Source organism: Tenebrio molitor, chromosome 3 (assembly GCF_963966145.1).
Source record: "Tenebrio molitor chromosome 3, icTenMoli1.1, whole genome shotgun sequence".
Classification (NCBI taxonomy): Eukaryota; Metazoa; Arthropoda; class Insecta; order Coleoptera; family Tenebrionidae; genus Tenebrio; species Tenebrio molitor.
This window is the reverse complement of record NC_091048.1, coordinates 19710792-19782880: the sequence shown is the minus strand read 5'-3', so window position 1 is coordinate 19782880 and position 72089 is coordinate 19710792. Positions and strand designations below refer to the sequence as shown.

The following is a 72089-nucleotide window of genomic DNA, read 5'->3' as shown; positions in this document are numbered from 1 at the left end:
TAATTTGATTTAGTTTGTCAGATTTGAGATTTGTCATAAACGATTCAGGTACCTATGTTGCTTAGATACAGTCATCCTTACAAACACCAACAATTAATTCCTGAATAGATACGTATTTTTGTGGTCAGCAGCGTCGAATGGGTGTGAATAGGGGTTAATTTATCCCCTTGATTTTGGACCTAAGGAAAAGGGGTTTTTTGGACTTGTTAGATCCTTCTAATGACCCAGAATTTTTTTGGCAGGTTATATCGGGACCACCCTGTAGAATTATTCGCTTCAAGTTGAGTTTTTGGAACGGTCCACGTCGTAAGTGAAAATCTGATCCAAAAAACCATTTTGTGTGCAACCGTACGCGAAATGAGCACTTCGCGTGCCTAGAGCAGGCCGCGAAATTGAATTTCGCAGCCGTTGCCTTGACGACGGCCGTAAAAGTAAAAGTCATTTCAATATTTATTTATTATCACAATTACAATATATCTATGCGGTGTGATCTTACAAAATCTGGATTGGGTACAGTTAAAGTTTGATTTATGCCAGTTTTTGTGTCAGGAACAGCCGCTATTAGTACAGAATTTTCATCCGGTTTGAAGTTTCCGCCAATTTCAAATGGAGTGGTCGCCTCAAGAATGACGAGTCGGTAAAAAAGATTCCCATTATCAATCTAGAACAGACACGTATGAGTTGGGTTAATTTTACACCGGTCAAAAAGGGAAATATCTAGTAACTAGCTCTGTAACTAGTAACATATCCTGATTGAACACAGATTGAATCCTGAATGACATCAACAGACATTTTGGTTTATTTGTCTCTTCGCACGGCATCTGATATTTCCACGATTAAAATAACCTAAAAGGGAGCAGATGATACAACTTACCATAAGAGAATTTAACATTTACCTGTCACAATAAATAAATTCCAGTAAATAGGTAAGCCAATGCAACATTATCCGACACGGTTTTCACATTCTTCTTGTTACATCAGTCTCAAAGTCACTGTGACATTTTTTATATTGCTGTTTCGATTTTTCAGGTTTTAAAATCGACACTGCACACTTTATAATATTTGTTTAACTCTGGATGAGTACACGGAACAAGAGCTGCATATTTGCGGTACAATCTTACAAATTCTGGATTGGTGACAGTAAAAGTTCGTTTTATGCCAGTTTTTGTGTCAGGAACGGCAACTATTAATACCTACAGAATGTTCATCCTTGATGTCATCGATAGACATTTTGGTTAGTTCGTCTCTTCGCATGGCTCCTGATATATACCATAATTAAAATGACCTAAAAAAGGGCAGATTATACAGCAAATTGATCTGGTCTCGTGTCAATACCTTAGACTTTTTTGCCTGATAACCAACTGACTTTTTTTAAAAAAGGTACCAATTTCAGAAACTTCGAACACCAATGCCGTCCCGTATGTTCAGCGTGGCTTCAACATTGAATATGTGCTCCATAAAGTTGAACTTTTCACAGTTTTTGATTTTTCCATTAAATAAGCCAAAACAACATTCTCCGACACCGTTTGCACATTATTTTTATTACACCGTTTGGACTTTTCTGGTATTAAATTGGACACTGCACAATCTGCAATATTTTTTAACACCGGGGAAGTAGACGGAACAAAAACGTAATTTTCTTGCGACATTTTTCCAATTTTTCTCAAAATGAATTGTTTTATTTATGTCGTTTCCATAGCGACATGGCGACATGTAGGCCGACTTTATTTTTATTGACAGTGAAGGAAATTTTACTTGTTCATTTTATAATTACAAATTTTCGGGTTGCACACAAAATGTTGTGTACACCTTGGCTACGAAATCCTTTGACGACCTCGAGATTGTCTTGTCTCGGCCGCAAAGCGGCCTTGACGACAATTTTTCTCTCGGTTCGTCAAAGTAGGATTTCGCAGCCTTGCTATACAAATAACTATTGTCGCAATTCTTGACGCAATAGTTTTGCAGGTTTGTGTGTTAAATTGTCTACAGTTGTTCTTTTGACGCCATTAATCAGTGCTTACCTCTCTATATTTAGTTCTTCCGGGTGATTATGAATAAGATCACTGCTGATCACATTCGTTGGTTCGGAACCGAAGGTTTACACTTTTGCAAGGCAGTTTGATTTTTTGTTGACACAACCCCACCGAATTTCATCGTCCTTGCCACACAAAACTTAAAATTATTCAACACAAGCAACTGTTTCCCTTCTTCACTCAAAATTGATTTCACTTCCATTTCTGAGACTAGGTAGGTATTTGCAGATTCACTAGCAAATATTCAAATGGAACTAAAATTAAGATTCATTTTTATAATTAGTTGTTGGCCGCCTGGCTCTACTCCCTATCGGATTAGGCGGTGCCCGGATTGGGGATACTTGGGGGCTGATAAATTTGAGCGAGGATTATCTCAGGTACCGGGCCCAACTCGGATACGCCCTTTTGCTTATACAGAGTGTCCCAGAACTGGCTCCCCAGAGAAAAAAGAGAGCCTCAGGGCGAATATATTAACGTGTATTTTGAAGAAAAAAAGTCTTATCTCGAATGATAACCGAGAAAAGACATTCTGAAGTTGACCAATCAGAGTTGAGCACCATTAAGGTGGAATGATCGCAATTTTGCGTTGTCTAGGTTTCCTTTCTATCCTATTCCTTTCTATTCTATAATTCTGTCCATTAGATTTGGTCCACTACATTTATTAGAATGATTGTTTACGTCAGTTTGACATTTGTTATACAATTTCGCTGCGATATTTAATTCAAGTGTATCATTTAACATGTATTCTTCCAATGAGTACGTAGATATGATTCTTACTTTTGCACGATGTGGGAACAATGCACGTGAAGCAGTAAGGTTGTACCGTGAACAATTTCCACAAAGAGAAAGTCATCCGGATCATAAAACATTCCTGAAATTAATCGCTCGGAGTCGAGAAACGGGTCAGATGCAGCCAGTTCGAAGAAAAGTTGGGGGTGCTCCAAGAAATGTAAGGACTGTCGAACACGAGGAAGCCGTATTGAATGTCTTTGAAGAAGACGGCACTCGGAGTATTCGAACAGTTTCTCGTGAAATGGGTTTATCCAAGAGTTCGGTGCAGAGAGTTCTAGCTGATAGTAGGAGGCATCCGTACCACTATACACGAGTACAACATCTTCTGCCAGAGGATTATCCAATTAGGCGAGAATTTTGTCTATGGTTAATAAACCAAAACGATGCTGATCCACACTTCTTGTCACGGATACTGTTTTCTGATGAGTCGCTATTTTGCCGGGAAGGTTGTTCCAATTATCACAACCTTCATATCTGGGCAGAGAAAAATCCAAGAGAATTATTTCCCAAAGGTTTTCAACATAGGTTTTCTGTTAATTTGTGGACAGGGCTATTGGGCGATCGTTTGGCAAGTATAAGTGTTGTGGATTCTTCCATTTGTTAAAATTCCGAATCTCCCGTTCTAGATTGGACCGTTTGAATTCCCGCAAGATTAACGGGGGCAAGATATGCTCAGTTCATTGCCACGGAGCTACCTGATTTACTTGAAATTGTACCTCTTGCTTATCGCATAAATGACAGGTTCCAACATGATGGTGCTCCACCTCATTTTAGCAGAAACGTTCGGGAATTTTTGGATAACCAATATCCACAGCGCTGGATCGGTCGAGGAGGACCGCATCCATGGCCTGCCAGGTCTCCAGATCTGAATCTGAATCGTTTGAAATCTATCATTTATCGGCTGCCCATAAATTCAGAGGCTGATCTGAGAGTTCGAATTCAGGAGGCTTTTGTCTCAGTTACTGAAGAAATGATAACTAACGCTACTATAGTTTGTCCAGTGAGAGATTGGTTGACATAAAAATCACTAAATTCTACGCAGAGAAAGTAGTACATAGCGCGCGTAAAATTTGAAATATATCCTTCAAGCAGTAAAATTTTGTGCCCTGAAATTATTCTCTAATTAATGCAGTACATTAACGATAAAATGAATGAAAATATTACAGTTGCAGTATTTTACACGAAGACGTGTACCTACCTACTCTTGATAACTACTTGCGTCAAGAATATTTAAAAGTAAAACCTCAACCAACAAGATCGTTTATATATCAATTTTATATCAATGCGAAATCAAAGGACTTAATTTTGCTGGTCGTGAAATGTCTACGAAATTGTTGTGTTCAAAATAGCGGAAGATCAGTTCGTGAAGCAAAATATGGGGAACTTCTCAGGGGGCTAGGAGTTGAAATAAAACAATTCCTTGGGTTGAAGGACGCCTGTATTTAATTTTTCAAATAAACAAAATCAAATACGTTCTTGTTTTCACCTGCAGTAACTGGTTAATTTCAAATTAAATTTCTGACTTACACAAAATTATGGACAGTGCTGTTCGAGTATCCTTAAGACATAATACGTAGGTAATATAAACAAAAACAAAAATGGACAACGAGATCGTCAAGGTTAATTTAAATTAAATCCTGAGACTTCCTGCAAACGTTTGTCTGAATGACCGACTATCGTGCGCCAGTCCGAATTCAATTTGTCTTATTAAAATATATTTTAGAATATTAACTTTACTTATTGAATAAACATCAGAAGAGCCTGTGGCGGTATGAGGCTGAAAATTTAAAAAAGAAATATTTCATTGAAAGAAAAACTAGCTTTACAGTACACAACCCTTGTCTTACTGCTCTGCACCATATCATTGAGTACAAGATGAACTTCTTGCTTAATATTGCAATTGCAAGTCTGCTGTAACTCTTCTGGGACGCTGCCTCGTCAACTTTCTTGATGATGTTTTAGTTGGACCACCTTTACACTTTGACACTGTGTTTTTGCTAACTCCTAAGCATCTCGCAATGACCTTTAAGAAAAATACTTTTAACCCTTGACTAATCTGACCTAATCAATGATGATGTCAATAAAATTATGATAGGTATAATACTATTTTGTGTTATAAAGATATGAAAAGCAACCTCCAGTGGACTTTCAGTTGTAAGTTTTTCATTATTCATATAAGCACTTGCATCATCTTCTGGGCTGCTGGGTTGCCAGCTACAGTCAAATAGCTTCGGGTTGCCTACAAAAAAGTTTTAAAGCAATATAATTAAATTAAAAATATTATCTTCATACCTTTGCATCAGTCTAGATATTGTTCGTGATATCACTAAAGGGATTCATGTTTATAAATAGAAATGTCACTTAAAAAAGGCACTCGAAGGTAAACAATAGGGAACTTATAGAACAGAAACAAACTAAAACAACAAACGAACTAATCTTAAAAACTTTGAAAGTTTAAACACCACAAAAAAAATAGTTAAGCAAGAAATAACGAACAAAACACACATTACTGGGAGGTTAACAATACAGAACTTAGTCAATACAAACCAACAAACTAACTTATCCCAGATAATTAAGAAGATTTAAACACAACAAAATACTTCACTTGAAGACGAAAGAGGAAATAAACCACACACGGTGTTGACGATTCAAAATGACAGCAGCAACGACAACAGCTGAAATTTGACAATTTGCTGTGACAGCATAAATTGGCGTAGGATTATAATGCCCGCGAAATTATTTCAAAGATACCACCACAATAATTTATTTTATTAAATTTTTTTGTATTGTATTCTAGTGGATTTTGTTGGGTTACAAGCCTACAATTTAAACTCTCCCAATCTCTCGCTGGACGGAGTTTACAAGAAGTTTGTTACGCAGAGCACAATTGTGCATACAAATGAATGGTGGTCATTTCGAACATCTGCTTTAACATTATTACTGTTGTAATATTAAATTTATATTTGATATTAATTAGTGAGCAGTTGTTATAAAAACAAATGAATGTTATAAATAGTTTTGAATAAAAAAATATATAAACAAAAAGTCTGTCAATAGTTTATTGAATTAAAAGGATTCTTCTAATAATACTACAAAGGGTTATGGGCCCAGGAGAATATTAAAAGAAAGAAGATTTAATAGAAGAAGATGAGTGGAAATGTAATAAGAATTGAACCACTGGGAAAAGAAAATTATGATACATGGAAACTTCAGATGGAGGCAGTTCTCGTAAAGAACGAAATGTGGGGATATGTAAATGGATCTATTGAAAAACCAAATAATGAAGAAAATACGATTTGGGAAGAAAACGACAAAAAGGCAAGAGCAGATTTAATCTTAGCGATAAATCCCAATGAATTAAGGCAAATAAAAAATTGTGTAACTTCAAATGGAATATGGAAAAAATTAAAGGAGCTTTATGAATCAAAAGGTCCTGCAAGAAAAGCTACGTTGTTAAAACAACTGATAATGTCCAAAATGAATGAAGGAGAAACGATGAAAAATCACTTAAATAATTTCTTTAATATCATCGATAAATTAGAAGAAATGGAACTAAAAATTGTAGATGATCTCGTAACAATATTGTTACTGTATAGCATTCCAGATTCATATGAAAATTTCCGGATCGCAATAGAATCTCGAGATGAGTTACCGAAGCCAGAAACACTGAAAATAAAGCTTACGGAAGAATATGAAGCAAGAAAAAGTAGAGAAAATCAAAATTCTCCGGGTGCTCTATTAATTAAAAAATGTTATAAGAAAGAAGATGGACCAAAATCATCAAAGGAAAATTTAAGAAAAAATAATTTCAAAGAAGCATTCAGATTTAAATGTCATTATTGCAAGAAAATAGGACACAAAGCTGAAAATTGTTGGTCAAAAGCCAAAGCAAGAAATGAAATTTCGAAAAAGGCAGAAGTTACCGAAACAGTTCTTCAAATCAATGGAACCAAATCAGAAAGCCAATGGTGGTGTGTGGACTCAGGAGCGTCTTCGCACATGTCTTCATCAAAACATCAATTTCAAAATATCGCTCAAAATGATCAAGTCCTAAATTTGGCAAATCACAGTTTCACAAAAATAAGAGGAACGGGAAATGTAAAAATAAAAGTGTCAAATGAAAATAATTTACGATCTGTCAATTTGAATAATGTCATGTATGTTCCTGATTTACGTTCAAATTTATTATCTGTCGGAAAAATCACAGATAAAAGTTCAACGGTGATATTTGAAAACAATAAAGTCTACATCCTTGATAAAGATGGAAAAGAAATCATGATTGGTCAAAAAAGAAATCATCTTTACTATGTTCGCGAAATTCTAGATAAAAAGGGAGAGACAGCAGCTGCAAGTATGAACATTTCAAGAACAAAAATACAAGAGTGGCATGAAAAATTTGGACATATTAATGAACAACAATTAAAAGAACTTGCAAGAAGTAACGAAGTTTATGGTTTGAATATTGGATGCAATGAACATTTAATAAATTGTTCAGTTTGTTTGAAAGCAAAACAAACTAGAAAATCTTTTTCAAGAAATGAATCACATAAAAAGGAAACATTATTGGAATTAATTCACACCGATATATGTGGACCAATGAGAGTAAACTCGATTGGTGGATCAAGATATTTTATTACGTTTATTGATGATAAGTCAGGTTGGTGCGAAATTTACTTTATCAAGAAGAAAAGTGAAGCTGCCAGTGCATTTTTTAAATACAAGGCAATGATTGAAAATCAGCTAGGAAAAAGAATAAAATGTCTTCAATCGGATAATGGAACTGAATATTTATGTAGTGAATTTGAAAGTTATTTGGAGAAACATGGAATAAAACATGAAATGACGGTGGCATATACACCAGAACAAAATGGCGTCGCAGAACGAAGAAATCGCACTTTAGTAGAAATGGCAAGATGTATGATGATACAATCGCAATTGTCGCCCTCATTTTGGGCAGAAGCAATTTCTACAGCAAATTATTTAAGAAATAGATGTCCATCTAGAAGTATAAATGGACAAACACCGCATAAATTATGGACGGGAAAGGATTTTAGCGTGAAACACTTTCAAATTTTTGGAACGAAAGGTTACAGGTTAGATAAAACTCCCAATAAAGGAAAATTTGATCCAAGAAGTAAGAAATGTATTTTCGTGGGTTATTCAACAGAAAGAAGAGCGTATCGAGTGTGGTGCCCCGATTCTAAAAGAATTTATGCAACAAGAGATGTAAAATTTGTAAATAATTTTGAAGTAAAAGAACAACCGATGCAGGAAGAATTTACTTCTGAAGATATTATGAAGAAAGAAAAAGAAGTTGAAATATATTTGAACAATTATAGAAAACTTGTAAATGAAAATGAATCAATAAAAAATCAACCAGAAAATGAAGAAACAGAACGTGAAGCTAGTAATAATGAGAATCAATTAGAAGATCAAACAGAAATAGACAACTTGCAAGAAAATTACAACGAAAGAAGAGAAGTAGAAACAAGAGAAAAGGGAAAACCTGGAAGACCAAGATTTCTTTATACAGGAAAGAAAGGAAGACCTAAGAAATTATACGTACAAGCATGTGAAGAAGAAATAACAGAGAAAGAAGGTTCAAGAACAAATGAAATTACTGAAGAAGATCCAAAAACAATTAAAGAAGCATTTTTACGACAAGAATCCGAAGAATGGAGAGAAGCAATGAAAAATGAATTTAATTCTCTAAAGAAAAATAAAACATGGGAAATAGTTGATCGCCCAAGTGATCGAAAAGTAATAGGCTGTAAATGGGTTCTGAAAACAAAATTTAATTCGGATGGTACGATCGCTCGTCGAAAAGCGAGATTAGTTGCAAAAGGTTATGCCCAATTGCCAGGAATAGATTTCCAAGAAACTTTTGCACCTGTTTCAAGATTATGTTCTGTAAGACTAATAATGGCCATCGCAGCACAATACAATTTAATAGTTCATCAGTTGGATTTTGTAACAGCATACCTGAATGGGGATATCGATGAGGAAATTTACATGGAATTACCTGAAGGAATAAATGAAATTGGAGAAGAAGTCGTGTTCAAAAACAAAGTTTGTTTATTGAAAAAGGCATTATATGGATTGAAGCAGTCAGGTCGTCAATGGTACAAAAAATTAGATGAGAACCTACAGAAGTTGAATTTAAGACCCCTCAGCACAGACAAATGCATCTATATGAGAAAAACAAGAAGAGGAAACGAAGGAAACATGGTTTTAATAGCAGTGTATGTAGATGATATAATAATAGCGTCTAACAGCATGGAAGAAATTAAGAATCTGAAAGAAAATCTTGCGAAAATTTTCCAGATGAAAGATATGGGACAGATAAAATATTGTTTGGGAATTGAATTTAACGTAAAGAAAAACAAAGTTACTATGAGTCAGAAGAAATATGTTGATGATTTATTAAAGCGTTTTGGAATGGAAAATTCAAAAGAAGTTTCAACTCCCATGGACCCAAATGTTAAACTGTCAAAAGAAATGTGTCCAAAAACGGAAAAAGAAAAAGAAGAGATGACAAGGTGTCCATATCAGAATTTAATTGGTTCCCTTATGTATTTATCAGTTTCAACAAGGCCAGATATTTCATATGCCGTAAGCTGTTTAAGTCAATATAATACGTGTTTTGGAAAGGAACACTGGATTGCTGCGAAAAGAGTACTACGATATTTAAAAGGAACTAGGGACTACGGATTAGTTTACGAAAAAAATGTTGAAGATATAATTGGTTTTGCAGATGCTGACTGGGGAGCGAATCCTGATGACAGAAAATCTTACACAGGATATATTTTTATTTTTGCAAATTGTTCTGTCAGCTGGGAAGCAAGAAAGCAACAAACAGTAGCACTCTCAAGTACAGAAGCAGAATATATGGCTTTATCCGATGCAACAAAAGAAGCCATCTATTTACGACGATTTTTAAAGGAGGTGTTGGACATAGATAAACAAATTCAAATAATGAACGATAATCAAGGTGCAAGGAGCCTCGCACAAAACCCAATTCAACATTCCAGAACCAAGCACATAGATATCAGGCATCATTTTATACGAGAAATATTGCAAAGAAAAGAAATAGAAATTAAATACATACAAACGGGTGAAATGGTCGCCGATTTTTTAACGAAGCCCCTATCAAAATTCAAACATAACTATTGCTTAGAAAATTCCGGCATTAAGAATATAGAATAAAGAAAAAATAAATTTAAGGGGGGCTGTTGTAATATTAAATTTATATTTGATATTAATTAGTGAGCAGTTGTTATAAAAACAAATGAATGTTATAAATAGTTTTGAATAAAAAAAAATATAAACAAAAAGTCTGTCAATAGTTTATTGAATTAAAAGGATTCTTCTAATAATACTACAATTACCTATTTAAATAAATAGTTCTTTTTACAATCGCCATTTTTATTGTTTTATTTCGAAGTTATTATCTTTTGCAATTGTCAAGTCTTGATGTTGATGACAGATAAACGTCAACAGATTTTTATATCGGAAAACGTCAAAATTCCAGTTGCCCAAACATTTTATTGATTTGTACGATATCAGAGATTTTTTGTTGTTGTTTAGCAACCGATCGGATTTTTTAGTAATAGAGGTATTTTCATATTTGGTGGCGGAAACAAAAGACTGAGAAATGTCACAAAAATGTATTGTCAGTGTCAAATTTCTCATAAACGCCGTAAAAAGGAATGTCTAGGTAAATTTAAATTTTCGTTAAATAGATTGAAAAAACAAATTCTAAGGAAACCAATTTTTGTCAGTGCTTCAAAAGGAAAAGGTATTCTCATATAATCAAACGTATTACAAATTATTTCTCTAGTTCGACGATGAATAACTTTCTTATTGCCAATTTGCTGCATTTCTGTCGAAATCACGAACGTCTTTGAGAAATTTGACACTGACAATACAAATTTGTGACATTTCTCAGTCTTTTGTCTCCGCCACCAAATATGAAAATATCTCTACCTGAGGACGAGCTTCCGGGATTGGTGAAATTAAAAACTTTATAACTCGGAAATTTGAGCTAGCAGAAAATTTATTTTAGTCAATTAGAGTCTCTTTTGTTGTCGGCACATGCCTGTTTTCTCTGGGGAGCCAGTTCTGGGACATCCTGTAATTTGTTTCGTTTTATAGTCATCTGTTCGGCTAAACTCGGGTGAGACAGTCACAAGTGGCGCGTTTCCATTGTAACCTTTCAACATCTGTCAAATTTTGAAAAATATTTTCTGTGTTCTTGCGTTCTTGCTCATTTCTATTCAATTAAGAATCATGAAAACAGCCAACTACACTGAAAAAGAAAAAATAATTTTGGCCTCATTTGTTCGAGAAATGGGCGGTGAAATAGAGAATAAAAAAACCGATGCTACTTCGGTTCAAAAGAAACAGGACGCATGGGAGAAAATAGCGGCTCATTACAGTGTTTTTCTTTTGCTTTTCTCCTTTTGTCAATTGTGTTTCACAATTTCTCAATTGATTTTCCCATTTATTTTGCTAGTAAGGGATGATTTGTAGAACAAATTCCTTTTTTGTCAATTGACTTTCCCATTGTGACAATGAAAATCAATTAAATTAATAAGAAAAGCATTTTGTATAAAGTGAAAGTGATTTGAGAAAAGGGGAATTTCATTTGACATATCATTTTGACATTTAAAAAATTGGAAAGTCATTTGACACATCGTGAAACACAACTCACAAAAGAAGAAAAGCAAAAGAAAAACACTGTATAACAGCCAGCCAGAAGTTTCTACAGCACGATCATCAAAGCAGTTGAAGAAGTCATGGGCTAATTTAAAACAAAAGTAAGTTCATGTACTTTTAAATGAAAAATATAATGCTCCTGACACTTTGAAATCTATAATAGGAAACGTGCCGAAAACACAAAAAATATATATTATAGAGAAATAAAATCCGTCATTAGAACTTAATTAAAATGTTTGGATGTAAAGATATTTGGTTATTTTAATATGGGCCTTTCTACTTTATGACCATTTATGGCAGACGAAGATTTATGAGAGGTTCAGTTTCTTCGTACCAGTAATTGGGGATAAGAGTAATAACCAAAAACTTAACTTTTCCGTCATAAATTTTCATTTAAAGTAGAAGGGCCCAAATTAAATTAACCAAATATCTTTACATCAAAACATTTTAATTAAATTCTAATGACGGATTTTATTTCTCTATCATTTTTTCATAACGTATACTAAATTTGAACCGCATCGAACAAAATTTAATTTTTAAAGTTTTTTGTCTGCTGTAGGTAGGTAATTTATTTTAACAAAAAAGTAATATCCAATTTTTGTGGCGGTGTACAGTATTTATGCATCTATAATACCTTCATATAAATATAATTTAGTTTTAAAGTCATTTTCCTACGGGACACAAGTGATGGGACACCCGGTACATGTAACTATCTAGAACATGCCATTCAGTTTTATACTAGTTTATTATGGTTGTGTATGTTAATGTTTAATTAATTGATGTTTCTACATAAGTACATATCAATTTTCTCTTTTATAGATGGATATTGAATACAGAATACATATAGGTATTTTGTTATGTAATGTCCATTTTTTTTATATACAGTGAGCGGCAAAAGTATGGAATAAATTCATTAAAAATTAAACAAAATTTTTTTCGAAAAAATCTTTGAACAGGTCAATTTTAGTTTATAAATAGTATATTGTTATATAAGTGAGGAAACGGATGCATTGCTAAACGAGAATGACAATTGGATCACGAGCGATAGCGAGTTGATCTAATCATTCAAGTTTAGCAATGGACCTTTCCTCACGTATATAACATACTATTTTTTCCAACGTCAAGAGCTTTCGGTTTATCTTGCATAGGTATTATCAATTTATTATTTTATACAAATCAACATAGAAGTAAAATTTGAAAATCACGTTTCTATGCTCACAGTAAACAATAAAATTTAATTAATGAATGTCAAGTCGTGTTTTTACCAAAACTTGAAAATTACTCAGAATTTACTAAACAAATAGTGATGGAAGTAGAAGATAGTGTTGTAAATTTACCAAATACAGAAATTAAGGAAGCAGCGAAGTAGGTATCTTTGGAATTATTACCTATAAAATCTCGAGCACGCTACGGAAAGGAATACAATGCGTTACTGAGATGGAGACAAGTAGTAAGAAGCGCTAGTTTGGCGTCAACGTCAAGCTCTGTACCGACACGTTATTTAGAAAAAAAAATCAGGAACATTTGGAGTTTTAATTCGTGTAAAAAATTGTACTATCGGCGCCATCGAAATGTGAACGCCAAATTTTCCTAGTGTGTATTGAAACATCAATCATAGGCGTGCGTTAGTGTGTCAGATTTGTGACATATTTTCACAAACTAAAATTGTCAGCAGATTTAATTTATTTTTGTGATGATATAATGCCACGACACTTGACCGATGCGGAAAAAGCGAGGGTTGTAGCCAAACTCGAGGAACACTGGACATTAGCTGAAGTGGCTGCTGATTTGAATGTTAGCAAGAGCTGCATATTTTATGTCAAAAAGCGCTGGCAAGAAATGAGATTGCAAAGGCCAGCTCGACAGGGTGTTGGAAGAATCTCTAACGAGAATGAAGATAATGCCCTGGTAGAGTATCTTCAGCAGAATCCATTCGACACCGCTGTAAAAGCTCGAGAAGAGACACACTTTCCAGGATCTCTTAGTACAGCACAAAGACGAATGAAACAATCAGTTTTGAAGAGCTATGTTGCTGCACGCAAAGTATTCCTCCGTGAAGAACATAAACAAAGAAGAATGCAGTTTGCAAATGAATTTTTAAATCAGGGTAACACCTTTTGGAATCGCGTGGTGTTCTCTGATGAAAAGACTTTTCAGTCTTGTAATAATGGGAGACTACGTGTATATCGACCTAGGAATTCCAGATTCGAGGAGGAATACACATTGCGTTCTAGTAATAGTGGTCGCTTTTCAGTCAACGTATGGGCTTGGATAAGTGTTCAAGGGCCTGGAGTGTGTTGGAAAATTGATGAACGATTTACGGCAGTTAACTACAGAAGTATTTTAGAGAATGTGATGTTACCCTCAGTGACTCAAGTTTTTCCTGGCAATTTTGTTTTCCAACATGTGAGAATGTTTAATTGGATTGCTAAAATATACAATAACCACAAAGTTTTCTTTTGCAGGATAACTGTTCCGTCCATACCGCACACATAATAAGAGAATGGATGGTCAACAATAATATTAACGTTTTGCCTTGGCCTGCAAAAAGTCCAGATCTTAACCCGATAGAAAACGTATGGAGTTACGTAGTAAAAAAAATATACAAAATGCCTTTTAGACCAGCGAATGCTGATCAACTCTGGCAAACCATCGAAAATGCGTGGGAAGAGCTCGTCGACACCTACGATATGAGGTCACTAATTATGTCCATGCCAAGGAGGCTAGAACGAGTTCTGGTTACCAACGGCTCTGCAACAAAATATTAAAAAATTTGCTCTACATAATAAAATAAATAAACTTTAATTTTTAATATTTTCTTTATCTCCCATGCATATAGTACGCCGCTGAACAAAGTTTTATTTAATCTAGACCAAAACAGAAGACGTTTCTATGGCACCAGAAATTCGTTCACATTTCGATGGCGCCAATAGTACATTTAATTTCTATAATACTGATAAAAAAGTTAAGTATCTTTGTAAGTGCTAATTGTTAATAAAGAATTCTGACAAATGTATATATATGTATATTTGAACGTTATTTTAAAGAAAGTATGTACATACCTAAATGGGGATCAATTTTTTTTTTTACTTTCCCCACTAGTGAGGGAAGTGATTTACTTTCCTCACATGTGATGCAAACGCCTACTTTCATCTCTAAATTGAGTGATGGAAATGTCATTTTCAGACTTGACGTTGGAAAAAATACATATTTCAATACAAAATAAAATTCCAAGCAGTCATTTATTTTCGAGTTATGACGTCATCGATAGTTTTTTTAAATATAAACCCCCTATTTTTTTTCTCGATTCTGATAGCCCTTTTAATTGTCTAAATGCCTGTATAAAAATGTTGTTACCTTACATAAGGAAATTTTTGAGAAAAAAAAAATAAAGTTGGAAAAAATAAATTTTATAACGAACAAAAACAAGTCAAAAACTGTGTTAGTAAGTACTTAAAATTATGGAATTAAATGTTCGAATTGCCATCCCCCAGCTTGTTGACAAAAAGCAAGTTTATGAAGAAATTCCCCCTGTTTTGGTTTTATCTAGTTTTATCTCCGCACCCAATCAAAATTAAAATTTCTATACGTTGTGTTTCTGTTAAATGAGTCATTTTCGAAAACGTTTTGTAAAACAAAAAACACATACGAATGAAATTGACAGTAACATTTGACTGTTTGATTTACCTACTTGATTTTTTGACTTGTTTTTGTTCGTTATAAAATTTATTTTTTCCTACTTTATTATTTTTTTTTCTCAAAAATTTCCTTATGTAAGATAACAAAATTTTTACACTGTCATTTAGACAATTAAAAGGGCTATCAGAATCAAGAAAAAAAATAAAGGGTTTTCATCTATCGATGACGTCATAACTCGAAAATAAATGACTGCTTGGAATTTTGTTTGGTACTAAAACATGTATTTTTATAAACTAAAATTGACCTGTCCAAAGATTTTTTTGAAAAAAATTTTGTTTAATTTTTAAGGAATTTAATCCATACTTTTGCCGCTCACTGTATTTCTAATAATCACATACGTAACCATTATCTATTTAGAAGAAATTGGCGAAAATCATTTCTAAGTCATCAAATTTTAAATGTAATTTGGTAGTGCGTATGTAGGCCATTAACATTACATTTGCCCTTAGAAAAATGGCGCTTATTATTTTGACACACGAGTAGGCATGTATTTAATTTTTCTATCACAAATTGATTTCTTATAATTTGTTTTAACCAAATGGTAAGTACAGTTGCGAGCAATAAATCTTAGTCGTCAATGTAATTCTTTGACGCAATAGAAAATGCTCTATTGTCAAACATTAATAATTGTATTTTTTGTTCTAATTTTTGTGACACTTTATTGACGTGAGTATAATCAGACGGGGATTTTTTTTAATTTGTGACAATCTAACCAAATTTTGAAATGACATTGACGAACAAAATTTATTGCTGGCGACTGTACCTTAATCTATACTCTAACAAACAAACAAAAATTTTAATCGAATTAAATTAGACAACATTGTTCAAATTTCAATGTCGGAACCAACATGTCATATTTCTGACAAGAAAAAATATAAAATTGTCAGTTTATCCAAAATGATAAAAATAAATCACAGCCGCCCCTCATTCACATTCATCATGAATCGATAATATTCTAGGATTATGTCGGGTACTCGATCGGTCGGACGTGATGCTTCCATAATCCAGCGGAGAAATTTACCATGCCTAATTAGGGGCTAATTTGACCATCGGAGAAATTTTCCATGTCTTATCAGTACCTAGTTTAACCATCGGAGAAATTTACAAACACCGTGTCGTGCAGTGCCGACTCAAGGAAGGGCAAGCATCAGGTATATTTACCAACCCCTACTGAGAGAAAGTCGACCTAAAGCATTTGTTCAAGAAATTTTGTCTTCAGTTGTCGATTGAGTTTCGTACATTGCGAATAGAAATATTTTGAATTCGCCACAATAAAAAGAGTGTATTTTTCAACTTATAACCTGTGTTTAAATATGTGGCGTCATTTTGAAGAGAACTGCGAGGGGGAGGAGATGGTCGACGTTGAAACACTTTTTCATAATAACGAGGAAAATTAAGGTAAAAAAATATAGATTAGGGTGTATACTTTAATGCAAAATTATAACAACGGTAGGAAGCATTATTCTAACGATGCTAAAGAAATTATAAGATATGTCTACAAAAATTTATTAGAATCGGGGGATGTAAAGCTGTCGGTAAAGAAACAGCCTGATTAACGGGAGTCAACGAAACCACCGTTTCAAAAATTTGGAACCGAAACCCGGAAAATTCACCTAATTTAGGTGAATCGGTCATACGAACAACTAGAGGGTCTGTGGACGAAATTGATTCTGTTCTTTGGTCTGCCTGTATACGCCATGTCATCGACGTGGAGAATAGTTATTTGCGGAACAATTAATGAATTATTAACTTAAATGATGAGGATGAGGATGACGAAGAATTTTTTGAAGAAATCGAAGAGGAACTAGAAAAAAATTAATTTTTTCTATTATTGATTCAAAAAATTGAAATTCACGCATAGTTATCTGTGCATGAAGTGGGTCATTTTCTTACGTGTCTTTTTTTTTACATTGTTAGTAAGATCGAAACCATAGAAACCATACAAAACAGTGTGTGAAATGCAATTTCACGCATACGACTATTTCTGTTTTTCATTTCACGCACTGTTTTTTATTAGTTACCTAGCAACATGGTCACTGCATTGAAACTTCAGAGTTCCTTCAAAAATTTGAATTTTTAATTTCAATTTTTTGAATCAATTATAGAAAAAATATTGTTTATAATTCGTGCGCGAAGATGTTTTTGTGCACTCAAAGGCTTATACTGCCTCGACCTTCGTCTCGGCGTAAAAGACCTTTTCATGCACAAAAAACACTCTCTTCGCGCACTTAATATAAAAATAACTATTTGCGCGATTGTACTCTATTTGCTTGTTTACCACGTCTGTTTCCAAGACGGTGAGCTCTGTTTACTCGTTGCTAACGATAAACTCAACGGTAATTAATTTTTGGTGTTCTAGAACGGTAAGTAAAGTTTATTCAAAATTAATCGATTATTATAATAATTTTTATATAGACAGAAGTTGAAGACAAGATGTGAGGACACTTTCTGGAAACTCATAAAGCTCTTGTAGTCCGCTTTCCTTGGCGCTGCAATGAAATAGCATTAGCAAACTTGCCGCGACATTGGCATTGTCAAAATTTTCATACCCCGCATTTTCCTTGTCTTCTTGATTAGGTACACATTGAGATCGGTGGTTTCGAAAATTCTTCATTTATGTAGACGGAAGTTGAAGACAAGATGTTAGCACTTTCTGGAAACTCATACGGCTCTTGTAGTCGGCCTACTTAGCCACTGCAACGAAACAATTTTAGTAACAGACTTGCCGCGACATTAGAATTGTCAAAATGTCCATACCCCGCGTTTTCCTTTTCTTCTTGATTACATATTGAGTTCGATGGTTTCGAAAATTCTTGATTTATGTAGACAGAAGTTGAAGACAAGATGTTAGCACTTTCTGGAAACTCACTCTTGTGGTCGGCATTCCTTGTCCCTGCAATGAAATAATATTAGCGAACTTGCCGCGACATTAGTATTATAAAAATTTTCGTACCCCAAATTTTCCTTGTCTTCTTAATTACACGTTGAGATCGTTAGTTTCAAAAATTCTTTATTTGTGACGCACCCCACATTCAAAGTTTCTTCTACAACATCTACTTCGTTTTCGGAATCACTAATATCACTCATTTTACTGCTTGTTTTTCAACACAACTGGCGAAATTTGCGCACAAAACTGCAATGGCGGTAGTTGTTTGCAGATTGCCTTAGAAACGCGATACAAAAATCGACATTGTGGCAACACGATGTGAAGGGTATAAACGCGTATCGCATTGGGCCTATTCTAGATGTGAATGTTTTGTAATAAATATTCAATCGCGCAAAAAATCTCATAAGCATCACGAACGTTAATGACAATGTACCGATCTCTATACTTAATATACTATAACGTTTGTACATGTATTTTACCTGTTACATTTATTTATGTTACAAGTGTTGAAAACGATCCACTGCTTTACGAACGGTAATATGGCGCGAGACGCAGTCGAGCGCTGTATGTGAGAACGTATGTCAGTTGGCCCAAAAAGTAGGCCGCAGGTAAACGGGAGGGCAGGGGGAGGATTAAGGGTGCCCATCACTCAACGAAAATATCTGTTTCGTAACTATACAACCAACCATACAACACCTGCTGACCGTTTTACGACAGGCACTACCATGCAGTGCTAATAATGAGGGGATTAGTATTTGTTACCTCCTAGTGTGAAGAGGAGCACTTCGCCCAAAGGAGACTACCTGCTACCCTCTGCCCTGTTTCTAAATCCCCAGCCGCTTTACGAAATTTCCGTCGGATTCCCCAGAATATGATTTAAATTTAAGTATAAGCAGGAAAATAAAAATTTTGAAATTATAAATCAGTTTATTTTCATAATTAAATAAATATACATTATTTTTGGCTCTGTAATTATGTTTTGTAAATATGTAGTGACATGCAGGTAAACACCGTACTTTACATTACGAGTTCCAAAACAACACAGTAAAAAATACTAAACTTTCCATCTCAATTGTTGCACGTTATTTAGGCAGCCTTGCAGATTAATTCCCGCCAGTAGTAATCTTACGCATATGATGTTGTTGCTTGCCCTGTGCCAACCTTGATTATAATTTTTTAGTTTTGTTGTCCGTTTCGGCATTGTTGATTTCAAAAGCACTGTTGCGTTTTTTTACTGCTTAAATTAAAGTAATTAACTAATTTTTATTTGCTTTTGTCTTTGTACAGCGTGATCAACAATGATTGAGTCTGTTGGCAATGAAACAATTGAAAAGTACTGTTTTTTTTTTGTCTCGTAATTCGCACTGGCTGAATTTTTTTAGAATCGTATTAAACTGTAAAGGACCTGGGGCGGAGCTTAGCTTGCGCGGCCTTTCATACGTCAGTGGCGTAGAGAAAATGAGAATCACTGGGAATCACGACAGTGGCGCATCATGGGAAATTTTCACCGTAGAATAAAACGTTTTAAGCAGTTTATGATATAATCCATAATAATGAATAGGGAATTTTTGCCAGATTTGGAGGCGAAGTCTAGCATTATTATTTTATAATACTAATGTAATTTATGCATGCAGAATTGTGGATAAAAGTATTACACGTAAAATCAACTTTTTATTAAATTTTATAACTCCTGATTGTTTCTAACACACTGATTCGTGTTTCATAAATGCGATAACGCTGGCTATAATTTCGCGAGCTTGACTGTAAAATTTTCCCACGTTGGCCAAAAGTTTGATGCGAAGCCATTCCAAACAAAACCTACAAAATTCCGATGGTGTTAGTTAAGTTTTTATTTCATTTCATTTACAAGTCAATTGCTATTGAAAGTGAGGTTATAAAATTAATTTTCCTATTATTTTTTTGTACTTACGAAAACACTGTAAAGTTATCTTCAGTTAGCTTGTGAAGACAGATTTGAAGCCTTGGGTGAACTTGGTAAGCGTATAAAGCAAAGTGGTATAAATAAAATTGCACTGCATAAACATGTAAACAACTCTGACAAATCTCCCCTATTTTCCGGCGAATGGACTCGACCACACAGATTGGTTTTGCGCGCAGATCACGTGACCGTCCCTTTACACTTTATTACAAGTCTAACTTGAGACGACATTAAAAACATTTTTGGTTATGCTGGTTATGTTTATGCTCTTATAAAAATGAACCTTTGATGGTAAATTTCAAATTTGCCAAATTTCATTGTTACCAACAGACTCAGTCATTCTTGATCACACATCACACCGTATTTTCATCAAGTAAAGATTTATTGGAGATAACCTATAATGGATCAGGGATATATCATAAATGTTACTTTTGTAATGTAACTAAATTAAACGTGTTTTTATACATGCATAGCTCACTTGATGAATATTTATATGAAATAAGTTATAGGTATAATAAATCCATGTTTGATTTTTTTCAAGTTCAATAGATTTCCACATTACCTGATGAGGTACTATTGGCAATGCGTTGACCTATAAAGGGGATCTCGCCAATAGCCATACTTCCTAACAAAAAAAAAAAACTATTTAGTATGTACACATATTTAAACAAACAATATAAAAGCATAAGAATAACATTACTGACCTATTCTTTCGGTGTTATAAAATGGTCCAAAACTAATTTACAGAACATAAACATTAAAACTAGAGTTCTTTTTACCAAATTTAGTAAACACCATCCTAAATCTGCTATTGAAAGATTTAATTTACCACGCGAAAACGGTGGTAGGGGTTTTTCAAATCTAGAAATACTGCTACATAATCAAATATTTCTGTGTTTCACTTCACGCACTGTATTTTATTAGTTACCTAGCAACATGGTCACTGCATTGAAACTTCAGAGTTCCTTCAAAAATTTGAATTTTTAATTTCAATTTTTTGAATCAATTATAGAAAAAATATTGTTTATATTTCGTGCGTGAAGATGTTTTTGTGCATTCAAAGGCTTATACTGCCTCGACCTTCGTCTCGGCGTAAAAGACCTTTTCATGCACAAAAAACACTCTCTTCACGCACTTAATATAAAAATAACTATTATTCTAGTCATCCTTCCATTTTTGCTTTTTTAGATGTACTTATTAGTTTTCAAACATATACGTATAGCAAAATTCAATCTGTAAACAGAGGAATGAAAAAGTTGAGAAACGACGTAAGAAACAAAAAAGAGACATTACAAAAATTAATAGAAAATTGTGAGAATGGAATACTCCATAGAATAAATTTTGTACAAATAATTTCTTATCGTGATAACCCTATGTTGTAATAACATTCCTGAAAGTAAAGATTTTATTTTAATATTTAGTAAGTTTTCCTTTATCTTGCACTCAAAAATGTAAAAATATACCTGTCGCCTTCCTTAATCCTTCGACAATAAGCGGGAACAACTCGTCTACAGATAACAGCTAAGTACCGACCACCTGTGGTGTAAACTGACCGCTGGGAGGAACTCGTCTATGACCCCTTTTTTAATGCTTTGGTTTCAGCCGATAAAGGCTACACACCTTTAAATTTAAATGATAATATAATTTCAGATATTGTTAAGCCAAATATACCTGACACTATAGCAAATATAAAACAGAAGTCTTTACATGGGAGATACTTTAAAGAACTGGAACAACCAGAAGTTAATATTCAGGCCTCTCATGCATGGCTTAAAAAATCAAATATTCACCCTGAGACGGAGGGTTTTATATTTGCAATACAAGATCGTGTTATAAATACAAGAAATTATAAAATACACATATGCGGTTTACAATCGATAATTGATAAATGTAGGATTTGCGAAACTGAAGGGGAAACAATTGAACACATCATTTCTTCTTGCACCGTTTTGGCTCAAAGCGAATATTAAAAACGTCACGATATATTCGCTAAAATTATACACATGAATTTAACTGTTAAATTCAATTTACTAAAGAATACACAACCACATTATATCGCGCGTTCAAATGAAATCCGGGGCTGGGAAGGCGTTGGAAACCGTCAATTGTTGTGCTTTTTTAAAGCGTGGATTAATTGGAGCATGTTGACAGCTAACCTAAAATTTAGAGTCAAAAAAATTTCTTTTTTTTCTTTGTTTGCAATGTTTTACATTAAAAATAGAATAGCCTAACGATTCTTATTCTCGTAGCAAATATCTAAGAGCACCCTTTGCTGAAAAGAAACATGTTCAAATATGTCCCGATTAAACATAAACAAATATCACTCGTGTCAAACGGCGGGAAATTTAAACTTTACACTGTTCTAAACGGTTTAATTTTTCCAACGCTTACTGAGCCCAGGATTTCATTTGAACACACGATAGTTATACACCAGAAAGTTGTTTGGAAAATGACAGTTACAAGTTACATTTTGATAGAACAATTTTAACTGACATTCATATTAAGCATAACAGACCAGACATTATAATTTTAAATAAACAACAAAAGCAAGCATATCTTTTAGATATAGCTGTTCCAAATTCACATAATATAACACAGACATATAACACAAAAATTAATAAATATTTAGAGCTCTCCGTTGCTATGAGAAATCTTTGGTGTTTAGAAAAAATTTCGATTTTACCACTTGTAATTTCAACAACGGGAATAGTACCGCAATCTCTTTTTAAAAATTTAAAAATTCTGGATTTAGATAACACATTGGTAGTTGAAATTCAAAAAGGTATATTATTATACTCATGTCACATCGTGAGGAAGTTCCTTAACATTGACACAGGACATAATACACAACAAAGTCAAAATGCGGAGGCGAGACGCCGGTAATTATGTTGATAAGCACTGCACTATTACTTGATAGTAATATCCGTAATAGTGTATGTACTCCGGCAAAATTGCCGTGCCGCCGGGTGGAGGTGGGATACGAAAAAAACATGTAACAATAACATATTTGTAATAAATAACATAGCTGCAGATTGCAAGTGTCGTACAGTTGCGAAAAGTAAGACAGAGTAAAATTGAAAAAGAAATTATATTCATTATATTTACCTCTTATTACGTATTGCCTTCATTCTCCTTTTTATACTTTTCCGGCAACCGATTGTAGAAATCTTATTCTTGCCATGGACACCCATTTTTAAAACGCACTCGGATAATAACTCAACTTCTAGTCACTAGGACGGAGTCAAAATAAATAGAAATATGTATAAACAAACACAGCATATTTATATTCAAGATTGTACCTGAAACGGGGATGAATAACGGTGTCGTCCAATAATGATCCTTTAGCTAGCCGAAACAGCCGGCGATTACAGTTTCGTCCGTAATCCTTTCATGCATAAATTAAAGATTACACTTTCGTCCAAATAGTTCAAATCTGTAAAACTGTAAATATGCAGTTTCGTCCGACGATAGAACAGGTATATAGGTACGCTGGGGCGGCTGGGTTTTATTACCTACCCTTTGGAAAAACCCGGTAACTCCTACCCCTACCCGCACCTGCATCAGTATCGGCAGGACCGTATTTTCAGTTCTCATTCTGAATTAGTTGCAAAGTAAAACCTAAGTTTGCAAAATGGAAAATTTAGACATCCAAAAAAGTGTTTCTAAACGTGGAAAAGTATTGTTGATTATTAACAATTATAAGTTCAGTTTTTGTGATAAATTGTTGAATGGTGAGTCGAGATGGAGATGCAGAGTTCCAAAGTGCAACGCCACGATCTACACAATTGGTGAAGATTTTTTAATATCACGGCATAATTTAATCCATTCTCACGAGGAACTCAGTAAGTCAGCACTACAAAAACAATTCGTGGCAGTAGCAACTAAACGCAAGGCTTCTGAAGATATTGGATTGCAACCTAAAAGAATTATCCATTCTGTTTTAAAAGAAAATGAATCTGATCAACTAACCATTGATGACGTAAAATCTGTAAAAAGGAGTATATACGGAGAAAGACGCAAGAAGTTTCCAAAGTTGCCTAAATGTTGTTTGGAATCGCATTGCGCTTTGGAGGACATAAAAGAAAAAATAATTACTAACAGAAAAGAAAATTTTTTGATGGTTAACGATATTGAATCGAACATAATAATTTTTTTATATAATTGGTCACTGCAACTTCAGAGTTCCTTCAAAAATTTGAATTTTTAATTTCAATTTTTTGAATCAATTATAGAAAAAATATTGTTTATATTTCGTGCGCGAAGATGTTTTTGTGCATTCAAAGGCTTATACTGCCTCGACCTTCGTCTCGGCGTAAAAGACCTTTTCATGCACAAAAAACACTCTCTTCGCGCACTTAATATAAAAATAACTATTTCGTGCGACGTAAATTTAAAGCATTTGTGCAGATGTACTCGTATATTCATGGACGGAACTTTCAAATACTGTCCAAAGTATTTCTTACAATTATTCACACTTCATGGACACTATAATGGGCATTATATTCCGTTGGCATTTTGTTTGCTCAAAGATAAATTAACAGAGACGTATGCAACTATTCTATTAAACAAATGTAAGAAAATAAATTTGAAGTTCCAACCAGAAGAAATTGTGATCGACTTCGAAAAATCTATTCACAACGCCGTCAAAATTGTATGGAATGAAGTTAAAATAATAGGCTGTCGATTTCATATTAGTCAAGCATGGTGGAGGAAAGTTCAAGAATTGGGGCTACCTAAGGATTATAAAGAGAGAACCGAAGTTGGAAAATGGATTGGATACTGTTTTGGTCCTCTTTTTTTGGGTAAAAAAAATTACTTATTATTTTGTACAATTTCACATTAATTTTATGTTAATGTAATTTTGATGTATTTTTCTCTTGAAATATTTTTTTTCTCTTTCTACAGAACCCGAAAGTGTTGGTGACTGTTTAGTATTCGAACTGAATGAAATCAGGCCACATAATCAGCAACTGGAAAAATTCCTAGATTATTTGGTCGAAACTTACATTGACGATGATGCTCCATTTCCACCAAAAATCTGGGCTTCGAAATCAGTTTGCAGCCGAAGAACCACAAACGCATGCGAATCGTTTCATGCTCACTTAAATAAATGTTTCAATTTTAGTAACCCCAACATATTTGTATTTTTAGATATCATACAGAATTATCAGTCTGAAATTTACATACAAATTCAGAGCATTTATACAAAAAAAACACCTAATATCAGAACCCAGAAACGAGAAAACTACTTAAAAGAAAAAATAAAACAATTAGATGATAACCCAATTACTCGGCTTCAGTTCATTAAATTGACTTCCCACTATTTTAGTTTTTAATAGAATGTAAATCTATATATATAAAACAAAGTCGGGTTAGTTACGCTATTTATAACTCGAGAACGGCTGGACAGATTTTTATGATCTTTATATTGTTGGATTTGTCTCCGCCCCGATTAGCAGAATAACTATTAAAACATCGAATAACTAACGAAAAAAAAATTATGAAGAAAATCCATTTTGAAAGGCTATGTCATCTGTCACAATCTGTCATTGTGCGCGCATCGACAATTTGAACTTAATTGAGATTTAACGTCAGCTGAGTTTTAACACCAAGTGTGATCAATGGTGTTCAACAACACCTACTTTTGCGTTGTACAGGGTGCGACAACAAAACTTCCTTTTTTGAAATGCGCGCTCTTCAGACTGTAGGGGTCGTAATGGGACGGGAGTCGTCTCATTCGGAAGCCGTGGTTTTCAAGATTTGTTCCCTATCCCTGTCAGCTGCCACCATGCGTTGGAAGAGTGGAAAGCCTGCGTTTGCCGTCGAGGTCTACTTTTCAAACTGATTTTCTGTGATCGCAACCCTTCCGAAATTGCTTCAATGTTGGGTCGTGTCCCGAACCAGAAATCAATTGTTACATGGGTCACTACGTTCAGACCATGAGTTCAGACAAACCGGGAGTGCGACAAAACGAAGAACTGGAGTCTCACCTCAATAAGGGGCAATTTGTAGTAGAGAGCCCGCTCGCCGGATTTATCCCCTTGCAATTTTGTTTGTGTTTTTTTTTGAAATCTCGCGTTTATATCAACCATCAAAGGACCCTACAAGGCCAACATCTATGCAGAAATTGCGAACATACCCGCTGCTATGTCATGGCTAACGCTAGAAATGGGCTTCTTCGCTTATTCAGTGTATCGCACCTGTATCTAACTAATTATGCATTTAAGTACGTCAACTGTCTGTAATTATTGAAATGCTACCCCAAGTAATGCTACGTCGCGGGGGAAGCTGTTTTAGGGTTGGGTTCAACATTTATTGCTGTGCGGCATACCTAACCTCGAAACTATCAAACAAAAACAAATGAACAGTGCGTCCAAACCATCAAACCAACAAACCAGTGGAACAAAATCTTCATCTACAAAATGTTTCCAACAAACACGCATATGCTTAGTAATTCTCTTTCCAATTTTTAATTTAATTTTCCATATTTTCTTCCCGTCAGATGTTGAGTGTATCCCAACCAAACTCATTAAAATATTCAATCCGTTCATGGTGATTGTTAATTCCGGATTATTTTTATACAGTGAATTTTTTGATCAATGAATCATAGAGATTTACATGGTATAAAGTATAAACTTTATTTCGCGTCAATGGTGTTTCTATTGCTAATTTCAAAATTATTTTTCGGACATGAAATAAAGTTTACACCATGTCAATCCCTATGGTTCATTGATAAAAAATTCACTGCATAGTTAGTTACAACTCGGGACACAGCAGTTTGCTCCACTACTCATGATACTCTCACTTCTTGCAAATGAATTTACCGAAAAAACTTGATTTTTCAGTACTCATCAATGAATTGTCGTAAATTCATGGGAGTTAATTAAGGTACTATATCGTTAATCACATTTGCACATCACGTGACGTGAATATCAATAATCTCCGTCAGAGGGCGTAGTGCTTAGCATTAAATTTAAATATGTGTAAGCATTAAATTTGTGTATGCATTAAATCATTAAATTTCAATTCACTTTGATTATTCATTTTATCTTAATAAAAAAACTTCATTCAATTCAGCTAATAAGTTAACACAACATTTATTGACTCTGAGGCGGTACGAAGTTCGCCGGGTCAGCTAGTATGTATATAAATATAATAAAATTATAACGGGTGACTATTAAAATTTTCACTTGGAGTTGGCTTTCAACGAGTTTTTATTTTTTCTGTTACTTTAGACACACGCAAGAACGAACGACAAATGTCAGTCAGTACAATTGAAACATAACCAAATTAAGAGAAAAACATTTATTGAAATGTCAAACTTGTCAGTGTCTAAGGTGCAACGAAAAACAAAGAATGATCCATAGCCAACCCTAAGTGAAAATTTTAATAGTCACCCGTTATATACAGTTTATTTATTTTCATTGTTGCAAACCCTGTTTTCGACATGTCTTAATATTGGTAGAGACAGGTACTCAATAAATTTTATTGAGTACAACAGGTACTGCCGGACGAAAGTGCATGTACCCTAAAATTGAGTCTGGCCGAAACCGTAGGTTTTGCAGGTAGGGCGTTTTAAGGATTAGGTAATTAAAAGATTTCTCCAGACGAAACTGTATGTACCCGAAACAGCCAGGGGGCAGGTAATTTGGACACGGCATTTTAGGAAAACTTCCGAGAAGAATGAATTTTGTGATCTTATAAAGAGCGATCAAATTAATTTGTAATCAAGTTATCCATGAATCCGAAATCGTATGTTGATACTGGAACTCCACGCGCCAATAAACACAGGTTGAAACACAGGTTACATATCTTCATATCAATACGTTCCACTATCTTGTTTTTGGTTGTCACGGCTAAATATGTTATGTTACAACAATGACCGAATATTTTTGGACTTTTTAACTTTTCAGTGTCAGATTTGATTTATAAAAATAAAACAGTCTAGTAAGTATTGCTTCCCTGTTGTAACTCACCTACCTGACTCAAATTGATCATTTCCTAAAAAAAGCCCATTTGACTTATATAACTGCCAATTTTGTCAGAAATTTTGTTTTTCATGGAATACATAGCAGCAACGAACTAACTTTACCTACAGTTCATAGAAAATCCCATCCCATTAGGGTATCTACATTACCTGATTCGACTTTTCCTATAATCCACAATGTAACTTAAATCCCCCTTTCTGCTTTTATCTCGTTTTACCTGGAAATTACTTTCTTTATGTGATATTCGTTCCTTTCAAATTTTTTACAATAAGAATCGTTTCTGTCATAATGTCGAAAGTTACCGACAAATTAAATAAATCTGTGCGGAACTTTAGAAGTCTTATTTTTTCAAGTGATGCTTCCGTGTTGTTTTTTTGTAAGATCTGTCAAAAATCAGTGAATTTTGAGAAAATGTATTTGATTGTTGTAAATGATGTTTTTTTTTTCTATAATGTACAGTTTACATGATAAGTAAATGATAAAATCACTGAAACAATAATACTTATAGCAACATTTAATTGTAAATGTTTATCTTCGCATTGTTAATGCCTTTTTCTCTGCCTATTTTACCGATTTTTAATGTAAATCACCCCTCGAAAAGGAATTTTTCGATGCAAAATGATGATGATGATGATGATGTAGAGTAATAATTTGATTAATTGATTAATCACGTGTTTTAATGTTTTTTACTTTTGATTTCGAGAGATTTACTCTGATGTTCTAATTAATAATAAATCGGCTTCATATTACTGTGCTTAAGGTATAAGATTATATGGCCCTTTAAAGGTATTTGACCAGAGATAAACGTTCCTTTTGTCGCAATTGCAGTAGGTAATCAGCTCAACCATAAATCATGCTTCAAGCAATTCTCTGTTGTAAATTCCAGAGCCGGCCTCAAAACAAATGCGTACCGACGAAATTATATTTATTTATTAAATGTACAATACTATTACAAATCATCTTTACTGTTTTCAAGACACAAAGTACTAAAGGGAATTTCGTTACAATAACAAAATTTACAATAAACATCAAAAACATGTTCTATCACAAATTTTTAATCCCTGCCTTGAACTAAGAAAAAGGGATGCAGCTGCACGAGCCGAGACAACCGTCTTAACGCCAATATTGGTTTCCATTATTGGGATAATTTTAGTGCTGTCATATATTCTTATACCTTATATTAAGCGTTACTTTAAATAAGAGTGGGCGTCCCCCGAGAGTTCGAGTTGGTCAGTGTTGCTGTACTCGTACTTACTAAGGTCTAAGTAAATGTAAGTATCGAAAATCACACGTTTTTGTTTTATTCACATTTCACATTTAACTAAGTCGTTGGAAAACGCCAGCGACTTTGTATCGCCGAGACGATACAACTAGGAAAACCCAGTTACATTAAAGTGAGTCATGTTTAACACAAAGAAAGATTGTCTGTATTAAAAATTTCAGATTTTCAATAGTGACAGACAACACATTGTTTTGCAAAATCTTAGAACAATACAGTTGAGAATTTTTGGTACAGGCTATGACAAGGAAAAAAAGAGAGTGTGTCGTAAAGACGCACGATAGAAGTGAAACTTTTGTATTACAGGGAATTCAGGGAAATCAAAATATTGTAAATTATCACTGAGAGGTGCAAGAGGAGGTGGCTGAGCCAAAGTGCTAGTTACTGGTTCATTGTCTTTATTATTTACACCGTTTTTTTTTCACATTCTGTACTGTCACTCGTACGTTTTCTCTCAGGCCACGCTCTTGTTCTTTCTGCGCCTGACTTAGGCATATTTACAACAAAATTGTATATTTTAACGATAACACTAAACAATACCGAAATGCGTAACTCACTGTTCATTTTTAAGCCTCCAAATTAAAACGCGAGAATGCATTTAGGACATAGCCTAAGCAAGCTCCGCCCCTAATTGTTTTAAATAATTTTAAATATTGAAAATAAAAACGCCGACTTTACCTGACCTGACGTGACCTGAAAAATTATGTGACAGCGTCCTTATATCGAAAAGAACTATTATTTTGCACGTTTGAAAAAGCAACGAGATCGGTGTTGCATCAACGATCGTGAAATAATTAATTATTTTTCAGCGCAGCGGTTTAATTAATTAATTTTTTCAACGCAACCATGAATGATTATAGTTATTTACGAACCAAGTGCGGGAAGACGATGTTCCCGCATGAGCGCATTTTTTAAAGCACGAGCGACGAAGGAGCGAGTGCCTTTAATTAAAGCGCGAATGAACGGAAGATGTCTTCACGCAAGTGGTTCGTACAATATTTTTTGTACGAAAATTAAATTAAATTTTTTTGTTTTAATACATTAAACATAAACGAACATAAAACCAAGTAGGCAGTGATCTTTGGTTGTTGGAAACAATTGCTTCACTTGATATTTCAATTTTTGCAATAATTTGTGAATTTTGTAGGAACAATTTTCAACGATTATAAATCTTACCGTACTTTTTTAATGGAGGGAAACCCAGGGAAGTTGTATTTTATGACCTAAATTTTATTATTATCAAGACAGATTTTTTTTTGAATGCCTCAAAGGGCCAGTGTTTTTTGCAATTTTTACATTCGAGTCGACCGGGAAGCACTCGTTTCGGAGCGAGCGTTGAATGTTGGAAGCGTTGCTTTCAAGGCTATGAGTACAAAAAGTTATTTTCATTTCGCGAATTAATTTAATTTAATTTCAATTAATCGGTGAATGGACTCCCATGAAAGTAGGATGCAGAGCACAATTTCTGTGCAAAAAATGTTACTGTTTGAAGATAAATAAATAATTTACGCTGGATAACTAGGTACAGGCTTCCTCGAATAACTTGAGCGATTTTAAAAATTTCATCGCCCCAGTTATTTTCATATCCTTTTTCAAATATGTATGTGTTTATATTTTGATGTTCTAGCGTAATCACCGTTTTTGTACATATTTTTATTTTCATTTTGCTAATTTATTTTTCAGCGCAACGGTGAACGATTAGGTTATTTTCACTTCGTGAATTAATTTAATTTAATTTCAATTAATCGATGAATGGGCCGCCATGATGGTGGTGTGGAGTGCAGTGACTGTGCAATGCAGTGCTGATTCGAAGACGCCGGCGGACCTCTCCATAAGAAATGTACGTATCTACTCCTCTTAAATTTCTCTTTCTCAAGCTTGTATTGGTGTCCTCGTAGTCGGGGGTCCGTTTGCATGTCTACGAACTCCGAGGTGTCACCTGGCCATATATTGTGTGTTAATCTATATATCTGGATCATATCTGCTCAATCATATCTGACTTCTAATTCAGGCAATTGTAGAATCTTTAACCTCTCTCTGTAGGGCTTATGTTTAAAGCGTGTCGACCATCTTGTCACTGCATGTTCTACTCGGTTAAGCGTATGTATAGCCTTCACATGGTAGGGTTTCCAAACTGATATTGCATACTCTAAGTGGGGTCTAATGTACATTTTAAATAACCTTGAACATAATTCAGGACTTGGTTTAGAGAAAGCTCTTTTGATTGAGTGAAAAACCCCAGAAGCCCTTCTAGCGGCTTTGGCGCTCTGGTTGCCCCAATTCAACTTGTTATTAACGAGGACGCCCAGATCATTTTGATTTTCAACTACAATGATGTCTCGGTTTCCAAGTTGATTTTGCGTCGCCATCTTTTATGTTTCATACGCCTATTGCAATTTTTCAAAATTGATAAACAAAAAATGTCGAAAACTTCATTTTTTTTAAATAGCAACTACCATTTCTGACCCTAGATAGGTATAAATGTTAAATTTAATTTTAAGCCCAGTTTTATTAACATTCTGTATGTCTATTTCCAGCCGTTTTGGCGTAATTTCTGTGAAAACAGTAATATACTATGAACAAAAAGTGGCCAGTGACTGCACCGGGCTCTCAGGGGGTTTTCGGGGCATAGGGTGTGGGTTCAAAAAATGAAAAATGGGCGCCAGGCAACTTGCTTTTGAGCTGGTTGTTAAACTTGTCCAGCTGCCGGGACGGGTACATACAGTTTCGTCCGGAGAAATCTTTTAATTACCTAATCCTTAAAACGCCCTACCTGCAAAACCTACGGTTTCGGCCGGACTCAATTTTAGGGTACATGCACTTTCGTCCGGCAGTACCTGTTGTACTTAATAAAATTTATTGAGTATGTCTCTACCAATATTAAGACATGTCGAAAGACAGGGTTTGCAACAATGAAAATAAATAAACTGTATACAGGGAGGTCCCGATATAACCTGCCAAAAAAATTCTGGGTCATTAGAAGGATCTAACAAGTCCAAAAAACCCCTCTTCATTAGGTCCAAAATCATGGGGATAAATTAACCCCTATCCACACTCATTCGACGCTGCTGACCACAAAAATACGTACCTACTCAGGAATTAATTGTTGGTGTTTGTAAGGATGACAGTATCTAAGCAACATAGGTACCTGAATCGTTTATGACAAATCTCAAATCTGACAAACTAAATCAAATTAATGACATTTATTGAAATTGCTGTACACTGTGTGCGTTAATTCACCAGCTTATTTAGGTACAAAAGCTGATTTTGTGGACTGAGGTGAATGAGTAATAAATAAAGTGGTGTTCCTCAATGTGTAAATAAACTTAGAGGTAGTGTGTGCAAAATTGTGGAAGAACTGTGTAATAAGAGTATCGTCTTAATTGTGGTTAAATAGCCGAAATAATGCATTGAATAAATTTATTTACACTTTACATATTCGTACTTTCAACTGAGAATATCTACTAACTAATGAAAGGTAAACTAGACTAGAAAAATTATTTTATAATAAATGTTCTGTGTGCCTTCCGTTGGTACCAATTTTCATAAACAGAATTCAGCATTTCTGGGTTTTTACGAATCTGGTTCGCGGCGTCTGTTACGTGTTTCTGGAGTTGGCCTTTTCTATTTATTTCAACTTCGTATATACCAAATCTTTCGTGTGGCCCCAAAAATTAAAATCCAGAGGGGTTAAATGGAGTATCGGGGACGCCATCGTATTGGAATCAGTCAGAACCAACCTCACATAAATGCAGATGTAGCTCCACAAAAGTACAACGGGACGGAAGGACTCCTTCAGGAAAACGGTCGCCGTATGGTCGCCTTGCCGGTCATGAATTACCACGTGTTTCGCCATAGAGTAAATGCAAATCGGCGTATTCTTGTTTTGTGAATTTCATAACTTTTTGAAGGATTCGCAAATTTAAAATTAAACTTGACAAATGTCATAGGTGTTTCAGGTACCGTTGCTAAAGAAATTGCAGCCAAGTAACCAGAATTACCTTTTTAAAACCGATTAACTCATTAGCGTACAGCAAATTTTGACCAAATTTTCAATTATTTTTACAGTGTTTTTCTTTTGCTTTTTTCCTTTTGTCAATTGTGCTTCACAATTTCTCAATTGATTTTCCCATTTATTTTGCTAGTAAGGGAACAAATTCCTTTTTCGTCCAATGTAATTCATTATTTGTCAATTGACTTTCCCATTGTGACAATGAAAATCAATTAAATTAATAAGAAAAGCATTTTGTATAAAGTGAAAGTGATTTGAGAAAAGGGGAATTTCATTTGACATTTCATTTTGACATTTAAAAAATTGGAAAGTCATTTGACAAATCGTGAAACACAACTGACAAAAGAAGAAAAGCAAAAGAAAAACACTGTATATGGAAAACGAAAAGACTTTTATTAGAAACATTTTTTGTGTTCTACTCATCGTCACCTATTACTGGATTCCTTCTGGCAGGTTATATCGGGACCACCCTGTATATAATTTTATTATATTTATATACATATTTACATTCAATTAAAAACTAAAATAGTGGGAAGTCAATTTAATGAACTGAAGCCGAGTAATTTGGTTATCATCTAATTGTTTTATTTTTTCTTTTAAGTAGTTTTCTCGTTTCTGGGTTATGATATTAGGTGTTTTTTTTTGTATGAATGCTCTGAATTTGTATGTAAATTTCAGACTGATAATTCTGTATGATATCTAAAAATACAAATATGTTGGGGTTACTAAAATTGAAACATTTATTTAAGTGAGCATGAAACGATTCGCATGCGTTTGTGGTTCTTCGGCTGCAAGCTAATTTCGAAGCCCAGATTTTTGGTGGAAATGGAGCATCATCGTCAATATAAGTTTCGACCAAATAATCTAGGAATTTTTCCAGTTGCTGATTATGTGGCCTGATTTCATTCAGCTCGAATACTAAACAGTCACCAACACTTTCAGGTTCTGTAGAAAGAGAAAAAAAAATATATTTAAAGAGAAAAATATATGAAAATTACATTAACATAAAATTTATGTGAAATTGTACAAAATAATGAGTAATTTTTTTACCCAAAAAAAGAAGACCAAAACAGTATCCAATCCATTTTCGAACTTCGGTTCTCTCTTTATAATCCTTAGATAGTTCCAATTCTTGAACTTTCCTCCACCATGCTTGACTAATATGAAATCGACAGCCTATTATTTTAATTTCATTCCATACAATTTTGACGGCGTTGTGAATAGATTTTTCGAAGTCGATCACAATTTCTTCTGGTTGGAACTTCAAATTTATTTCCTTACATTTGTTTAACAGAATAGTTAGACATTTTGCATACGTCTCTGTTAATTTATCTTTGAGCAAACAAAATGCCAACGGATTATAATGCCCATTATAGTATCCATGAAGTGTGAATAATTGTAAGAAATACTTTGGACAGTATTTGAAAGTTCCGTCCATGAATGTACGAGTACATCTGCACAAATGCTTTAAATTTACATCGCACGAAAAAATTATTATGTTGGATTCAACATCATTAATCATCAAAAAATTTTCTTTTCTGTTAGTAATTATTTTTTCTTTTATGTCCTCCAAAGCGCAATGCGATTCCAAACAAGATTTAGGCAACTTTGGAAACTTCTTGCGTCTTTCTCCGTATATACTCCTTTTTACAGATTTTACGTCATCAATGGTTAGTTGATCAGAATCATTTTCTTTTAAAACAGAATGGATAATTCTTTTGGGTTGCAATTCAATATCTTCAGAAGCCTTGCGTTTAGCTGCTACTGCCACGAATTGTTTTTGTAGTGCTGACTTACTGAGTTCCTCGTGAGAATGGATTAAATTATGCCGTGATATTAAAAAATCTTCACCAATTGTGTAGATCGTGGCGTTGCACTTTGGAACTCTGCATCTCCATCTCGACTCACCATTCAACAATTTATCACAAAAACTGAACTTATAATTGTTAACAATCAACAATACTTTTCCACGTTTAGAAACCCTTTTTTGGATGTCTAAATTTTCCATTTTGCAAACTTAGGTTTTGCAACTAATTCAGAATGAGAACTGAAAATACGGTCCTGCCGATACTGATGCAGGTGCGGGTAGGGGTAGGAGTTACCGGGTTTTTCCAAAGGGTAGGTAATAAAACCCAGCCACCCCAGCGTACCTATATACCTGATCTATCGTCGGACGAAACTGCATATTTACAGTTTTACAGATTTGAACTATTTGGACGAAAGTGTAATCTTTAATTTATGCATGAAAGGATTACGGACGAAACTGTAATCGCCGGCCGGGACAAGTGCTCAGTGTTCCCTTATACGTCAGAGGCAAAAAAATGAAAGATCTAATTCCTTGGGAATTAAATAACTTTGTTTATTCTGCTTTTTGCCAACAGTAAATAAAATAAGAAGTGCTTACTAGTGTGTGCACTGGTTCATGGAATTGGACAACGGTTTTTCTAAATAATTTGAGTCAAATGAAAATTTTGAACCAGTTCACATTGATGACCATATTAAATTGGTCTTATTAAGAAAGCTTTCCCTTACAGGTGACCTTGTAACTTATCTTATGATTCTGTTGTGAATAAACTTAAAACTAATACAGTATTTCCGATTTATTGAAGAAAACAATGTGTTACATTCGTTGAAATGAAAGGAAACGCAGTCTTCTGCTTTATAAATTTACAACGTTAAATTAATTTTTGATTCTATGAATTAAATGTCAGGTAGTGACCTTGACACTAAAGTTCTATGAAAAAAATCATAAAAAATGCGGTCTGAAGAGTTCTGAAAATTTAACTTGAAATTGTGAAATTTGCAAACTTTTAGGAAGTAGAAGAACTGCTAAACGTGATTGAAATGCAAAATGTTTAATAAAATTTGTGAAATCTTATGAATGTTTCTAAATGTTTGAATTACAAAATTTTCTACATTTGAGAGATTTCTAATTGATGAGAAGCGGGAAGTTCGAGGCGCAAATTTTCATTATTCCGCAATAAAAATGTGGCGACTTATCTTATGCCGGTAACATGGTGCGTCCTCGATTGCGTCCTTTTGGCTTGCGGTACGGTATAGTTCTCTTTTTATGGTGGCGTCACGGCGTGATCTTGACGATATTCTTTAGTCCTGAGCCGGCAACGAAACGATGATCTTGGCGGATGATAAACGGCTTGGCGAAAAATGAATGGTCTGGCGATGACCCAAACGAATGATGTGGCGAACAGCCACCCTCAAAACGATAACTCCAAAAGAACGATAACCGGTCTGGCTGACCCTAAGGAACAACCCCTAACGAATTGTCGTTAGTGTTGCGAAACTCAATCGATTCAGTAATTACCTTTCCGCTGAAAGGGGCTGCTCTACGATAAATTGAAGGACCACTTTCCGGTACTCCTTCACGGTACGGTAACGGTAATTGGCTCGAACTACCCCTAATAGACGAAAGTTAGCGAAGTGAATTCGCTAATGAAGGATAATTACCTCTATCTCGCTAGATGACGAGGGGTTTCTCGACCACGGTAAACGGTAGCGGTACGGTACGGTAATTTTCGGGCTCTTCGACGGCCCCGAAGGCTGGCAGCGCCGGACGATAAGCGCCATGGCGTTCGGCAATCCGCCCTCAGGGATGATTGCAGATCCCGAACGCCACGCACGTGATTCGCAGCTCGCGACTTGCGGCACAGCCGCCCGCTCGGCGGTCGCCGACCGAGTCCTCTAATTTCCGCTCGCGATGGTTTTTTTTTTGGTTACCCACGAATCTAGGATAGCAACACGAAAGATCTGGACCTTATTTCGTTGGGCGATAAGGCGTCCCGGTAATTGCACGGACCACGCATCTTGATGACTGTTTCCGGCGGTACTACACTTGCGCGCTAAATGACAGATGGTCGATCATGGCGCCGGTTTGTTTACGTTGGAAATCACCGATCGGAAAATTCAGATGTTGAAGCGGTAATGTGTCGGTGAGTCCGCGCGTAATTCACGAAAGGTGGTTCTTCCAAAATTTGATCCCAAAACGACATCCGCAGATGATCCCGATGCGCTTGGGACTCGCCGAGATTCGACTACGCTTGCGACACCAGGCGCGGCATCACAGCGTAATCCCGACGTGTCCTCACAAAACGGACCATAAGCGAACGACGGTACGGCTGGCACCAAGACTCTATAGTGCTTGTAACTTCCTAAGGAATTCTGACTTAAACCCTAAATAAACCGAACAAAGACCCTACTTAAAGAAATTTATTGTCATATTGTGCCTGTCAATCACTAGAGGTTCTCCGACAAATATTTTGAGTACTACCCCAGGTAATTTTTTTCTCCGAGGCCGGCTAGTGATTGACAAGTACAATATCACAATAAATTTCTTTAAGTAGGGTCTTTGTTCGGTTTATTTATGACTTAAGCCAAAATTCCTTAGGAAGATAAAAATACTATACAACGGAAACTCTCAAAAATGAAACCGCGAAGGAAACAAACGAAAACCGAAAGTGAAACTGAAAAAAAACTGAAAGTGAACCGATAAACAAAAAAATGAACCCTGAACCGATAAACTAAAAATTGACTTGACTGACGACACAAACAAACTGAACGATCTCGAAATGAGCGTCCCGAAAAAGGTTACGGTAGGGTGGGCGCGTGGCGACGTCAAATGCCTTGCGTTATCTTGCTAGTTCCTGATTTTCGAACAGCGATCATAAGTAGGACCTCTTGGCCTCCTACCCCGGCCAAAACGAATAGTGGCAATTTGACCTGCTACACTACTGTGCCTTAAGCGTTACTTTACAAGTGGGTGGGGATGCTAATCCCCTGAGGCAAAGACTAAGGATAGTTACTCTTTCTTTGCCTGAGGTGCAGAGAGAAAAAGAGGTACAGAACAACAAAAATAAAATAAACAGTATTGAACACTAGTTTTTCTATTGAGCTTTACCCAATTTTAATCTTCTAAAATTACAAAATGTCAAATTCTGTCGGGGTCATTACAGGCTATACGTAACTTTGATTTTCCAAAATAGTATTAATATGAAAATTGGTAGTCGACTATAATCGACTGCTATAAGTTCAAATAAAATACTTTCAAATTGGTGACACTTCAGGAAATACCGGAAATCGACGCCATCTTTGTTTTTTTAAATAGAAAGGTCCCATTTTGATTTCAAATTTAGATTCTACGTTAAATTTTGAGTTTAGAACGTCCTTTCGTCAACATTTATCTGTCATTGACCTATGTCATCTTTTCCGCAATAAAGCGGGGTTGAAGGGCTTCATTAAAAAAACCTCCTGAACCTTGGAAATAAATAATTGATTTTTTTTTATTGAATTCCTAAAGGTTTGGCCGATCTGCAATTTTTTAAAATTGATAATCAAAAAATGTCGACAACTTAATTTTTTTAAATGGCAACTACCATTTCTGACACTAGATATAAATGTAAAATTTAATTTTAAGGCCACTCTTATTTACTTTATTTATGTATGTCTATTTCCAGCCGTTTTGGCATAATTTCTATTTTTTGAATAAAATATTCTTTTTTTTATCAAGGAATTGTTTTATTTGAATTTTGATTCAAAAATCGCAGGCCTTTAAAACGCTCGTTTCACTCGTGTTTTAAACTGGCCCACTCATGCCATAAAGAGCCCAATTTATACATGAACGGGTTGAATACAACGTTTTTTTGTTCGACGAGCCCCTTAAAGGCTACAAATCGCTTTAAATCTTTAAAATTAGCTTGACGTGTCGTTTTGACAAGTTGTGACGTTTATCAAAATCCGTTCACACAGGAGAAAATTCTCAAATTCTGAAATGTCGAATGAAAAACGACTATTGTGCAACTGTTTTCAGTGTCACAAAATGCTTATTGTGAGAGTAAAAACAGTTACACAAAGATCAATTTTTTAGCATCATTTCTAGTGATTATTGGTATTAACAGTAAATATGAGTGCGATGTCATTTGTTATAAACTATTAAGGGGGTAGAGGTATTTTCATATTTGGTGGCGGAAACAAAAGACTGAGAAATGTCACAAAAATGTATTGTCAGTGTCAAATTTCTCATAAACGCCGTAAAAAGGAATGTCTAGGTAAATTTAAATTTTCGCTAAATAGATTGAAAAAACAAATTCTAAGGAAACCAGTTTTTGTCAGTGCTTCAAAAGGAAAAGTTAATCTCATATAATCAAACGTATTACAAATTATTTCTCTAGTTCGACGATGAATAACTTTCTTATTGCCAATTTGCTGCATTTCTGTCAAAATCACGAACGTCTTTGAGAAATTTGACACTGACAATACAAATGTGTGACATTTCTCAGTCTTTTGTTTCCGCCATCAAATATGAAAATATCTTTAGCAGTAAAATTTTAACCTGTAGCATAAATCACGGATGTAGTACCAAAGCGCCCCGTACTACCCCTTTCGAAGCGCTACCGTCGCCAGCGAGAATCAACTCACTGAGCCCCTACCATCCAATCAGCTGCGGGCCGACGGAGCGTGCGGGACCATCTCCAGTCAGGCTATAAAAGGGATGCACGCATGGACAATAATTCGTTATTATTCATTTAATCATTCGAGCTCCCTCAAGAGTCTCACCGCAAACCTTTGTTAACTTTGTTTACCTTTATGTAAATAAACTCTTTATAACACAAACAATGTTAAAAGTGACTCCACAACGTGGGGCCTAATGTTAAAAACCTTATAAGTAGTTATCAAAAATTTATACCTTTATGGACGAAGTTAAACACCAGGGTGAAAAAAAAAATTTAAAAAATGACCAACTCAATAGACCGGGACCAACGGCATAACGTGACTTCCGAATCACGAGACAGAATATAGTCCTTTTTTTTTAAATTTCGCCCTGGTTCGGAATCGAACCCGCGACCCTCGCGTCCCAGAGCCGAAACGGACTCCCTTAGGCTATATTCTGCCTTAAAATTTTATTATCGTATCCCACCTCCAACATTTGGGAGACAATTTGAAATTTAATTTTGAATGAAATTACTTCATCAATGCCAACTCAATTCCATTAAAATAAAGTCACGACATAATAACAAAATTGCTAATTAATTTGAAACTTCAGTTACCAACTATTAGACGAATTCCAAAAGCTTGTAGACATTTAGCTGCAGATAAATTAAGTTCCATTATTAATAACTGTGTTTCGACCAAATCATTATCATCCTTTGAGAATCTTTTGCTTTTTTCGTATAGAGCTTTCAATGTAGCAGAGAAATCTGATAAGTCGTTGAATAAGCATATAAAAGAAAATCTTTCTAATTTTGAAGAACCTCAAATACGAACTGGTTCTAAGAAACGTACAAATTTATCATTAGCTAAGAAAGTAGAAGCAAAAGTAGCCGATTTTGATATCAGAGGAGCTGTTAAATTATTGTCCTCGGATGACTCATTCATTCAACGAAGATGTTGCTGAAGAACTTAAAAAAAAACATCCTTCACCATCTCGCGAACTTTTTTTCCCAGACCCTTTCAAACCAGGAGACATTAGTTTAATAGTCAATGAGCAAAACGTTCGAGAAGCTATCAATTCATTTCCTGCCGGTTCTTCACCAGGTTTAGATGGCATGAGACCACAATACTTGAAAGATATCATATCTTTGTCAGCGGGTGAAGCAGGTCAGAAGGCACTAAGAGCGTTAACCAAACTGTGCAATTTTTTATTATCTGGGCAACTTCCTTCAGAAATCTGCCATTTATTGTATGGTGCGTCTTTATGTGCCCTTAAAAAGAAAGATGGAGGACTTAGACCGATCGCTATCGGAAACTGTTTGCGAAGATTGACCTCAAAGCTAGCCTGTTTTCAAAGTCGAAATATTGTAAATTCGTATTTATCTCCACACCAACTTGGAGTTGCAACTAAACTAGGATGCGAAGCAGCAATTCATACCACACGAACCTTTGTTAATAACGATCAAAACCGTGGCAAAGTTCTTCTTAAATTAGATTTCAAAAATGCCTTTAACTCAGTCGAACGGGATTGTATTCTGAAAGAAGTCCAATGTCATACCCCACTTCTGTACCCTTATCTTTATCAATGCTATGGAAATCCTTCAACTTTATTTTTCGGTAATCATTTAATTTCTTCTTCTGTTGGAGCCCAGCAAGGAGATCCCTGCGGTCCCATGATTTTTAGTCTTGCGATTCAACCAATTATTTTATCTTTGGATTCTCAAATGAATATATGGTATTTAGATGATGGAACCTTAGCTGATTACCCAGAAGTAGTTTTATCCGACTTTAAAAAAGTTATAAATTTATCTCAGGAAATTGGCCTTGATTTAAACTTTAACAAATGCGAGATCTTTTGCTGTTCTGGAGACACAGATTTAAAAGTCATAAAGGAATTTCAAAATTTAGCACCAGGCATTAAAATCTGTGACCGAGAAAGTTTATCTCTTTTAGGCTCTCCAATCTTTGACCAAGGTTTCAAAAACACCGTCGAAAAAACTATAATTACAGTTGAAAATCTTTTAAACAAAGCTGAACTCCTTAACAGACACGTGGCTTATACTTTAATCAAAAACTGTCTTTTCATACCAAAATTTAATTTTTTATTAAGAACAACTCCATTTTGGAAATTTTCTAATTATGTTAATTCAATTGATTCTTCTTTAAAGTCTTGTTTAGAGAGAATACTTAATTTACGTTTAACTGATTTACAATGGCGTCAGTCCACTTTACCGATTAGATTTGGTGGTCTGGGAATTCGTCGCATTTCCGATATTTGCCTCCTTGCTTTCCTATCTTCAATTAATGGGGTTAAAAAGCTTGTTTCTTTATTACTAAACTCAAAGGATAATGAGCTTAATATTCACCATTATGATGAAGCTTTAGCAGTCTGGGGTGTAGCAAATGAGAACGAAATACCAACAATTCCACAATTTCAGAAGAATTGGGATAATATTAATATCAAAGGAATAATTGCCAATGACTTAATCTTTAATTCACCTAGAGACTTGGCTCGTTTTAAAGCTTTGCAATGCAGAGAATCAGGATCTTGGTTACATGCAATACCTTCTCCTAATATTGGTACTCTTTTAGATAACACTTCCTTCCAAGTTTGTATTGGTTTAAGATTGGGTTGTAATCTTTGTATACCTCATATTTGCAAATGCAATGCGAAAGTTGACGAAATTGGCACCCACGGTCTAAGCTGTTTCAAAAGCAGTGGTAGATTTTCAAGACCAGTGGCGGCTCGTCAAGATCAAAACCGGGTAGGCACTAGCAATTTTTTTGGTCAGTTTTTTCGCGTTATTTTTTTTTTGACCTTGCACCAGTTAAACGGTGGTGATGGATATAATGCTTATTATTACAAAGGTGAGACGTAATTTCAAGATGCTCCACTTTTCCCTGACCTGGACGTTTTGAAAATGACAGTAACATTAAGAAAACAATATCATGCATTGGGTTTATTATGGAAAATAAACGACAACTCTTGCTGGCACAAAAAAATTGCAATATAAATTAGACTTGATAATTTCACGATTTTCCCGTACGCTATTCTTATCTAAACTTTTCTAAAAAAACCAAAAAGAACGAATTTACAAGCAAAAGCAATATGCTCTTTACTCTTATTGTGCTTCTCTAATGCACGCCCTAAATCGTTCAAATCAGAATACCCTGTTTTTGTCCACACTGTCTCATTATTAGTCACGAATAGAATAAAAAAAAAGTTTTTTAAGTAATTTACTGCCAACAAGCCAATCATATTTTCCGTACCTACCACGAATTAGTAAATGCACTATTCTGTTTACCAGTAGTTACCAAAGTTTTACTTAGATCAGTTACATCAGGACAAGGTCTCTTTAACTGTTTAATCTACATAAAACTTATCTTCGTAGGAAAGTTTACAAGACCGGCATTTATTTATCAAAAAATTGAGATCGACGTTAACAGGAACGACAACCGCCTCTTCTTCTTGACTGGTACTTGCCATTGAGATCATTTTTATTAAATTGCTACTTACCTACTTACCATCACTAAGCCTGCATAACCTAACTAAACCGCAATGTTTAACAACAACATTAAATTTCAACTTCTGTTCGAGGTCGAGCTGAAGGAACGCATGATTCACGCCCGCGCCGCTTCCCAACCTTTTCGACACAACCATTGTGTCCGTTAATCGCTCATAGTCACAATAATCATAATATAAAATAAAATTTTACGACTACAATGAAAATGACAAAACTACCGAGGCATAGAGCCTCGAGTTGCACTTTACTAACACGCAGTAACCAATAACAGTGTATGACGGGTTGATGGTATTCAGTTCTTTATTCCACCAACCACACAGCTTAGGCGGAAAAATGAAGTGGCATAGTCTACGGTGCCTCTACGGTACGCTGAACGCTCTGAATAAGTCTACGCTCTGGGCTCTGCAGTCCGAAGCGAAGGGGCCGAATGCAAAACGCGCCAAATACAAAATACATAATCAAATTAACACATGCAACAGTTATTCTTCGATAATAATTAATTCAATGTAGATACAAAATAAAAGTATACAAACATAAAAATATTTTTATACTAAAAAAAATCAAAAATTATCTATTAAAAAAGATTTTGGTTAGTAAAGTATTTGGTGAGGCACTGCCTCCCCTGCCTACCCGGAGAAGCCGCCCCTGTTCAAGACACACTGAAATTAATTCCATTATCAACCGGTCTTTAACTTCTATTCATGTGAATTCAACTTTAGAACCAAACGGACTGTCTCGGGATGACGGAAAACGCCCAGATGGGATGACTTTAGTACCGTGGATTAAAGGTCAACTTTTGGTTTGGGACGTCACTGTTGTAGATACACTTGCAGACAGTTACGTATTGAAATCATCTGAAGTCTCAGGTTTTGCCGCTGAAATGGCTTGCAAACGCAAACATAGCAAATATAGTTCAATCATTTCGTCAAACTACGTGTTTAAAGGTTTAGCATTTGAAACCTTAGGCCCTTGGTGCAAAGAAGCCATCGATTTCATTAATGTCGTAGGAAACCGACTTATCGCGGAATCAGGCGATTCAAAATCAAAGAAATTCCTTTTCGAGAGGATTTCCCTTGCCATTCAACGTGGAAACGCTGCAAGCATTCGGGGCACTTTTCCAGATTCCGCAATATTATCGGAAATTTTTGTATTATAAAACAAAAATGTTTATGTATTTACAGTCAAATATTTGGTATTCTATTACATAATTGTACGTAATAAACCTACAATTTTAAAATAGAACACTGTACCCCCCACGACATAATTATTTTATATTTTTTAAAATTAAATTAATGAAACTGAAATAGAAAAAATAGCATACTTATTACACTCGTTTCGCAAGACATTTTTCGAACTCGTTCTTTTAGTTTAGAGCACTCCTCGCTGCACTCTCGTTGGACAATAGACTGTTTTGTGCAATTCGTATAACAATATACTATTATACATTGTTTGCCATTTATCAGCATTGTCACCGCTAATAATGGGGAAAAAATAAGATACTTGTTTCAAAATCAAAAATCCACCAACACTGCATTCTACCTCGAAAATACAACCGACTACGTCGCCAACTTTTGTTTTTAGTGTGTTTGAAAGTGTCAGAAAAATGTGGGGTTATGAAATAAAACTGTTGACAGCCGTTTTGGTCGTAGTTCATCGTGTTTTTTAAATTCTTCGAAGCACTTAATGAACGCTCGCTTTAATTTAGCGGTTAAAAGATTCCTTGTTTTTCGAGGCATTTTTATAATTTGATATTTGTGACACACTGAAGGTCAAATTTTGGCGGCAGGTTGGGCCAACCTGCCGAAAAATGAAACTTATTCTAGGGATTTCTTTTTTTCTGTCAACATAATTCAACAGGTGGTGGATTTTTGATTTTGAAACAGATTATATGAATTGTCTTTGTTATTCACTAATCATATTTCATTAGCTGTCTGGAATTTCCTTGAGATAAGCGCAAACGTTCATTCTTCAAACATTTTTAAGGTAATTTTTCTGTAATTTCCATAAGTTGAAACTGATTGAAACATGATAAATATGAATTATAAGTCTGTCTCAGTTCTAAATTTCCACTAACACTGCATTCTACGTTAGAAATACAACCGGCAACACTGTTTGGTGAAAAATGCGTCATCTTGTATTTGTGAGGTTATCTATAACTGTTTTTACCGTGGAGGGAGAAAAGACTGGAGATGGCACTAATTCAAATAAGTGTACCGGCCCGCGAAAACTACAGCGTCATAAAAGGTTTCTGAATATAGACGCTAGGCCAATGGCTTCCTTCGCCTTCCTTCCAGGCGCATTGTGCTTCTTTATCTAGCGCATTGTGGACTGGATCATAAAAGGTTGTTGCACGTGCTTTTAGAGGGTTCGGATTTTTAACATGGGAAGCATAGGAAATGCCATCTCCAGTCTTTTCTCCCTCCACGGTTTTTACTGTTACAATAAGCATTTGGTGACACTGAAAACAGTTGCACAATATGTATAGTCGTTTTCAATGACATCCGTGCTGTCAGTGTCATTTTTAATATGTTGGTGCAGATACTACGCACAAATTCATAACCAGTATTCAGAGTATAAGCAAATTCTAGTTAAAAAAAATTCAAACAAGAAGGTGAGGTTATGGTGAAAGAAAATTTATATTTCTCCAACATGGCGTAAAACATGGATAAACTAAGTCATCCTCAGAATCCGAATGATACTATGTATATATTTTCTTTGATTTGTCGGAAATGATATAGAGGCTGATTCACGTAGCCCGTTCATTAGAAACTTTTTGATTTCCCAAAATCATATTAATATGAAAATTGGTAGTTGACTATAATCGACTACTTCAAGTTCAAATGAAATATTTTCAAAATGAGGGCACTTCCGAAAATACCGGAAATCGATGCCATCTTTGTTTTTTTAAATAGAAAGGCCCCATTTTGACTTCACATTTCGATTCTAAGTTAAATTTTGAGTTTAATACGTCTTTTGGTCAATACTTATCTGTCATTGTTTTTACCTGTGTCATCTTTTTTTGCAAAAAAGTGAGGTTGCAGGGCTTCATTAAAAAATTTATAATTCTTGAACCATGAGAAATAAATAATTTATTTTTACTTTACTGTCTTGCCAAAGATTTAGCCGCTTCTTTGCGCTATCAAAGACATTTTTTTATGTTTCATACGCCTACTGCAATTTTTTAAAATTGATAATCAAAAAAAAAATTTCGAAAATTTCATTTTTTTAAATGGCAACTACCATTTCTGATACCAGATATAAATGTAAAATTAAATTTTAAGGCCACTTTTATTAACATTATGTATGCCTATTTGCAGCCGTTTAGGCGTAATTTCAATTTTTTGAATAAAATATTCTTTTTTATAAACAATTGTTTTATTTGAATTTTTATTCAAAAATAGCTTGCAATAAATATTAGATAACAACAAAAGAATAAAAAATTAGCAAATTAACAAAAAAATATTTTAATGTATGTAAATGATTTCATTGAAAATATTTTTTTGTTAATTTGCTTATTTTTTATTATTTCGTTGTTATCTACTGTTTATTACATGTGATTTTGGAATAAAAATTCAAATATGTAAAACAATTACGCCAAAACGGCTGGGAATAGGCATACATAATGTTAATAAAAGTAGGCTTACAATTAAATTTTACATTTATATCTAGTGTCACAAATGGTGGTTGCTATTTAAAAAAATGAAGTTTTTGACATTTTTTGATTAGCAATTTTGAAAAATTTCAGTAGGTGTATGAAGCATAAAAAAATCACTAATGGCGGAAAAGATCTGCCAGGTCTTTAGCAATTCAACTAAGAAAAAATCAATTATTTATTTCCGATGGTTCAAGAGTTATAAATTTGTTAATGAAGCCCTGCAACCACGCTTTTTTGCAAAAAAGATGACAGGTCAAAAACGATGACAGATAAGTGTTGACAAAAAGACGTTCTAAACTCAAAATTTAACGTAGAATCGAAATGTGAAGTCAAAATGAGACCTTTCCATTTAAAAAAATAAAGATGGCGTCGATTTCCGGTATTTCCTAAAGTGCCACCATTTTGAAAATATTTCATTTGAACTTGGAGTAGTCGATTATAATCAACTACCAATTTTCATATTAATATGATTTGGGGAAATCTTTCTAATGAACGAGCTACGTGAATAAGGGCCGATTTCATAATCAGAATTAATCCTCCATTAATATTTAATGGTACCATTAAATTAAAAAGTGATTTCATAATTTTTTTTAATGTACCATTAGGAGTTAATGTTTCATTAACGTTAATGCCACAATTTTGGCTCATTAATAGTAGTTTATTTAACGAGTTCGTGTGTAATTTGGGCTTTTCTTTTGCATGAGTGGGCTAACTCGAGTGAAACGAGAGTTTTAAAGGCCCACGAGTGCCAAAAAAAGCCCAAATTACACAAGAACGAGTTGAATACAACGTTTTTTTGTTCGACGAACCCCCCAAAGGCTCCAAATCGCTGACAATCTTTAAAATTAGCTTGACGGTTCATTTTGACAAGTTGTCAAATTTATCAAAATCCGTTCACACAGGAGAAAATTCTTAAATTCTGACAGTGTCGAACAATTTAATTCTACAATTAACCTCACATGGTTGTCAAAAAATGTTTTTTAAATCATAAAAATGAATGCGATTAATATAAGTACGTATTATAGTTCATCTTCGCTTGGGATGAAAATGATACGAATTAATTTTTTTTCAACGGTTTCGAATTAATAAAGATACTTTTTATATTCTACTTGGGCAAATTCATGATAGAATTAGACCTGCTGCAAACAGGTCCTGTTTATTTTTGTTCAGAGAAATTAAGTTTTACTTTATACGAGTACCTATACGTATTATAGAGGAGGAAGCCTAAAATCAGTTACTCAGTTGCTCTTGGCCCTTAGATTTTATGCAAGTGGAAGTATGCAATGATCGGTTTCCGATTTTGCCGGTGTCTCAACATCTTCTGCATGTCGGATAACACAGGCCTACAAAACAAAACTTTTTAATCGATGTTTTGATTTTGATAACTGATTTTGTATAACATTGGAGCCCTGATTACAAAAATACAATTAATTTTTTTGTATCACGTCAGGTTTTTTCACAATTAACAAAAAAAAAAATTAAGCAATTTATTTAGGAAAATAAGATGTTTATAATAATTCTGGGTTAAAAATCTAACTAAATTTTTATTACTTATGAGAATGGCATCTTTGACGCTTTGTGAGGAAACTTCCTTTACTTGATTGTCTGCTGTATGTTTTTTTTTTGTTCGACACTGTCAGAATTTGAGAATTTTCTCCTATGTGAACGGATTTTGATAAATGTCACAACTTGTCAAAACGAAACGTCAAGCTAATTTTAAAGGTTTTAAGCGATTTGGAGCCTTTAAGGGGCTCATAGAACAAAAAAACGTTGTATTCAACTCGTTCGTATGTAAATTGGGGCTTTTTTGGCACTCGTGGACCTTTAAAACGCTCGTTTCACTCGGTTTTAAAATGGCCCACGCGTGCCAAAAAAGGCCCAATTTACACACAAACTCGTCAAATAAACTACTATTTGGGTACATCGTGCTGTAACATCCAGCAAAAGTCTACCATCATTTTTACGCTCTATCTTCCTTGATATCACCTCTCCATTTGTTTTATATCTTGGTCAAAACGTTCCCCTTGTTCCTCGCTGACAGCACCAAGATTTGTAAGAAAAAGATTTAAGTGCGAAAATAGAAAATGCACTTTCAAACTCATATTACATCCCAAGATGTGAAAATTTTTAAACATGATTCTTACAATATTTTCGTAGTCAATTTTTCTATGACGTTCTTAAATGCCGTCCAGGCATTCCTTTCAACAACATTCATAGAATTTTGAAAATCATTACCTTTGCACAAAGATCTTATTTGGAGGTCCTAACCTCTTTTAGTTTGTCATTGGAGAGATCTGGTAACTTTGTACATTAATACTTGAAACATTGTCCATTTTTATCAAGAGCCTTTACAAATTGCTTCGTCAAACAGAGTTTGATATGCATTGGTGGTACCTAATACTACTTTTTTAGGATACAACTAAATTATTTTTTATTATGGCTTCCCGGTACAAGTCGAGTTCTTAAAGGCCAATTCTTTTGAGTCCAATGCTTGTCTCGTGCCCGGCTGTCCCACTCACAAATAAAACAAGGAAATTTCGAATATCCATATTGTTGTTCGATATTACAATATCAAAATTTTGAAATAATTCATTCATTCTAGGTGAACATTCCAATTTTAAGAAAAAACGGTTTGTGAAAAAACTAGACGTGATAGCGCAAAACCAAGATCATTTTCGTAATCAAGGGGTCGAAATTATTCAAAAACTGTCAATTTTATGCAAACATCGAAATCAGTGTGTAATTAAAACAGTAATTAAAACAGTATCTGAAGCTATTGCTTCTCTACGTCCAAATTACGTTAACATGTATGAGAATATTGAAGAAATGCACAAAAGTGCTGAAAAGATGTACCAAATAGCAAGAGTTCCACGTGTTATTAGTGCAATAGATTGTACTTTACTAAATAAAATATAAATCTATAATAAAAATCTTCTGTCTCAGACAGAAGCAACAGTTCTTCGTCTTTCCAGAAATTATTCCCACGGCTACGTTTAGTTTTCTTACTTTTGTCCTACATTTTATTGAGTAGACAGTGATAATGACCCCGTTAAAATAAAAAATGCAAAAAAGCCGGACATTTTAAATTTCAGTAGCCAGCTTTTTCGGTAATGTAGTGTGGGTTGCATTTTTAATTCCGTCGGGCTCATATCACTCGTGAAATACCCTGTATACGCTCCAATATTTTACTTTTTGAATGTCAAATCAGAGAATACAGTCAAATGTACGAGACGTCAAAACTAGGAATACCAACCTAGCATTATTTTCATCTAATTGTCCATTAGTTAATGTACGTAAAAAACTGCATTATGAAATCATTTTGATTTAAAGGAAGTTTTAATGTTCCCATTAAATTAATGTCTACATTAACTAATGTTCCATTTGCGTCAAATTTATGAAATCGGCCCTAAGCCTGTATATAAATAATTTGAATTTGTCAATTTGCCACGTCAAGGTAAATTGCCAAATTAGGAAATTCAAAATTACTAAACTGAAACAGTAAGTGATACCAACATACTGTCATATTGATAGCACGGATGTCATTGAAAACGACTATAGTAGTTTATTTAATGAGTTCGTCTGTAAATTGGGCTCTTTATGGCCTTAGCGGGCCAGTTTAAAACGTGAGTGAAACGAGCGTTTTAAAGGCCTGCGATGTTTGAATAAAAATTCAAATAAAACAATTTATTCCACAGACAATTAAACTATAGTAAGACACTTCAATCCCATATAATAATGTTGGAATAGCTTCGACGGTGCTGCTCCGCACGCAGTTGGCCAAAACACTCCGTCGTATTTATTCGTAAAATTTCGATTATTACCGTTGTATTTAAAACAGTCAAAAAATATTTGTCAAATGTGACACTTTTCTGAAAAAAATAAAAATGTACTTATTAAAGATATAAGACTTTCTGTGAATAAAAAGGTAGGAATTAGTGCCATTTATTAAATGAAAGTAATTACAATAGCCAACGTTTTCAGTATTGAGAAATTGTCAATAAGAAAACAATAAAGAAATGAAAAAAATAACATTTTCTACTTTTTGGGCAATTTGTGAATCTGCTACGTAATTTATAAAGGTAAAAACTTAAGTGATGAAACTTCTTAATAAAGTTATACTTTCAGTTTCAATTCAAGACAAAAAGAAACCAAACAATAGTGTGTGCTCCCGGTACCTATTCTTTTAAGGAGCATGACAAGTTAAAATTGAAACTAAAATACACAGTGGGCCGAAAAAAACGGTACAAATTTTGTTCGTTCATATCTTCCTGAGTTATTAAGTTTTTTAAATGATTAATATACCAGTGAAAAACCCAATATTTATAGAAAAGATGAAGGCCTCTTGCTGTGCAGAGATAGTCCTAACTCAAAAGTTGTGCGTCATAACATGAAGACATGCAAAAATTCTGGTCTTGAAGATTACCTATCTCAACCAGATATGGTTCAATCAATATGCCCTCCATTTTTATTAGCTATCATTTGTAATCGTCTTTGTCCGTCCCCAATTGCAGAAGCTACATATTTGTCTCTGAGGTAGCTGATTCCAGCATTCCGTTAATTGTTCAGGAGCCTTCAGCTCAAGGTATATGATTGTTTGTGCCGCTCGGTGCGATGTTGATCAATCACTAGTGAAGACAAATGGTAGCTAATAAAAATGGGGAGCATATTGAACCATATCTGTAAAACTTATAAATGAGAGAATTTTTGCATGTCTTCATGTTGTGACGCACAATTTTTGAGTTCTGGACAACAACAACCTTTTCTATAAATATTGAGCTTTTCACTGGTATATTACTCATTAAAAACAGATAATAACTCAGGAAAATATGAGCGTACAAAATTGATACCGTTTTTATCGACCCACTATGTATATATGTATAACAGAAGAGTTGTGTGTTGTGTTGCCAAAATTTACGATCTAAGTGTATTTTTGAATAAAAGAAGTATTGGAAAGAAATTACGTATCGCCTTAGCACGAAAAATTAATTTTCATGGTTTATTTGTAAAAGCCATTTTCTGGAAATTAAAACAAAATTGTTGGATGCATCAATCAATTTGATCATTTATAAAAAAAAACTGCAGGACGTAAGAAGAGAATTTAAAAAAAAATCGTCAAAGGCATGTTGCTTACGAAGAAAATGGGGATTCTCAGAATATTTAATTTTAGTTTTGGTTCTAGTTTTTAATTTAATTCATTTATTGTTAATTTTTCTTATAATTAATAAAACGTTGTGCATTTTAAAGACATTTTACATTTGAAATTAATATTAAATGAGGACAAAATTATTAATTTAAACAACTCCATCAAGCATGCTTTATAAAATTAGTTCGGCCAACTGCTCGCGCCGCGCTGGAATCGTGTTTCCAAAAATTGGGTAGCAATGCGACTTACTATAGTTTAATTGTCTGTGATTTATTCCATCCTAAACGATAAAATGGTATTTTATCTACTGTTTTCTTCATGGTAAAATGAAATTTTATCGTCTAGAAAAATAAAATAAGTACATTTTCACAAGTTTCTTTACTATTTTTTAATCAAAATCACAAACATCTGAATTGAAATAACCGGAAATAACATTGTTAATAAAAATTAAATGTGCACTTTTTAAACACTTTTCCACCACATTTGACACTATTCTCATTAGCGACATCTTTGCTTTTGATGAAGTTAGCGACACCCTCACTTTTGATTGTTGAATTTTTTTGACGTTAAAAAACGCTCTCAAAGATAAAGTAGAATTTTATCGTCTTGTATTATAATAAATAACTATTCTTGATAAAAAAAAGAATATTCAAAAAATAGAAATTACGCCAAAACGGCTGGAAATAGACATACACAATGTTAATAAAACTTTGCTTAAAATTAAATTTAACATTTATACCTTGTAACCTTTCGACTTCCTTGACCTTTCCTTGATGATTTTTTTTTCCCTCATTTGGTGTATTGTTGGTTGCCGCATTCCCTCGGATGTTATTTTTGCGGAAAAATACGAAACAAAAATAATGAGACAAGAAATATTTATGGATCCTACGTTGTGTTTTATTATTCATTTTGTTTAATTAGGTTCTAACGAGAGGCCATACCTTGGGAAGGTTTTTCCAAATAGAATTAAAACGATTGAGCACACTTCACTTAAATTTTATTTAACAAATAATCGAGTGTGGTGGTGTTTGGTCCCAACAAATTATAGAAATAAATAAATGAATTTAATAACAGAAGTTGGTGGAAATTTGACCCAGTGAAATTTGACTCTCGGCCCACGAATTGAGATCTGACTCATGAATAAATGACTAAGCTGGGCAAATATATGAGTTTGTGGCGCGAACAGCATTATACGAGTTTGAGATGCGAACTATGTGATCCGATTTAGATTTCAATTATTTCCCCAATTAAATTTAACCCGACGCGATGCCCTGGAATCTCATAGATCACCCCGGTCTACTCCGGTGGTCGAAAATAAAAGGGAAAAAGGGTTCTAACAGGGCCAAAGGATACCTCTCTTCACGTATCAGCTGGCCTAGTTTGGTCGCTGGCCACCTTGGGGGTGACGCGGCTAATTTTGTGCTCTTACGCCGGACCACAGCTTATTGAGTGCGACGGACACTGGCGGTAGCTTCCCGAACTCGAGAATCCAAGACATAAATAATGAATGGAAATGTTTTATAATAATTGCATACTGGTTCCCCTTGAGAAGAGCACGTTTCCCCAATCGGTAAATACAAGAAGATCACATACTTCGCGATAAAGAAATTAATATAAGATTCTAAAGAGTCACGTGGTCATCAAAAGCTCAAAGAAAATAATATAATCTTTACTTTAGAACGATAAAGAACTAAATGCTGTTTGACTAATTAAATCGCGACTACAAATAATGTACAAGAATTAGAGAAATAATTTACCTTGTGAATGTAAAGAACGTGGTCACAAAATGGCTGCTGGAAGTACTGAACGTACCTCCGGCTACTTTGGAGATCAAACCCCGAGTGAATCAAAAAAGCCTTGTTTCCCAATTCAATTCAATTCAACTTCATTTATTTCCTTGCTTATTTATTACATTTCATTCGTTCTTAGGGCTATGGCAAATTTTTACAAGGGGGCGCTGCTGAGGCTTAAGGCCTTTTCAGCGCTGGGATTATTCTAATTACAATGTTATACTTAATGTTAGACAATGATATGGTTATAATACAATAATGATACAATAGAACGAAGAAAAAAAAAAACAAAGCTGAATACAATGGAAGTTAAATAACGTTTGATGGTAACAGTGAACTTATGCTAGGTGAAACAAAAACTTATATACTAGGTGAGGCAGATGGGGCTGGGGGGTACAATGGTGTCCTGGGCGTCCTTGAGGTTCCTGTGGGTGGATGGTTCTGCTACTGGATTGTTCTTTTTATCTTCTGGGTCCTGTTGTTCAGTATCTGGAATGGGGAAAGAAGAGCAGAAAGAGAACAAGGGGGGTTAGAAGGGCTTACCGGGGTAGATGTCCTGAGTCCCGGTAGTCGTCGTCGACGGCTACCGCATGGTCAAGGGGGTTGAGTCCACAAGCTCCTGGAGGTCATCTGGTAGGTCGGTGTAGGCTGGTGAGAGGAGAGCTGTTGGGGGGTGTTTCAGCTTGCGCTTTGGAATTTTCGGGATTCTGTTGAGGAGGCGGCCGTCTCTTGACGGGTATTTAAACGAGGTGGACAGGGTTTGGATGGCGAGGGCGTTGTTGGAGTTTAGGGTGCGTGTCACGTAGCGGCTCTGGAGTTCTTTGAGGCGGGATTGGATCGGGATTGTGTTGATTTCCTGGTGGAGGTTGTCGGAGGGAAACCTGTCGGGGAGTCGAAAGATCCTGCGGAGCATTCTTCTCTCGCAGGCGGAGATTTGGTGGAGGAGGGCCGGGTATAGGGTGGCGTAGATGGGGGCGCGGTATTCGATGACGGGACGGATGTAGGATTTGTAGGTGTGGTACAGGGTTTTCGAATCGCACCCACGGATGCGCCCTCGAATCCTGTACAGGAGGTTGGCTCGGTTGCGGGATTTTTTGAGGGTTTCTTTGACGTCCTGGTTGAGGGTGCAATTTTTGGAAAAGGTGACGCCGAGGTAGCGGATGTGTTGAAGTTTGGGGATGGCCTGGTTGTTGAGTAGGAGATGGGGGGCTTGGTGGCGGGACCTGGCTCCGGAGTAGGACATTAAGATGGACTGGGATTTGAGCGGGTTTGGCTTGATTCTCCAGGTGTTTGTCCAGGTGGTGATATTATTCAGGTGGCCCTGTAGGATCCTGGCGGCGATCGCGGGGTTTCTCTGGCTTGTCCACACGGCGGTGTCGTCGGCGAAGAGTCTGGTCTTCGTCCGGGGGGCATCTGTAACAGGAAAATCTCTGCAGTATACAATGTAGAGAAGGGGGGAAAGGATGGAGCCCTGAGGGACCCCTGCTTGAAGAGCGATTGGGCGGGACTTAATGTTTTGGATTTTGACGCTGCAGGTACGATTTGAGAGAAAGGAGTCGATGAGTTGGATGAAGTTGGGGTTTATTGGGATTTTTATGAGTTTCTGGACCAGCCCGTCGTGCCAGACCCGGTCGAAGGCCCTCTCTATGTCCAAAAAGACGGCAAGAGTGTGCTCCTTTAGATTGGCATGTCGGGTGGTGTCCGTGTGAAACTCAAGGATGGGGTTGATGGTGGAGCGTTCGGAACGAAATCCGAACTGCTCCGGTAGGAGGAGGTTGTTGATCTCTAGGAAATTTTTTAGGCGGGTTGAGAGGATTTTCTCAAAGACCTTCCCTGCAATGTTCAGGAGGGAAATGGGGCGGTATGAAAGGGGGTTGGTTGGGTCTTTTCCCGGTTTGGGGATCATGACCGTGGTGGCATGTTTCCAGGCCTGGGGGAAATGGTGGGCGCGCATGCAATTATTAAAGATAACTGTCAGGGCAACAATGGCAATCCGAGGGAGGTTTTTAAATATGGGGGCTTTAAGTTCGTCGGGCCCCGGGGCCTTTTTGCTCTTCAACTGCCTGATGTGCGCTTCCACCTCGTCCGGAAGAACCTCGACGACGAGAGAGTCGTCTTCCGGGAGGAGGCGGAGGTTGGGGGGGTTGCGACGGAAGTTGTTGACGCTTCTTATCACTTGCGCGAAAAAAGCGTCGTCGAAGTGGGGGTCGTTGGGGACTTGATGGATTTGTTCAAGGGTTTCGGCGAAGCAATTTGCTTTTTCAAGGGGGGTGTTTATGATTGCGTTGTTCCGAACGAGGTGGTGGACAGTGGTGGTTTTCTGTCCTGTCAGAGTTTGGAATTGAGTCCAGAACTTCTTCCCGTTCCGGTAGTCGAGGAGTCGACAAGAGTCGATCCACTGCTCCTCACGGAAACGATTCAGGTCTCTTCTGACTTGCGCATTGAGTCTGTTGAAGATGGTTTTTAACGCGGGGTCTCTAGTTTGAATGAAGCTGCGGTAAACGCGACGTTTTTCGCGGATCAATGCTAGGATTCGCGCGGGAATCGGACGTTTGTTGATGGGGATGAATTTACGCGGAACTGATTGCGATTGGGCTGTTTTGAGGACTTCGATGAATTGCGCGACTTGACGGCCGACAGTCAGGAAATCGACTGTGGGTGCGATGACCGGGAGGTTGTCGGAGACGAGTTGTTGAAATTTTTGCCAATCGGCCTGTTTGAAGTTGGTGATTGGGATGAATGCTGGGGGGGGAGGAGGGCCATCTAAAAGGAGGTGTGTTTTTAATGGGACGTGATCGGAAGTGACGGTTGTTCCTATGCTGCAATGGGGGTACAAGAACGGGACGAAGTTTTCTGTTGAGAGGATGTGATCTGAGATGGAACAACCTGTGTGACTTAAGAAAGTGGGATCGGTGTTGTGCAGACGGCACAGCGGAAGAGTGATTATAAGGGAGTTCAGTGACCTGCCGTTGGGGTTCGTTTGGGTGTCACCGAAGTCTGTGTGACGAGCGTTAAAATCTCCGAGGACGATTGCAAAGTTATGTTGGGCCGCGTAGCGAAGCAGATCAGCGGAAACTCTGTCTTGGGGGCGGTTGTAGTAGGAGATGATTAGGATGGACATGTTTTGGAGGTGGAGATTGGCTGCGACGGCTTCTAGGTGGTTGAGGTGGTTAGGTAGTGTGTGGGGAGTGGAGGCGAGGTTTTGAGCGACGAGGAGGGCGACGCCGCCGCTGCGGGTGGGATTAATTTCAGAGTTCCGTTGATAGCAGTGAAATTTTGGGACGACAATTGATTTTACCGTGTGGGTTTCCGAGATGGCCAGAATTGAAATTTTATCCTGCGCGAGAAAATATTTGAGGTGATTGAATTTACGATTTATGCCGCGAATATTTATGCATCCCATTTGTATCGGAGCCATCTATGCGTGACAGTTGCAAAAAGGGGGGGGGGGGGGGCTTGGGGGCCACTTCACTGGTCGAAAGTGAGGTGGATTTTGTGTCCGGAGTGGGACACTTTGGTCACGACGTTGAAAACCGATTTGGAAGTGTTTTCGAGGATGGTTTGAATTTTCGACCGCTGCATGGGGAAGAGGTCGAACAGAGTCTTGGTCATGAAGGTGATCAAGCTCTTGATGATGGTGATGGTGGTGTCGTTTTCGAGGTCCGAATCGGAGTCGGTCGGTTCGGCGATCGCGGTCGGGGGGTCGATGATTTTGACGGGGAGAACGGGAGTTTCATCAGTCACTAGGATCTGCTTGAAACTCGGGCACGCGCGCGACCATGCAGGGTGGGGGCCGTTGCAAGAGGAGCAAGAGGGCTCTTTCGCGGGGCATCGGTTTGGCGGGTGGCTTTCGGGACATTTGGGGCAGATGGCTTTGTTGGTGCATTCGGCCTGACCGTGGCCGAACTGAAAACACCTGGGGCACTGCAAGGGTGTGGGGGTGGGGGGGTGTGAGGTCTCGCACTCGAAGGTGCGGCCGTAAAGAACGATACCGTTGATTAGCATGTAATCAACGGTAACCTTGTCGGTCGACAGAACGCGGATGAATGAGGTGGGGCGATTAGATTTCCTGGAGACGATTCTCCAGGCCTTCACTATCGACAGTGGAGGGCAGAGGGCGGCGATCTCCTCGGCGGAGATATCTTGGGGGACGTCGCGGACGACCACCGAGAAGGTGGGTTTTTTGGGGGCAGACGCGGGTCCGGGCGTTTTCCTATTTATGGGGGCGATGGTGATCGTTGGGCTGTTCGCGGCGACCTGAAGGGTCTTTACGAAGTTGGGGGCGAGAGGGGCTTTGGTGATGACCAACGCGGTTTTGTTATAGTTCACCCTCAGCTGAATGGATTTCAAGCCGAGAGTGACGACCAGAAGGTTATAAAATGCCTTCTGGGTGGCGAGGTTGACGGGAATATCTCTCACCGTGTACTTGAAGTCGGGGGGCGGTTGGTTTGCGGAAGAAGGTAGCGTCGAATGGGTTGCTGTTGGGGTCGGCGACGAGACTCTCGAGTTAGAGGGGGAGAGCTCGGGGGTTGGGGTGTTTTCAATTATAGATGGTAAGGTTTTCGACTCACCGGATTTTTTTGCCAACGTCATGGACCTGGTGGATGGGGTTGACGCAGTAGTGGCTGGAGGCGGAGATGGGGTCTCTCTCGACTGCATCTTGGAGGTAACTTTTTCGGGGGGCTCTGCACCCTTTCGGCCGCGCGCCGAGCTTCGGGCAGCGGACATGCTCGCTCTGCACTTAACACCGAAAGTTAGAACAAAACACTGCAGACACGTCCGAACGGTTCGGCTGCACAGGATAGAATGAAGGCTCTTGTTTCCCGTCCCGCAATCGGTTTTATCATTTCTGGCGCACCCCACTTTCGCAACCCCTACTTGACCAAAGTGACCAATCAGCTCGGTTCTACTTTACGCCGACCGCGACACCCTTTCGATATCTCTAGAACTTTTGAAATTACAGTCTCCGTTTTCCACCATTAATTTAAGTGTTTAAATTTAGACTTTTGTTAGGACCAGACCGAACGTACATAATTTGTTGTTGAATTAGAACTCTGAAAAGGAACACTAAATTACTGACTCTATACAATAATAAACCTCAAGATCAAGAAACAAACACAATTAAAAATGGAACAAATAGAATTAAACAGGAACACTGAATTACCGACTCTATACAGTAATAAAAATCAGCACCAAGAATTAAACAGAATAAAAATGAAACAAACATAATAAACATGAAACCAACAGAATTAAAATAGAACAAATTAACCTTATTTTGAAACCTAAATTGGGCTTGAAACGCTATTACGTAATTGCTACTTCTAAAAATTGTTCTACATTGGTTTGATTCCCCAAAACCGTTCTAGTTAATAATTACTTCGTAAATTTCATTCTCTCTCTCTCACCCACACGTCTGATTTCTACGATTACCTGGCTTTACCACCATTACCCGGTCCTCTGTGTTTTCTACCGACTCCCTTTCTACTTTGCTTTGTTACTTTTCTAACTAAAAGTGCAAACGATTCTAGTTCTTTTCTACGATAAAGCGCTCTGTTTTTAATTTGCAATTCTCGCCCTTTAATTACAAATATGCCACAAATTTGAGAATGTTAAAAAAAGTAAATTAACCTAATGAACATTAATTTTGTTGTTCTCTCAATTTGAAACCTGCTAACATCAAATTCATTAATTCAATTATCCCCTGATTTTAACTGGACCACCCAAATTGTCGAACATGTAATTATAGTAAATTTATTGCAAGGCTTCTTTTCCCCTGAACACTTGTTCCCCTTGGGCTATGTTTTGCCCCGGACGCGTACCTGCATTTTCAAAGAAAGGTTGGCAGATTTCACTTGAGGAGTGTGGTGCCACTCTTGTGAACAAAGCAACAATAAAATTTACAACTGACCAGCATTTCCGTCGCAAATGAACGGTATTTAAAATATTTCGTTGAAATTATTTTAAAATTAAAATTCTTAATTTATCGAACCTATTCGGACCGTTACAACCTATCTAGGGTCAGAAATGGTAGTTGCTATGTATTTAAAAAAAATGAAGTTTTCGACATTTTTTGTTTATCAATTTTGAAAAATTGCAATAGGCGTATGAAACATAAAAGATGGCGGCGCAAAATCAACTTGGAAACCGAGACATCACTGTAGTTGAAAATCAAAATGATCTGGGCGTCCTCGTTAATAACAAGTTGAATTGGGGCAACCAGAGCGCCAAAGCCGCTAGAAGGGCTTCTGGGGTTTTTCACTCAATCAAAAGAGCTTTCTCTAAACCAAGTCCTGAATTATGTTCAAGGTTATTTAAAATGTACATTAGACCCCACTTAGAGTATGCAATATCAGTTTGGAGACCCTACCATGTGAAGGATATACATACGCTTAACCGAGTAGAACGTGCAGTGATAAGATGGCCGACACGCTTTAAACATAAGCCTTACAGAGAGAGGTTAAAGATTCTACAATTGCCTGAATTAGAAGTCAGATATGATAGAGCAGATATGATCCAGATATATAGATTAACACACAATATATGGCCAGGTGACACCTCGGAGTTCGTAGACATGCAAACGGACCCCCGACTACGAGGACACCAATACAAGCTTAAGAAAGAGAAATTTAAGAGGAGTAAATACGTACTTTTCTTATGGAGCTTTCAATGTATAGTGCTAACACTGTAGCTTAAGCCCTAATGGACATATTTTCATGGAAATCATTTCATTAAAAAGAGCAAACCATTCCCTACAAATCGGCTTGAAAAAATTTTAAAAATTCTTTTTTTTATTTCTTTTTGGTGTAATTTCAATTTTTGAAAAAAATATTCTTTTTTTATCAACCAAATGTTTTATTTGAATTTTTATTCAGAAATAGCATTGCAATAAATAGTAGATATGTAACAACAAAATAATAAAAAACAATCAAATTAACAAAAAAATATTTTAATGAAATGTATGCACCGTTTATTGCAAGCGATTTTTGAATAAAAATTCAAATAAAACAATTGCTTGATAAAAAGAAATGAATATTTTATTCAAAAAATAGAAATTACGCCAAAACAGCTGGGAATAGGACACAATGTTAATAAAAGTAGCCTTAACATTAATTTTACATTTATATCTAGTCTCAGAAATGGTTGTTGCCATTAAAAAAAAAGAAGTTTTCGACATTTTTTGATTAGGTACTATGGCGGACAAAAAATTTTGAACGATCAAATTTTGGCATATCAAAAAATGTCAATGTAAGCTGCCCTTTACTGTTATTATGACGTTTATAAATTAAATCGAAAAATTGACGGTTTGAAGCATGACCAACTTCATTCATATCCGCTTCGCTTCTATATGGCCGTCTCAATTTAGCAAAAATTTGTTCCCGCAAAGTAGTCCATGAAACGTGCATCATGTACCGCCATCTTCCGTCAAGTTGACAATTTATTCATTCTAAAGTTTAAATAAATTCGGGACTGTTAAGTTGTTTTTTTAACAAAATGGGCAGAAAGTGTTTTATTTGTGGAAATTTGAAGCCTTTTTTCCAATTTCCAAGCGATCCCGATCAGAGAAACAAATGGGTCAAGTCTCTTAAAAGATTTTGTAGTATTTTTCGAATAATAAAATTTCGTATAGAAGGTAGTTTATTAAATGGTATTATAGATCTCAACAAAATTACAGATCATCTTCAAAAAAAGTGACACTCACTAAAGATGCTGTCCCATTCGTATTTGTAGGAACTCAGATCCAAAATATACAGCCTGCAAAATGTTTTCTTTAGTTATTTTAGAACCCTGTTGTTGTTTGTACGAATTCATATCCTGACCCAGTCCCCAGATGAAAATGAACCTGCTTCTTCCTTGCAAAACAATACATATACAATACATACTTGTCAAAGTTATCTTTTATGTCACTTTTATCCATCATCATACTAGGATCTTTGTTAAGATTAATAGCCCTTCCAAATTGGAGTCAATTGCTGTATTCCAGTGATTCATTTGTAGGCATTATTAAGAATTGCGAATATAGTTCAAAAACTGTTAGGTACCATTTCTACAATATTAGAAACCATGTATTCATTTGCATGACTTGCTGTATGATCACCTCCTTCAAAATTCATCGTTTTCCTGTGCAGACCACAAAGCTGCAGTATGCAATGTTATTATTAAAACGGCTGCGAAACCAGTCCTTAGTAATATTTGTGTAGAATAAACGGATTCTTTGAAGACTAAGCTTGAACAATAAACCACTGAGCTGAAAAGTTTTGAAGTTATAAATAGTGCTCTTACCTTTAAAAATGTGTTTTGTTAGTGTTGTCAGAGGTGTTGTTATCTAGTTAAATTAAACCCAACATTTTCGTCTTCGTGTTTTTTTTTAATGGGCTGATAACAGTAATAACATAAAAATGAGGCCATTGACCTTGACGTTAATTAATTGACGTTAATGTCAAATTCATTTGTAGTTTGGTTGTTTGTTGAGGAGATGTCGCTAGTAGATGTCCATCAAATGGGAACATTTGATTGCATGTAAAATTCAAAATTGAAACGGCCATATAGAAGCGAAGCGAATATGAATGAAGTTGGTCATGGTTTGAAGTAAACGTCTCTCAAGTTTATAATAATAACTTAGTGATACAATGCCAGCCGTATCTGAATTTACTAAAGCCAAAATAGTAACCCTTCACCAGACGGGTATGTCGTATGGGCAAATTTCGACGAATTTAGGGTTATCGAAGGGCACTATCCATGCCATCATGCGAAAGTGGGAACACACTGGGACGGTGGTTCGGCGTCCAGGTTCTGGAAGAAGGCGGGTGTCTTCCGTGGAACAGAACGAGGCACCCCCGAACTATCACCGAAATCTGTGCCTGTCCATGAGGAATAGATTGCTCTTGGTTGTACAACAAAATGGAGCAATGATCAAATATTGACTTCTTCAGTTTTAGTTGTAAAGTTTTTTTTATTTTAAACTTTTAATTTTAAGTTTAATAAATAAATGTTATAATTTGTTAGTATTGTGGATTGATCTGTACTTTGAATTTTTTGATATTTGCGTACCAAAATACAACCTGTTGGGACGTTCTGTCTTGACGTAAATAGAACTAAATTTGGTTTCATCAATGATGAAGACATTCCTGATTTTGTGTTGATGCTATTCTACACCACTCGATAGCCTAGGGGCTGCAGCGACTTTCGCAATTTCGACGGCAAAGACGAAACGATTAAGATTCATCCAAGTTCACCATTCGTGAGCCGACATAGGCACACCAAAATTTTTGTGTTAATCTATGATTGACTAATCTGTCACTGATGACATGACAAGAAAGGCAAAAATAAAAAATGAGGTTAGTTGACCATAAAGCCAGTTTTAAATTTATATGTCAAAGGAATAACAAGTCGTTCAAAATTTTTTGTCCGCCATAGTACATACTAATTTTGAAAAATTTCAGTAGGCGTATGAAACATAAAAAAATTTCACTAGTGGCGCAAAAGATCGGCCAGACCTTTAGGAATTCAATAAAAAAAAATCAATTATTAATTTCCAATGGTTCAGGAGTTATAAATTTTTTAGTAAAGCCCTACAGCACCGCTTCTTGCGAAAAACATGACATAGGTCAAAAACGATGATAGATAAGTGTTGACAAAAGGACGTTCTGAATTCAAAATTTAGCGTAGAATCGAAATATGAAGTCAAAATGGGGCCTTTCTATTTAAAAAAAACAAAGATGGCGTCAATTTCCGGTATTTCCGGAAGTGTCGCAATTTTATTTGAACTTGGAGTAGTCGATTATAGTGGATTACCAATTTTCATATTATGTAATGTGGTTTTGGGATATCAGAAAATTTCTAACGAATGGGCCAGGTGAATTAACCTTTATGTTGATATAAACTATGAATGATAATTTTCCCGATATAGTAACATTCAAATTCATAAGAAATTAGTTAATCACTTAAGACTTATGAGCCGTAAGTAATAACTTATGAATCATAAGTAATAACATATCTATTAGACAAATATATTTTTTATTTGTTTAAATAATGGTAAGAAAAAATGTAGAGAGAGCAAAATATTTTTTTTATTGCAGACTTCTGAAGTAGAAAGTGCATCCAGGGTCATGACCCCGTCATCTATTGATATTAGAGAAGATAATATTGAAAATACAGTAATGACCGATGAAATAATAGAAGAAAGGGCACCAGCGTCAAATTTGGAAACTATTGTCTCGTCGACAGCCGAAAATTCTGCTACGGGAAATATATCTAATGAAAGAGGTATGTAATTTTTTTCTCTGCACTTGAATGCTTCTTTTTCCCTAGTTTTCATTATTTTGACAGTTGTGACTAAGTTTTACAGTGTTTTTTTTTTACAGTTACCCCAGAAGAGATACTCCAGGGCAACAGAATAATAGACGTTGTGTACTTGTTCGAACAGTTGAAAAAGATATGCGCACACAATAAAATGTTTGATTGTAAATTTGAAAATCTTGTCCTGGAGAAGGAAGTTAGAAATGGACTAATTTCCAAGTTTTTTCTCAAATGTGCAATGTGCAATGAAGTTTTTAGTTTAAATTCTACGAAATCATCACAAGATGAAGATATTAATTTGAATCAAGCTGCCGTAAGTGGCATCATGGGAATTGGAGGTGGATTCTACAATCTTGAAGAATTTTTAGCTACTGTCGAAATTCCATTTATGACTGCCAAAAAGTATCAAAAGCATAATAAAATTGTGGCTGACCGTTGGAAGCAAACTGCGGATGAAGTTATGCGACGAATGGCTGAGGAAGAAGCTCAACACGCAAGGGCAATCATGTCAATAGACGAAAATGATGTTCCACTAGTTCCCGTTGTTGTCGATGGATGCTGGTCCAAAAGATCGTATAATACAAATTACAATGCGTTATCGGGAGCTGCAGCTATCATTGGACAACACACAGGGAAAGTGCTTTTTTTGGGGGTACGAAACAAATATTGTGTTTTTTTTGCGCACGCAATAAAGACGAAAATGCAAAGTTTCATATATGTACAAAAAACCATACTGGAAGTTCCACGGGTATGGAATCCGACATAATCGTGGAAGGATTTAAATCTAGTATGAAGATGTATGGCATAAAATATCATATGTTGATCGATGATGGTGACACTAACACTTATAAAAAAAATAATAGAAGCAAGGCCTTACAACAATATAACGGTCGAAAAAATCGAGTGTACTAATCACCTTCTCCGGAATTTTTGCAAGAAGTTGAGAGGGGTAGTTTCAGATAGGATCTTCAATCTGAAAGATAGGAAACTTTTGGAAGGAAGAATTTTACGATTACGGGTGGGTATCACAAAAACAGTACAACATCATAAAAACAACGAACACAAAAATGCCGCAATAAAACTTTTACGAAGAGATATACTCAATGGTATTTATCATGTTTTTGGGGAACACAAAAATTGTGCAAAATATTTTTGCAAAGGTGAGAATGAGAATAATGAACAAAATTTGATAAAAGAAGTTTCTGGTGATTTTTTGAATAGAATATATAGCTCGATATACTGCGAATCATGCAAAGAGTTTATTACTGGATTTCAACAGCAATATTGTCGAGCAGTATAATTCGATTGTTGCAAAATTTGTAGGTGGTAAACGAATTAATTATGCATTGGGGAATTCATACTAGGCTAGGGGATATGGTAAATTGCGCACACTGGGCAAATTTAACATTCAGGAACTCAAAGGGTCCTTTAAAATACAGGTAAATTGCGCACCAGTGGTGACGACGGGCGTTCAGTCATAAGAATTCTCGTTCAGGACTAGATAATGATCTTTTTTTAACCACTTGGGATTAACACTCCGTCTTTTCCCATTTCGTGTGTTTCCGTTTCGTGCGTTTTTGGGTTCCTACCTGTTTTAGTGCCGTTTCGGGCGCCAAGAAATTGGATAGTGCCAGTTCGTGCGTCGTCCTTTATAGCACTTTCTCCGTAATGGTACTAAAGGGGTCCAATTTATACCTGTACCTGAGCAGGTACTGGCTGAGGGAAAAGTTATTATAAAAGCTCTTCACGTCTAATGTGAAAAGTGAAAAACACATTTATTTTGGACTTAAATGCACTCAGATAGGTATGTATAAAATAACTAAGTGTACCTTATTCTATGCTAAATCTACAGTCAAGTGAACGGAATCAATCCCAACTTGAAGAGTTTTAGATAACATTATTTGACAGCGAAACATAGTAAATACGAGCAATAAATACGAGTATGTAGGTAGGTACAGTGTGATTGGAAAAGGATGAGGACAAATTGAATTTGGCGCCAAACATTATAGTGCGTTTTATGTTTTGTGTGTGGCAGTTTTGCTTCAGAAGAGCATCGTTGTCAAGATTTATCCATAGGTTTCCGTCAAACCAGGGTCAAACTCATTGTTTTGATTTCGTTTGTCAATTGTCACCAATTTAGAACTCTTCAGATGTAGAATCATGTCATTCATTGTATGAATTTTTTTCTTCAATCGGAAATTTTGATTCCGTAAATATTTTATCATATGACTCTGTTTGCGTGTTCGCTCTTGACTTAATCGCCAGTATAATTTACGTTTTGATTTAAATCTTAAATCATGTTCTCTAAAATCTCCTACCCGCACTGGATCTCTTCTTCGTTTAAGAAAACTAAAAAATAGTGGAAACAGAAGTTGGATATTACAGAAATTTGTGGTATAAAATAATTATTCTCATTACCTTGAAACACAAGAAGTAACATTTGTATACTCTGTTGATTGCAATTCTGTCACTAAAGAACTATATTTTAATATACAGTGAGCGGCAAAAGTATGGAATAAATTCCTTAAAAATTAAATAAAATTTTTTTCAAAAAAATCTTTGGACAAGTCAATTTTAGTTTATAAAAATACATATTTCAATACAAAATAAAATTCCAAGCAGTCATTTGTTTTCGAGTTATGACGTCATCCATAGTTTTTTTTAAATATAAACCCCCCATTTTTGTTCTTGATTCTGATAGGCCTTTTAATTGTCTAAACGCCAATATAAAATTTTTGTTCTTACATAAGGAAATTTTTGAGAAAAAAAAATAAATTTGGAAAAAATAAATTACAAACAAAAACGAGTCAAAAACTGTGTTAGTAAGTACTTAAAATTATGGAATTCAATGTTCGAATTGCCATCCTCAAGCTTGTTGACAATAATCAAGTTTATGAAGAAATTCCCCCTGTTTTAGTTTTATCTAGTTTTATCCACGCACCCAATCAAAATTAAAATTTCTATACGTTGTATTTCTGATAAATGAGTCATTTTCGAAAACGTTTTGTAAAACAAATAACACATACGAATGAAATTGACAGTAACATTTGACTGTTTGATTTACCTACTTGATTTTTTGACTTGTTTTTGTTCTTTATAAAATTTAATTTTTCCAACTTTATTATTTTTTTTCTCAAAAATTTCCTTATGTAAAATAACAAAATTTTTATACTGCCATTTAGACAATTAAAAGGGATATCAGAATCAAGAAAAAACATAGGGGGTTTCCATTTAAAAAAACTATCGATGACGTCATAACTCGAAAACAAATGACTGCTTGGAATTTTCTTTGGCACTAGAATATGTATTTTTATAAACTAAAATTGACCTGTCCAAAGATTTTTTTGAAAAAAATTTTGTTTAATTTTTAAGGAATTTATTCCATACTTTTGCCGCTCACTGTATTAATATATTCTTTTTTTCACTACTAGTCTTAGAAGGCCTCATTATTGAGTCTCGAACTGAACCCAGAAGTAGAATTTCTCTCCTACTAGTTAATAATTTTTCATAATTAACCAGTAGTTAATAATGAACAGCCGTCACCTAGCAACGAAAGATTTTCTTTGATTTTATTGGTTAACGTAGACAGACGATTTTCAATTTTCATAGCAACCGTTGAAAAATGAGAACTCGGATCGTCGCATCGGACAAAATAATTTAATTAATAATTATTATTAGAAAGGGTTTTAACGTATCTAGTAGTGAAAAAAATAATATACAAGCTGTTTGATAAAAAACGCCTCAACCCATAAGTTTTTCATTTATTACCCGATTTCAATGAACAAAAAAACCAAAGATATGGTTTTTTATGCGCTACAAAACAGCCATAAAATATATTTTTTTGGCGTTAACTTCAATAGCTAACGATAGTCAACTTTTTTTTTAAATGGGCACATGTAGTTTATTTAGGCTCAGTCTGGTAAGGTTTTTTTTCTGAATCCATGATGTATTGAAAGTTATCATTTAGTCCATAGTTAACTGAAAAAAAAATATTTTTTTTTTGTGGTTCAGGTTATGAAATTTTTAAGAGTCCCGTGAAAAACAATCGGAATACAATAATACAAAGTGCGGTAAATGTCATCCAAACGTCAGCTTAGAAATCTTCATCTGCTTTTTTAAACTTTTTTTATTGCCAGTCATGCAGGATAGCAGTCATTTGACTATTATTTTATATTCGAGTGTAATAAAAATCGTAATTAGTCAAAAACAAAAATTTAATAGAAAAATAATAATAATAAAATTTCATGTTTTCCAAGAAAATAATAATAAAACACCTCAAGATTGCACCTGAAAATTTTCAAACTGACAGTTGACATTTGTTGCTATTTGTATTCCAATTGTTTTTCACGGCTTACTTGAAACTTTTATAACAAGCTGAACCACAATTGAAAATTGTTTTATTTTATTTTTTCACTTAGCTATGGACCACATGATAACTTTTAATACATCATTAGATTCAGAAAAAAAAACTCTACCAGACTGAGCCTAAAAAACTACATGTGTCCATTAAAAAAAAAAAAAGTTGACTATCGTTAGCTATTGAAAGTAAGGCCAAAAAAATATATTTTATGACTGCTTCGTAGCGCATGAAAAACCATATCTTTGTTTTTTTTGTTCATTGAAATCGGATAACAAATAAAAAAGTTATGGGTTGAGGCATTTTTTATTAAACAGCCTGTATTATACACACGGTAGAGAAGACAATTTTAAGCCTCGCTTCTTTATTCCCTCGGCTTAAAAAAATGTCTTCTCTACCGTGGTGTATAATTACTATTATGATGTAAGTGTTAAAAGTGAGATTTTATTTTGTAAGTGGGGTAGATTGGGAAACGAGCGCAGCGCTGCGCTCGTTTCCCACTTACAAAATAAAATCACTTTTAACACGTCCATCATACATCTATTTTTTATACAACTGGTTTGCATTGCATTAAAAAATGCAATGGTATTTTTGATGTTTATTTTAATTTCTTCGGCAAAAATCAGGTAGCTAGTCTTGTATTGACATTTGTTTATTAGAAACGTCAAAAAAGTTTTCATTACGTTTTGTAAAACACTTTCAATTCCACATTATTGCATTCGTAAACATGGAATGCAAAGAAAACGACGTTAACGATGCCGATATCGACGACAGATTTCCCGCAAATATTGAAAAAGCGGCAAATAGAGCCACTTTAACATTTATAAATAAATAAAAAATAACTACTCTCGTGTCAAAAATGGATTACTCCCTAGGATTTAGGGATATTCGTTACTAGGTTGCCATAAATTTGGTTAGGTTGGAGGCTATGTGGTTTCTGGTGACAAACAAAAGATATCCCAAAAATGTAAGGCAGCAAATTAATTGTAACAGTTGCAAATGACTAATTTCTCGCAAAGTGATAGATGATTTTTCGTTTCACAATCAATTTTGGTTACTGGCGACATATTTATTTGGATTTAATCTCTCAATTCAAAGTAACCAACCTTAGGCATTCAAAATAACTTTTGAAAATTCTAGTTACACACAACATGAAAAACATTATTTCCCTAAAAGTTCGAATTCTAGGGAGTAATCCATTTTTGACACGAGAGTAGTATTAAAAGTTTTTTTTTACTAGTGTTAAAATAGTATATTATGATACGAGTCTTATAAGAAGCACGCACGGTTTTAGGCCACGACGAGCTTGCGAGTAAGTGCGATAAAATATGCCTTATAAACGAGATGTCATACAGTATTTTTTCTACTTTGCCACTTTTTCAATGAAAAAAAATAATTTAAAATTTAAAACCGTTAAAGTTGAAGGATTCCACCCAAAGTCACGTCTGCGGTCTGCCACGACACCACAGTATCCGTCAAAATTAAAAAATTAAATTTCACTATTTTTAGTATTATTATTATACAGAGTGTCTATAAATGATTGTGGGATCCAAGTCGGCTTTGATTGTTTGCCGACTCTTTCACCAGAAATCGAATATTTGTCTGAGCTACGATATGCAACCCCCGAACAAATTGGTTTTCCTGGTTGCCTATTGCCTAGCTTAACAAAATTAACGCTTACAAAATAAAAATAAATTAATGAAATGCATTATTGATAGATCTCAACTCTCTCAACAAATTACGTATTTATTGAACACTTAAGAAGAAGGTAAATAACATCAGTGACTTAATTAAAAAATGTAACAATGATAATTAAGGTTGTACAATGCCTAAAAATATTACGTTTCACAAACGCAAGATGGCTCTGAACTGGTACACTCTGATAGTTGGCGTATAGGCAACACACCAACCTTCTAGCCTTCCCTTTACAGACTTCAATTTCTTTACAGAAATAAGGAGGGTTGGTGTTCAACCACAATTATTGTTATCTCTATTGACCGGTAGGTGGATTCAAACTGGACCGCTTCCCTCAACCACCTCCTGTCTACTCCATGACCCGAAGCTTTGGGTACCTAACCTATACAGGTGGTCCAACACTTACCATTTTTGCGATTACACGTTTAATAATTGTCCAAAAATTCTGAAACTCGGTAAGCACAATCTACAATTAATATTGTATGATTGAGCATGATCAATTTTTTTCAATTAAATTTTTGTGATGGAGCTAACTTTATAGCGATTTAATATCAAATTGGTCAAAATATTGAAAGCTTTTTTTTGCTCTACTAGTTACAGAACTCCTCACATTTTTGATTGATCCACTTCCGACTTTGAATTATAATTAGGTAATAGTGAAAATTGCGATCAAATATCAAGTTAAAGAAAGCTGGAATCCAAGACCGTTTATGGTAGAGCTGAATAGGACAGCTCGTAATGTGATGGCCCCCCAATAAATCTTTTTGACGCAGGGCTGTCGGCTCCCCCGAAACCATTTTTCAGGTCAGTAGGTACTGGTGAAATTCCAGTTTATTATAGAAACGATTCACAGCAAGTGAAGGATTTTTCTTTAAATGAAAAATAGATATTTTAGAAAACTGAATATTGAATAATTTCAACTTCATTACGTAATTTATTTGAAAATTTCTTCAGAACGTTTGCCGAAATTGCTAGGCGTAAAATAGTCGAGTTCGGCCCTGACAGGGTAAGTACCTGCAGTTTGGCGATGGGCTATTGTAAATCTTACTTCTGGTTTGGTTTGTGATTAAGCACTTAGTGTAACTGCGTCATAAATTCCTGTCAGTTGTGCGGCACATTCTTTAATGCAAATAAATCGGCAATGTGATGCGTTTTAATTTTTTTTATTTTCAGATTTCTGTTTTCTGTATTATTAGTTTGAACCTATTTAGATTAAATTTTTTTTTTGAATTTTGATTAATTTCACTTTATCGCCTCTTGACGCGAAACCCAATTGATAATAAATAAAATAATGGGACAGGCTTATAGCTCCATAATGTGTGTCTCTTCTTAGCCAAGCGTAAAATTTTTTCAATAATTAGAAACCGCGTAATCGCCAAAATGGTAAGTGTTGGACCACCCTGTACATGGAAACTGGAAATATATTATTTTTTACTATGGGTATAATCAATCCTGTTAGAAGGTTTTCGAGCCCCGTCTAGCTTCCGTTGGCTCACTTACACTCACTCCAGAGAAATCTAAATAATATTTTAATATAGACATTTTTTTTAATTTTCCGTAACTAAATCATTTTGAAGATTTTTTATATAACCTTTTATATAAGACCTACTAATATAATTTATTACATACTATTAAGATGATAAATTAAACAGAAAATAGAAAATATCTTTTAAACAATGGCCAGCCTTATTGTTCTCAAGTGTCACTTTATTTGACCAAAAAAATTTGACGTGTCATTTTTTCATTTCTTTTTCATTCTCTAGATAATGCATATGTACCCCTTTCCTACTATTTCATCTGAATCGAATAACAGGAAAAAAGTGTTTCTCCACGACTATTAA

At 35.4% G+C, this 72089-nt stretch overlaps 1 protein-coding gene and 5 long non-coding RNA genes across 7 annotated transcripts; 1 reads left to right on the top strand and 5 right to left on the bottom strand.

Annotated features, from left to right (window-relative positions):
- Window positions 1–331: 331 nt before the first annotated feature.
- Window positions 332–1938, bottom strand: LOC138127170 (uncharacterized). The gene is made up of 3 exons (XR_011158134.1): window positions 1336–1938; window positions 897–1285; window positions 332–846 (listed from the first exon to the last, which is right to left on the bottom strand). It is a non-coding gene; the product is annotated as an uncharacterized lncRNA (long non-coding RNA).
- A 17709-nt stretch (window positions 1939–19647) lies between these two features.
- Window positions 19648–20955, bottom strand: LOC138126499 (uncharacterized). The gene is made up of 2 exons (XR_011157854.1): window positions 20060–20955; window positions 19648–19947 (listed from the first exon to the last, which is right to left on the bottom strand). It is a non-coding gene; the product is annotated as an uncharacterized lncRNA (long non-coding RNA).
- Window positions 20956–35670: 14715 nt separating this feature from the next.
- On the bottom strand, window positions 35671–37046 carry LOC138126624 (uncharacterized). Its single transcript, XR_011157879.1, has 3 exons — window positions 36813–37046; window positions 36670–36763; window positions 35671–36620 (listed from the first exon to the last, which is right to left on the bottom strand). It is a non-coding gene; the product is annotated as an uncharacterized lncRNA (long non-coding RNA).
- Window positions 37047–37116: 70 nt separating this feature from the next.
- On the top strand, window positions 37117–37497 carry LOC138126625 (uncharacterized). The gene is made up of 2 exons (XR_011157880.1): window positions 37117–37294; window positions 37361–37497. It is a non-coding gene; the product is annotated as an uncharacterized lncRNA (long non-coding RNA).
- A 19871-nt stretch (window positions 37498–57368) lies between these two features.
- LOC138126581 (mucin-2-like) lies at window positions 57369–58628 on the bottom strand. The gene has a single exon (XM_069042373.1). The coding sequence runs from the start codon at window positions 58626–58628 to the stop codon at window positions 57369–57371; it is 1260 nt and encodes a 419-aa protein (XP_068898474.1).
- Window positions 58629–61517: 2889 nt separating this feature from the next.
- LOC138126471 (uncharacterized) lies at window positions 61518–62484 on the bottom strand. 2 transcript variants are annotated; one of them, XR_011157841.1, is made up of 2 exons: window positions 62181–62484; window positions 61518–62124 (listed from the first exon to the last, which is right to left on the bottom strand). It is a non-coding gene; the product is annotated as an uncharacterized lncRNA (long non-coding RNA). The 2 variants fall into 2 exon arrangements; XR_011157842.1 differs by having other exon boundaries at window positions 61518–62119.
- Window positions 62485–72089: the final 9605 nt, after the last annotated feature.

Coding starts and splice junctions, on each gene's coding strand:
- LOC138126581 (XM_069042373.1), bottom strand. CDS start 58,628: ATGTCCGCTGCCCGAAGCTCGGCGCGCGGCCGAAAGGGTGCAGAGCCC.